The following is a 72,089-nucleotide window of genomic DNA, read 5'->3' as shown; positions in this document are numbered from 1 at the left end:
TGGCTGTGTTGTGGTGCTGTGTGTGGGGGAAGGGTCAGAGAAGGAACAATGCCACTTGTTTGGCTCTTGCCCTTTCAGTCACTTACCCCACTAACCACAAATAAATTGGGCCTTTCTGGTGCTGATTCCCAGGAGGGTGGGTTTGTGTACATTCTAGGATCCTGTGGGTCTCTCCAGTGTACTCTGATGTGAAGCTGGGAGCTTCTCCCACTGCTTCAACCCCCACAGATTTTTTTATAGTCAGAGGTTTTGAGGCTTTAGTTTCCTAGGATGGAAGCCTGGGTTGCATAGTCTGTCTCACTCCCAGGTTGTTTCTCCCTGTTTATCTGCACGGGAATATGGGGCTGCCTGGTCCATCAGCCACCTCCTCACCCTCCTGGTCCTCTAGCCATGGCCTTGCCACCCTTTCCACGCCAGCTGCCTGTCTCCTCCCCTCCTACTGGTCTGGATGAATGTTTCTTTAACTCCTTGGTTGTTGGATTTCCATACAGTTCAATTTTCTGGCAGTTGTGGTTGGTTTTTGCTTTTAAATTGGTTGTTGTCCTTTTTCTGGTTATGTGAAGAAGCAAAGCATATCTACCTATGTCTCCATCTTGGCCAGAAGTGAAAATCTGTACTTTTTAACCCCTTCACATTTTTTATCAGCCCCTTAAAGTCCCTCCTATCTGGCAACTGGCAAAATGTTCTCTGTGTATATGAATCACATTTTCTAATGTTGCTTGCATTTCTGATTTATGCTGTCTGCCTTAGTGTTGTCTGTAAGGGAATTTTGAATCAGTGTTGTTGTTTTTTAATGTGAATTGATTTAATTTAGGATAGCTTAGATACTGTAAAATGCAATCCCAAGTATCTTTGTGTTAGAATTCAATGAATTTTAGCAAATGACTAAGTCAGTGTCACCTACATACCTAATGTTTCTGGCACCCTAGAAAGTTTCCCCTTGACACTTTCTAATCAATCTCTCCTGTAGGGTGATTTTGTAAAAGTTAACATATATATATATATAATGCTGGCTCATATGGAGCATGCATGCTAGTCAAAGCAGACTGGCATTATGTGAGTGAAATAATTAGAAATCAAGACAATATATTACATGATCTAGCACTAAATGAAATATTTCAGTTTACCAACATGCTACAGATTTAGAGGAGCAATATGCATTAAAATGTCTTCTTGAAAGTTTGTTACAAATTCAGATATCTGGGCCCACCCAGTACCATAAAATCACAATTGCTTGGCAGAGAATCTCAGAATACATATTTTAAGTAAACCTCCCCAGGAATTCTGATAGGCAGTGAGGGCAAAGGGTGGCATAAACCACGCTCTAAATTGAGGTGATGGATGAGTAACTGAGTGCAGGAGAAACTTAGTGGCTTATTCAGGATCACATGATCCATTCAGGACATGGCCTACATTTTGGGCAGAGGAGTAAGAAAGGCTAAGATGACAATCATCTACACTGAACCCCAGTGGGGTGTCCACAGGCCAGGGCCAGCCCCAGGTCACAGTGCTGCCACATAGGGTTGGGCCCTGTGCATGTGAGAGAAAGCAACAAAGGGAAAGTTCTGGCTTACCCCCTTCAGTCGTGGGGCCTCACAGACCCACAGCTCTGAGGACTCATTTGTGACAACAAAATCTGCCCCCACCCAATTCTTCTTTTGTCTGGACAGTGCATTCCGGCAATTGAGCTGCTCCAAGAGAGGATGGCAGGCTTGGTCCATACCACATTATCACTCAGTGGGATGCCTCCTTCCCATGTGCCAAATGAACAAGTAAGTCAGGTGCCAGTACAAACAACACCATTGACTGATGGCCCAGGTGGGGCATGTTCAGACGGCCAGCCTCCTTGACTCCACTGCCATTCAGGCAACGTTTTGGTGGCACCTCAAGCAGACCATCCTTTCTTTCCCACACAGCTGATAAATCACCACAATGAACTGTGCCCTGATGAAACTTTGATCTTCCCAAGTGCCAGTTTATCACCAATGAGTGGGCCTCCACTGATAAGGCTGTGGAGAAAGGAAGTAAAACCAATATTCTCCAGAGAAGAGCAGAGCCTCTTTAGCTCTCTGTTCTTCTCCCCTCAACAAAGGGTAACACTGAATGATCAGAGTCCTCTATCTGCATGCAGGGGGTACCAACCCCAAATTCAAGGGGAGACAGGATTTGAGAGCAGCCAAGAGGCCTTTACACAGCCTCCAGCTGATAGAGTGACATATCTAGGCAATGTGCAAGCATCCTCTAGCCTCTAGTTTCTATTCATCTCCTATCACAGTCCCTGACAACACCCTCTACTTGCAATTACGGATCAGTGAGATGGGATTCTCTGCAGGGGTCTCAGATTCACCCCAGTAATGCCACAGAGCCCCACTGTGAGGGAAGACAGATGGCAAGGTGTCTCCAGTCCCTGTTGGGGTCCTGCTGCACCATGGCCCTGGGTGAGCCACTTCACCTCTGAGCATCAGTCTCCTTACTTGTAGAACAGAGAGGTTAAAATAAGTTGACTTTCAGTTCCATCTAGCATTGTGGGTTATAGTCCACCCCTCCCAGGCCAAGAACCTTGAATTTGTTTTGTTCTCTTTCCTGCTGGGTACAGGTCCATCCATCAGGCAAAGAGCCAAGAAGGGCAAAGTTCTGGCTATCAATCCAGGTAGGAAGGGAGACACCTGTTGTAAAATTCTTAACACCAAAGTTCTTACCTTGCTTATCTTTGCATCCTTACAACAAAATAGGTGTTTGATACATGCTTGTAAAATGATTATGTAACGCATTCCTGACTTGCTATTCTATTCAGAGAAACACTGTGTACCCACCAATATAAATTAAAAAGTATTGCAATCATTACTGTGTATCTTGAGAAATTTTTAAGGAAGAAGACCTAATTTATAACCTTCAGAAATCCTTCTTAAAACTCTTGTTCTCATCTCTCCAGCTCTTTTACACACCTATTGCTACTCACGAACCTTTTGCACTTTCAAAGCTTTACTCTAACTCTAACTGGTGTAGCTCAGTTGGTTGGGTATATCTCAGTCAGTTGGGTGTTCACCAGTTTGATTTCCCTTTCTTTCCTTCTTTCTAAGAATAAATAAATAAAATCTTTTAAACTACATAAATAAAACAAAGCCTTACCCTCAACATTCCAGCTTTCTGTGCACACAGCCTCCTCTGGTCCTAGCTTTCTGAGTTCCTTCTCCTTTCCTCCCTTCCTCCCTAGACTCTCTCTCAATTTCTCTGTCTCAGTTCCTCATTCTCTCTCTCTCTCTTTCTTTCTATCTCTCCCTCTCTCCCTTTCCCTCTCCCTCTCTCTCCACTTTCCCTACTTTACATCATAAAAGCTAGGTGCAAGCGGACAAACACTGAATTTCCTTTACAATCATGGAGGAATAAGAACTGAGAGAGCAAAAATACTTTCTAGCAGACCAGGGCTGAGGGAAGGAATGGAGGGAAGAACTATAAGAGGAAAGATGAATATTGTGGTTCTCTAATGTTCATTTGAACTTGACTGGCCTGCAAAGCTCTAGGTGTTGTTGGACTCAAACTACAAGCTACCTAGGTGAAGAAGGTAAATAAAACATGCATTGGCAACCAGAGTTTATATTTGACAGTGTCTGGAATGGAGGATATCTCATTAAATGCTTGATTGATTATGTAATGCATCAATTCTAACTGGGAAGAGAAAAATGTATGAAATAGAACTACACAAGAGGAAATAAATATTCAACACTAAATTAGAACTGGTGAATTCCTCACTTCATCTGTCAAGAGGCAAATTTTTCTTGTAGGAAAGTGATAAGGGAAAGCTTTTATCAGCTGGCAACTGATACCACAACATTGCCCAAGTGAGGGGTGTGGATGAAGGTCCAGAGATAATCCCTATGTTCTTCCCTGCTGTGTTCAGGACTATCTTTATGGCCCTGAGCAGGTGAAATTTAGTTGCCTGCAATAGCGTCAAAGATTGTTTCTAGATACCTCCAGGTTCAAGGCCAGCAGGGCTGTGGGAGTGCAGAAGCTTTTTGTTGTTGCTGTTACAGCTGCTAGTAAAGACTTCATTCATTTGTTTGTGAGTAGGTATATAAAATCGGGTTAACTCTCTGTCAGGCTCTGCCCTGAAGGACTCTGCAGGGACAGGGCTCTCTTTACCATCTCTGACCCACATGGAAAGTCTGGACATGGTCTTTCCTCATTCCATCCCAAATAAGCAAATGAGAAGCAAACAAACAAAAAAGAATCTATGAAAGCAGAAAAGACCGAAAGGTTGGTCTGTGAAAATGGGACAGCTGGAAATTCTGGGCTGTTGAGAAAAACAAAAACTTTGAGTTAATTGCAGAATAGCCCAGACGGCATCCTCTTCCTGTGCAGGAGACCTTGGGTGAGACTGGCACGGCTCACAACCACTCCCTTGAGGGAATGGCCCTTAAGGAGATCAGTTACTCAGTCTACCTAAGGGAAACCCTGGACACCAGAGGACTTGCTTTTTCATGGTGAATAAAGTATTTAAGGAGCCCTGCAGGACTCTGATAAAAACCCGTTATCAGGCCCTACTGACTTACCAAATTTCTACTGTCATGAATAATGGGGTCTAGTGAAGAGAACAAGGGCTTTGGAATCTGCAGAGCTTCAGCAATACCTCTTTTTATTTACTAGTTATGAGTGCTATGGCAAGTGATTTAACTTCTCTTAGGCTCTATTTTATTACCTGTGAATAACGATAGATTAATAATATCAATGATAATGGGTGTGATGCAGGGCTATTGTGAACACTGAATATGAGGTAACAGGTGATAGGAACTTGGCACAGTGTCTAGCCCAGGATAACCCTCCGTAAAAGTTACCTATTAATCACCAGTTTATAAACTGGCCCTTTCAGTCTGGCCCTTCACCTCCAATGTCCTTACATTTGCAAAAACTTTTTGGTTGGTCTTCCAGAAAGGAAGCAAATCTAGCAGCCTATTACATACAGTGAGCAAATTTCTGTGGTTAAGTCAGTTACTCACTAAAAACATAGTATCTACCTACACTGGAAGCTTTCTGAAAGCTTTCTCTTTGGAATTACAAGAAGAGTGTATTAATTGCTGTAGGAATAAAATAAATAAACAAACAATAAATAAATAATCCAGACAAATAAGAGAAACCTCAAGGGTTTAATTATTAACTTCCAAATAACTGGAAACACCTGAACATTTAAACATGCAGCAGCAAGAACTAGAACCCAAAGACTGAGATTTTCTTTGACCTTTTTAATGAATACTTAATGGTAAATCCTGTATTTTAAATTCTAGATGTAGCAATTCCATTGTACAAGTAGTCAAAAAATGAGACATAAAACAAATTCGACTTCAAGTGGGAATTATTTTCGTGAGAGGCCAACTTTCTAAGGAATCATTTGATACTTTTTAAAGAATTAAAGACCTGGCTGGCATAGCTCAGTGGATTGAGCGCGGGCTGGGAACCAAAGTGTTCCAGGTTCGATTCCCAGCCAGGGTACATTCCTGGGTTGCAGGCCATAACCCCCAGCCACCGCACATTGATGTTTCTCTCTCTCTCTTTCTCTCTCTCTATCTCTATCTCCCTCCCTTCCCTCTCTAAAATAAATAAATAAATAAAATCTTTAAAAAAAAGATTTAAAAAATCTAAAAAAAAAGAAAGAAAGACTATTCCATGGAGGAATGTAATAACCAGTTTTTATTTTACCATTCACAGTGTCATTCATTCATTCCTCTATTCATTCATGCATGTATGCATTCATAAAACAAGTGCTTATCTAGACTACTTCAGGCACTGCACAAGGTTTTGGGGTTACAAAGCTGAATGAGACAGGAATTAGACATGGTTTCTGTCCTGAAGGTGTTAAGTGAGTGGTATAACTCATGCTCATCTAACGCAGGTAATGTGATAACAGGGACAATGGGCATGTGGGGATGTTGTTTCAGGAGCTGAGGTGAGAAGAGGTGCCCTCTAACAGAGGGCATTAGGGAAAAGGCGATGACATAATAAATCCCTTTTGAATTGGTTCTTAAAGAATGAGTGGGGTTTGTTAGATGGAAAAGAGGGAAAAATAAAAATCCAAGCACAGAAAACAATATGAAGTGTAAAGCAAATGGATGTTTTAGGTATAGTAAAGGTAGATGAAGTATGTTACATGTATGTGTGTCAAAGGGACATGGGCTGGGACCACAGGAAGCTTTGAAGGCCATGCTAAGAAAGAGAAAGAAACAAAGGAAAACATACGCTGTTAAGACCAATTAAAGAAGAATTTCTCAAGACCAAAACACTCAGACATTGGGATAATTAGGAAAGCGGACATCGAAGACTATAAATCATTTCATGATGAGCCCCAGGACCAGAGATAAATTGCGCTGTGCATTTTCTCAGCCTTCCTTAGTCCTCCACATATGTGTTTATGCAATTTTTTAAAGATAGGTTGAAAATTGAATAGCAAGCACCAAAAAAGGCAACCTAAGGTGAGGAGGGGGTATGTTTTGTCAGGTGTGAAGTATTACAGAACAAATGCGTAACTTTTCTCACTTTGGTTTAATTATTAAAAACATGTTTTTATTTTTTCTGATTTCAACAGTCATGAGAATTGTTCAAAACATGGAAATGAAGTCTTAAAGAAGGAAATGAAGCTTTATTACTCTAATACAGTACATTTAAGGTGCTTTTTTGAAATTCACTTTCTGGTTTTGCTTCTGTACTTAGAAATGGTTTCTCTTTCAAGCGATCAGATAAAAATGACCCTCTTATATTTTCTTATAACTTATGTTTTCAGTTATCATATTTAATTCAAGTTTATATTGAATTTATTTTTATGAATTGTCTTAGGTAAGGTAGAATCATTGTACATGTATGAGCTTGGCCCTATTTTTTATCATTGAACTATTCATTTATGTCTTCATCTTATTATCAGTTTTGTCCATTTCCTGTTTTTGTCATCACCAACAGTAGGCCTTGTGTTTTCTGGGTGGTTTTGTTGCAGTAATAAAGTAGTATAGCTAATCTCATTCCTTCTCCTCCTGTTATTTCTGTCCCAGACTGGCTAACAGGGCTTAGCCTCTTTGCTCCACTGACCACCTCCTTAAGTTATTGAGCTGTTGTTAGCAGCTCAGTGTGGCCTGTAGAAAGCACCCCACTTGGGCTCCTCTGGATGTTTGCAACAAAAGCCAGGCATCTATGTGACACATCCTTTGCCAATCTCCTGAGGACCTTCTAAGCTGAGGATGGGGTGGGACTACCCCAAAAGGTTATCTCTCAAACACACCCCCTCCTTGAGCAATACAGACCTTCATTCATTCCTTAAGCAAACAGTGTCCTCCCAATACAGGGATGAATGAGAGGCAGTCTGCCTCCAAGGCACTCACTCATCCTTCTAGAATGCTCCAGAGGAGCTGCTGAGTTGAGCTACCTCAAGAAAAAGACCTCATGGGCTGACATCATGGGAAATTGCCCAATCTCATTCAATTTACTCAACAAATATTCGTCAAGTTCCTCCTATTTGCCAAGAGCTATGCTGGGTGCTAGGACATAAGACTTCACGGAGCTGACTGCTGAGTAGAAAACATTAACAGGTAGTCACACTACAGTATGATAAGAACTAAAATAGGTGAAAGCTTACGCTTTCAGATGTTAGGGGATCTTGGGTTATTCATCTCCTTTTGTCAAGGACTTACCAGCTATAGTAAGAAAAAACATTTCTTTCATATTCAAAGTAATAGCAAATTAATCTAGTTAGCCTGAGACTCTTCATCATTCTTTAAAACTCCCTTCAGACCTAAGTTTTAGAGAAAGTCAGCTATAGTTGATGAGCAAATGGATGAGCAAATGGTCCAAAGAATTAAAAGAAGTAAGGGTTGAGTGAATGATTTGGTCTTCTCAACCAGGAACTTCATCTGGCCACTTGGCCTCATAACAATCAATGCCAAGAGCAGCAGCCTGGGAAGAGATAATACAAGCAAGGCACCTCAGAAATCTCTTTTCCTTTTATTCCAGTGATCCAAATCCAGGGCCCCACTGATGTTTGTTTTGGCTTCTTTCCTCTGAAACCTACAGCAGCTCATGTGTGGTGGGCTGTTTATTTGACAAATCTTTTAATGGATGAATTAGCAGGCTTCTTATGTGGTCACCTGATAGGTCAGACAGCCTTCAGCCACACACACAAAGAATTGGAGAACATGATTTCCCCCCACCTAAAACTGCAAAAAACTAAAACTTTATCATACTATACGAAAATCTTATGATAATGTGAGCTCACTCTATCTATTCCTTTCATGTTAGGAAAAGGAGAGAAAAGACACAGAAGTAAAACATAGACTGACAGTCTTCCAAGCAGATTTGCTAGAGGAAATTGAAAAGAGGTCCTGAGATTGTTGTGTTTTCGTGTGCTTGTGTTTTTGCATTTTGATATCCCATCCTTCACTCTGGGCTCTTTGATGAGGAGTAATCAGGGGTTGGTTTTAGAACAGATTTTTGTTTTCTCATAATCCCCTTGAGATGTTCTCTCTCATCTTCTTTTTTTTTTTTCTTTTCTCTCTCTGCCCAGTAACTGACTTCAGAGCTTGCTGCAGTTCTAAGACTTAAACCTCCCCCCCGCACCCCCCCCCAGCAAAGTAAGTCCCTTTATGTCCGATAATTCACACTTCTTAAATAGGCACTATTGTCATTCTGACATGTGATTTAGGTAAGATTGGGTGGGGGAAATGATACATGCACACATCACTACCCTCTATGCTCTCATTAATTTTTGACATTTTCATTCATTCCCTTAATTTCAAACTGCCGTTTGTTAAAGCACAATGTCACACACTATTATATTGTCTAAAAAATAATTAGAATCTGGTTCTTGTAGCTTTTGTACTTTCCTTCAATTCATTGCTGCTTAGAATGACTATCAACTCTACTCAAGGCTGCACATCAGCTTCTGAGAGAGAAAATAGCACAGAGGAATGTTCCAAGCATCCACAGTTCTAGATTTATTTAGTGTTTCTCAAACCTCAGTTTCTTAATATGTAAGATGGGGGTAATCTCCACCTTACAATGTTGTTGTAGGGATTGGGGCTAACAAGTAGAAAGGACCTTCTACTGAACTTAGTAAGTGGAGGCACTCAACTCTCAATAGCCATTATTATCACTATCATTATCATGTATACTATTTGTAGTTTCTTTTTTTCTTTTTTAAATTTTATTTTGTTGATTATGCTATTACAGTTGTCCCATTTCCCCCCATCATTCCCCTCCACCCTGCACACCCCCTCCCACCACATCCCCCCCTTTAGCTCATGTCCATGTGTCATAAGCTATTTAGCTTCTACATTTTCCATACTATTCTTGCCCTCCCCCTGTCTATTTTCTACCTAGCATCTATTCTATTCATTCTCTGTACCTTTTCCCCCTCTGTTCTCCTCCCACTCCCCTGTTGCTAACCCTCCATGTGATCTCCATTTCTGTGATTCTGTTCCTTTTCCAGTTGTTTGCATACTTTGTTTTTGTTTTAGGTGTGATTGTTAATAATTGTGAGTTTGCTGTCATTTTACTATAAATGTTTTTTATCTTCTTTTTCTTAGATAAGTCCCTTTAACATTTCATATAATAAGGGCTTGGTGATGATGTGCACCTTTAACTTGACCTTATCTGAGAAGCACTTTATCTGCCCTTCTATTCTAAATGAAAGCTTTGCTGGATAGAGCAATCTTAGATGTAGATCCTTACCTTTCATGACTTGGAATACTTCTTTCCAGCCCCTTCTTGCCTGCAAGTTCTCTTTTAAGAAATCAGCTGACAGTCTGCTGGGAACTCCTTTGTAGGTGACTGTCCCCTTATCTCTTGCTGCTTCTAGAATTCTCTCCTTCATTTTAATCTTGGGTCATATAATTATGATGTGCCTTGGTTTCTTCCTCCATGGGTCCAGCTTCTTTGGGACTCTCTGAGCTTCCTGGAAGTCTATTTCCTTTGCCATATTGGGGAAGTTCTGCTTTATTAATTGTTCAAATCACTTTTCCACTTGTTGCTCTTCCTCTTCCCCTTCTAGTACCCCTATAATTCGGATGTTGGAACTTTTAAAGATGTCATAGAGGTTCCTAAGCCTCTCCTCATTTTTCTGAATTCTTATTTCTTCATTCTTTTCTGCTTGGTTGTTTCTTTCTTTCTTCTGGTCCATTCCATTGATTTAAGTCCCAGTTTTCTTCCCATCACTATTGGTTCCCTGTGCATTTTCCTTCATTTCACTTAGTGTAGCCTTCATTTTTTTCATCTAATTTTGACTGAAATCAATGAATTCTGTGAGCTTCCTGATGACCAGTGCTTTGAACTGTGCATCTGATAGGATGGCTATCTCTTCATCACTTAAAACTATTTGCTCTGAGGCTTTGGTCTGTTCTTCCATTCTGACCATTTTTTTTTTTTTTTGGTCTTGTTGTACCTGTTATGTAGTAAGGGGCGGAGCCTTAGGTGTCACGAGGGTGGGTCAGCCCAGTTGCTGGGTTGTGACACTGTAGGTAGGAGCGGGGTCCAAGAGGGAACACTCGTGCTTGCTTGGCTCTCTTTTGGATTTCAGTCCCTTCTGCTGCTTCTTCCAAGCAAACTGGGCCTTTCTGGTGCTGATTCCCAGGTGGGTGGGCTTCTCTACATTCTAGGACACTGTGGATCTCTCCAATGAACTCTCACTTGAGGCTGGGAGTCTCTCCCTGAGTCTCAGCACCCATAGGTGTTTTCAGTAGGTGGTTTAAGGCTTTATGTTCCTGAGCTGGGCCCCTAGGCTGTGCAGTCTGTCTCGCTCCCCAACTTCGCCTGTTTTGTCTGCGTGTGAATGTGGGACCACGCAGTCAGCCAGCTGCCCTGTGCCCCTTTCTGGGTCTGTCCACTGCCACCTCGTGCCCAGGGTCCGTCAGCTGCTGCCTTGTGCACTGGGGTCCACAAGCCTTTGCCGTGACCCCTCTTCACCAGGCACCTGACTCTGCCCCTCCTACTGGACTGAATGAATGTGTCTAACTCCTTGGTTGTTGGACTTCCAAACAGTTCAGTTTTCTCAGTTCTGTATTTTTGTTTGTTTGTTTCTAAATGTTTGTTGTCCTTAATTTGGTTGTGCGAGGAGGCACAGTGTGTCTACCTACACCTCCATCTTGGCTGGAAGTTTATTTGTTGTTTCTTATTTTCTAAGATTTAAATTGCAGTCTAAGTATCGTGTGATCTAGCAAGAAAAATATCCAATCAACTTCTATGTTTCTTCTTCTGGTTGGTGATACAAAATAGGAAGGAGAAGAGAGAAGCAGGCAAGAGTAATGCCCTAGAAGAGAAATAGTGAGTGAATTCTAGGTTCCCATTTTATTTCTCCTGGATGCTTTTTCTTTATCATACTTATTCTAACATCCTTTCTTAGCTTCACTACTTGATTTTCCTCTTTCACTTTTCTTCCTTCTCTGCTGTGCTCCCTGAGTTGTCCCAACTACATTCTATTCTCTATGCTCCCAGTTGACCTTAGTCAGTCACCTGAATAGGAAGTGACCTGAGCCCCATGGCATAAAAGGACAGGAAGGCCTGGTACATAGATGATGGCACCCTTGCCTAAATTGTCTTCCCAGGGCTCCCAGGCTTGAAATTCCATTGTCCAAAGGCCAATTGTGCATCCCCCCAGAAAGAGGCGAGACCCACCTTCTGCCCTCCACATCCTTCAGGAAGGCTTGTTTAATAAAACACAGCACATCATTGATTAGGCCTTGTGTTAAGCCCCAAATAAAATAAGATTATTTGGAAAGAATTGCCCATCACTATTATTAGTAGTCCTCCAAGGAGCCTTAGTTGCTGGCTCTAATTCAAGTCACTAATTCAAGTTTTTTTGTTTGTTTTCTTGTTTTACGCTATGGTCTCTCCCTGTACAGCTTCATTCACTCATTCATTCATTCATTCATTTAATCACTTATTCATTCATCCATTCATTCCACATTTATTTATCAATTGCCTATTTTATGCCAAGAACAATTCTAGGCTTTGGAAATATAGCACCACAACACTGACAAAACTCATGCTCCTGTGAGATTTGCATTCTACATTGCAGGGCAGATAATAAATAAATATATAAAGTATAAATTAAAGAAAGCCAGTTAGTAAGAAAGGGGAAGTGAGGATGTTATCAACAAGGAGATGGCATGTGAGAAAAGATACAAAAGAAAGGAAAGATGAGTTAGGGGGATGTCCAAAAGAAGATAATCTAGCACAGCAAATGTCTGACATGAGAAAGTGCTTCAAGGGTTCAAGCAACAAAGAGAAGCAAATGACATTGCAGCAGAGTGAAAATTAGGGCAGCGCCAGGAAATGAGGTCAGAGAAGCAGCCAGGGAGCCATCAAGTAGGGACTTGTCCATGGCTAGGAAAGTGGATTTTGTTTTCAATGAAATGGATGCTATTGGAGACTTTTGAACAGAGATCTCCTGCTATTTTACTTATGTTTTAAAAGAATCATTTGGGCTACGTGGTAAAGAAAAGACCATTGCAGAGCAAGGGTGAAAGCGGGGGACCAGCTAGGAGTCCATTTCCACAAGCCAGATGTTAGTGGTAACAGAGTCTGCACACGCTGGTTTGCTCACCCTCTTACCACTAACCAAAAACAGAACTTCAAGTAGGGTTTCAAATTCTTCAAAAAGATACACAAAAATGATATTAACTATTGTCTATTTTAGCAAAGACTTCTTTGAGATGCTTAACAAGGGAGACTATTTATAGTTATGCACTGCTTAACAATGGGATGCATTCTGATAAATGTATTGTTAGGTGATTTCATCATTGTGAGCATCGCAGAATGCATTTATACAAACCTAGATTGTATAGCCTACTACTCACCTAAGCTATATGTTATAGCTGTTGCTCTTAGGCTACAAACCTGTATAGTGTGTTACTGTACACAACAATAGGAGATTAAATTAAACACAGAGAAAACACAAGTTGTATGAGGCTGCTGCCAGTGTAACGTGACTTTCTGTTTTACAGCAAAACTTACTGTTTTACTTTTTTTATAAGCAGAAAGAACACACTCTAAAATATGAGAAAAGTGTAGTATAGTAAATACATAAACCAGTGACATGCTCACTTATCGTCATTATACAGTAGTATGTACTATACATAATTGTAGGTGCTGTATTTTACATGACTGGCAATGCAGTAAGTCTGTTTACTCCAGCATCACCACAGACAGATGACTAATGCATTTGTGCTATGATGTTACAATGGCTAGTATGACTAGGAGACCGAAGTTTTTCAGGTCCATTATGATTTACGGAACCACCATCATACATGTGATGCGTGGTTGACCTAAAGGTCGTTATGCAGCACACCTGTATATTGCAAACACCATGGTGCATCATTTGACCTTTATGCTCCCCTCTGCTTCTCTTTGGTAGACAGGTCTCTTCCTCCGACCAGACTCCTGCTTCCTATTGACTTAAAAAACTTTTCTCTCCGAGCTATTCAAAGGTGTTTGTCTCTGCCCAGCTTCTGCTCCCCAAAAGCATATAATCAAGTCCCCCATAGTGTCCAGGTATAAAGCACCCTTTGGCTAATAAGATTCACTTTCCCTTTAAGGTAATGTAGAAATCCATCCATTGTTAACAGAGTATGCTTTTGCAGTCTTACTCCCTTACTCCAAACAGTTCATCCAAAGTATTTTTTTTTTGGTCTCTCCAAAGATATTCTGCTGGTCAAACTCTTCTATGTCTAATCACAACTACATTTACCATATATTTCTTTCAGTTTCATATTAATTTTGTTTGTTTATGGTTAACATCCTCCAGCAGATACGAACTTCTTACAGGCCTTCTTCCTTGTCCCCACACCTTTAACATCAGCACAATGTCTGTCACTTAGCAAACATTGCTGGATTAGAACCAAATGGACTAAAATCATAACCTTACTATCTTTTGATGAACTATGCTATATAAATTTGGGGCTGATGGATTCATGCTTTCTCTAAGTTTTATAAACTGCATGCAAACCAAGAACCCAGGATTTCAAAGTGGAGAGACAGAAGTTTAATTATCAGTAGTTCTTGCCTGAGACAGTAATAAAATCTTCACCTTGCTTTTTCTCTTCTTTCTTCCCTTCATTCCTGGGTGGCTTGCACAGGTTTCTGAGCCTTCCTCTTGCCTTGCCAATTAAATCATTTGCAGTGTTCTCAGGGAAGGGAAGGAATCTTAGTGTTCCATGGAGAATGGAAACTTCTTGGGGGGCAGGGGAGGATGATCTAGTCTTTCCATGTTCTATTCAGCATTGGGTACATGTTGCTCTTGGTATCACTCCAGGATATACACTTTGCCTAGCAATTTGGCTAATCACACTGAGCAGAATATGGATGAATTACCTAATTCAGTAGGTCCTTCTGACCTACAGCATCTGGCTAAACAGCTTTGTACCAATAACTACTGCCAACTGACTGCCATGCATTCTACTTTGCCCACCTCCTTGTCAACATCTCCTTGAATGCACAGCTGGGAATGGAGGAAAGCTGCAAGGCAGTATAAAAAGCCAAAGAGCAGAACCAACACACAGGCCCATCTGTGAGATGGAGATTTAACAAACCAAACTGCAAAGTATAGCAGATCTCTACCTTCTAGCCTGATCTATCTATAATGCCAACCATTAAAATCTAGTTTATCAATATTACTATGTATGTTTTTATATTAATTAAAAAATAAGGAAATTCAATAAAGCATCAAATTCTATGGCAGGTAGATTATGAGCTACATGAGGGTCAAAGGCTGGGTCCAATTAGTGTTCTCCAAGAACAATCTTGCACACTTCCTGTCTCTTGGCAGGTGCTGACTTAACTTTTCTCAGTGAATGAATAAATCATCCCCTTTATGCTTCCTCCAGGCTGGCTTTATCTTCCTAATTGTGGAGAAATTATGATTCATCGTGTTCCTTAAGATAACCAGGGAATAAAACCTCACAATATTCTTTAGTCTTAACGTCAGGTGTTGAGTAATTGTTTCTGCTGCAAGTCTGTATGACTCTCCTCTAGCTCTCAGCAGCTACTATATGTTTGAAGATTGTCTTATGGCTTCCCTAACCCCATTCCTTTTTCTTAAACCACTTTTTTTAAAAAAAGGAATACTTCTAATTCCATAAGAAAAAGAAAATCCTAATTAGATGTGTGGATCCTGAAACAAAGGCTTAATGAAGGAGCACTTGTTACCACCCCCAGGATGTTGACAAGATCCCTCCTCGGCTGTGAATCTCCCACCAAGAGCTGGCAGGGTTCCTACCACCCAGAAGTGATAGACAAATCCACTTTAGATGCCTTGCCCCAAGGGGTACTACAAGCTGAGGAGATAAAGACAGGCCCACCTTCAGAGCAGTGAGATAGTCTGCTAAACTGGGGGTTCTGGGTGGAAGGGGGGGACCTCCCTATTGCTGTATTTCCTAACTTCATCCTTTCTGGAGATGCAGAGGAGAAAGGTGAAGTCTCAATTAGTCACCTTAAGGGCTCACCATATATCTGCTGACCTTATCTCCATGGTAATTACACAGAAACAGCTTGAAGGGCAACTATCCCTGTCTCTTTTACCAGAGTAAAGAAGAAAAGACACCAGTATGGAGGAAATGGAACTTGTAATAGAAGACATATTGAGTTGGGCTTCATTTTTCATTGACAAGCTCAGCATTCCTAAGTTCAGCTCTTATGAGAAATAAAAAGGAAACTATTTCTCCATGATTTACAACAGAGTACATGCACCAAGATGAACAAAGATTCCAGCCTTTGCTTTAGAGGTTATCTCTTTTAAATTCAGAATCACACAGTCCTATGTAGCAAGCTGGTTCTTGGCTGAATAAAGAGTTCTTGCTACATGGAGAGCAAACACAGCCTGTGGCCTCCTAGAGATCACTGAACTAATTCCATTCTCATGAATCACACTTGGGACAATCCCTGTTCCCGTCCCGAGCCCCACAGAGACAAGCCACTAGGCATTGGATGCTTTTCACTTCTTTGAACTTCTAACCACAGACTGACTTCATTGAAGACGGGGTTTCCCCTTTTAACTTACAAGGTAACTAACAAGACCCCATTCATCATGACCTAATGGGGAGATGTATACACAGAGCATGATGATGAACAGATGGAGCTGAGTGGAGTCCTACCTCAAGGTGAGTTTAACAGGAGCAAGCATGTGATCCGAATACTCAACTATTCACCAATGCCTAGGATCCGGTAATGCCATGTCATTAGCCCTCAACCAGAACTCTTCAAACTACAGTAATTTTAAAAAGGAGTCTAGCCCTGACTGATGTGTTTCAGCTGGTTGGAGCATTTAGTCCTGTAAACCAAAAGGTTGAGGGTTTGACTCCCTGTTGGGCACATGCCTAGGCTGTAGGTTTGGTCCCTAGTCAGTGCTACAGATGCAATGAGAGGCAGCAGATGGATGTTTCTCTCCCTCTCACTCTCCCTCCCTTTCTTTCTCTCTATAATCAATGAGCATGTCCTCAGGTGAGGATAAAAAAAAATTTTTTTAAGGGGAGTCTAAATCTCATGAACCCAGGATATCTAAAGAAAGATCAAATGGATAAATAAGGGGGGGGGAGGTAAAAGGGTTATAAAAAAGATGAAGAAAATTTATTTTATCCATTAATGCAGTTTTCACTGTCTATTGCTCTGAAAAGATTTTCAAAGGAACACAAAACTGCTAGAATTTTCTCATACAATGCAGAGCACAAATATACATGCCAACACATACATGCATAATGTATTTAAATCATTTCAATTGGAATATATTTGAAAAACATTTCCTCACTAACTATTCAAGCCCCAGTGAAAAAGCCTCAGGACCCAAACATAATAATAAATCATCCATTCAAAGGTTTGCATCAGATAAATAGAGCAAAAATAAAAACCAGCAACCAACAGCAGCATAGCTCATAGCACTTCTCTGTTTGAGTAAATCGGTTGTAAGACTTGCATCTTCTCTCCAAAGCTGATAAAAAAGATACGCTGAGCTTCCATGAGTGAGTTAAATTTATTAAAACTACAGTAAATTTACCTGTCTCTCTATCATTTCACAACTTTCAACAGTATTTGAGGCTGTGCTTTCAGAATAACCACAATTATAAAAAACGACTTTGGTGACTCAGGGACACATGCTTTTCTATCCAGCATGTATGGAGAAGGAGCCTTTACAGGCAAAGTCCACACAGTGGTCAATATGTCACAGAGCCTCACAGTGCCTCATAGTAGTGGCCAGTAACAAATACAGAAATGAAAGGATGGTTTTGAAAGAACACCCAAACTAAGTGAGAAGATACTTAAACTAGACAACTTTTAAAAGCAGAACATAACTACTAACTCCTGGGACATATTTCAAATGCTCTAGTCCTTCAACAGGTACTGGAGTGCTCAGAGAAAGGCTTCATAGAAAAGACCTATCAAAGAGCAGGTAGCCTCTAAACATCACTCACTGAATGATTCACTCACATATTCTTTCAGTAAACATTTATTACTGACCCTACTATTCCAAGTTATTGTAATAGGAGAGGTAGCCATGTGTAAGATCCACTCTCTGCCTTCCTGGAATTAGGGAAATAAAACATATTCCTCCTTTCCCTTTCATTGTTTTTATTATTATTATTATTATTTATTATTATTATTATTATTATTATTATTAGCTTGATAGCCACCAGAATTCACTGGTGGAAAAGCAATGACTGAATCTGCTATGGATATTTGTTTACATGACCTTAGGACAGGGTTTTTCAACCTCAGCACCAATATTTTGGACCATATAATTCTTTATTGTTGAGGGATGTTCTGCTAATTGTATGATATTTAGCAGGATCCCTGGTTTTATCCCACTAGATGCCAATCACACTTTTTCCCCAGCCATGACAATCAAAAATGTCTCCTGGGGAACAAAAGCATCCCTAACTGAGAACAACTGACTTTGAAAAGGAGCAAAAGAAGATGATGTGGATGATTGAGTAGGGGGAAGAATTAAGAGAAATTTAGAAATGGACAATTTTTTTTAAAATGGGCGGTGTAGAATTTCAGTTGCCTAATAATTTTCAAACCCATATTTAGACATTTGGTTCCTGCTAGGATATAAAAAACAGCAAGAGATCATTGCTTCTACCTATACAGCAAAACAAATCTAGACATGCCACATAATTATAGGTTTAAAAAACTCATCAGACACTATGGAGCAAGACAACCTAAATGAGATAAATTTCATGAAAGCAAGCTTATGATTTCTTTCAGCACTGGCTTTGTGTGGGGAAAGGAGGAGTTCGCTGTGAATGAGATGAGAAGTCAGCTGAACTTTTGATGGACTTTTGATGCCTGCTGGTCAGCTAGGAAATGCCCTAATCACAAACTGAGTCTGCACCCATTCTCCCATTTTTTTCCTGTGGGCCTTCATTGAGGACAGAGGGATTGTACACAGAAGGCTGGGGACAGGGCAGATGTCCTGAAATAGATTCTTTCAAGGCACAGCAGGCTTTCACTAAGGGCAAGCAGTAACTTCCTGTCTAGAGACATGACAAAAGGAAAAAGAAAGACTTCACAGAGTACAAAAAACTAGAGTGACCAAAGAGGAAAACCTGATATAAAAATCTAGCAGGCAGACTATAAAACAGAGAGAGATACCCCAAGATTCAGAAAGCTGAGTTTTGAATCATAAAGAGATCTCTGGAGTCTCATTGTTATTCATATTCCAAGCCCAGATGAATTAAAAGTCCTGATCCTGTCTTAAAAGATGTGAGCCAATGGTGGATGGAATCTAACAAAGTATGCCAGCTGCCTAAACCTGGAAGTAGAGCAGAAGAATTAAGAAACTGACCCACCCTTCAGGAGTTATACCAAGCAACAGGGAGTGGCACTCTGCCACTGGGAAAGAATGGGGAATTCTGAGGAATGCAGGAGAGTGCCGTGAAAAGGCAAAAGAGAACTGAAGGAAATCTTCCCACCCTCCAGAACTTACACGGTAGTAGGCAGCAGCAGTTGATGACCAGGGTGGGCACCAGAGCACTGAGAGAGGAAGTAGGTACATGGTTCTGCCTAAGGCTGAGGTAAAGTAGGAAAACCAAGAAAACTGGCCTCTGGACTATCTCTAAGTATGAGCCACCATAATGTACTTGAGGGGAAGGGCAGGATTTTCGAGAAAGCCCGAGCTGCTTAAGACCTGCATGAGACGGTCAGAAGGGCCCAGACAAACCCTTCTACTCTTTTGGCTTCATACCAAGTATCAAAAGTGTCAGTCTGACACTGGGGGGAGGGCAGACATGCTGAAAGAGCCCCCTTCCAGGCAGCAGGGACACAGTGCTGCCTGAAGTCTGAGGGCAGAACAGGAGACCTGAGTGACACCTTCTGGCCTCTCGATACTAATACTAAATAGGAAGCTGCAGAAGTAGACCACTGGATAAACTGGAAACTTGTGGTTCACTGACGTCCCTGAGGCAACGACAGAGCTTAGCCCATATCACATACAAATGTTACTGATCAAACCTCCATATTAAAATTTTGACAGAAGATGAGACATGTCCTTTTCTGAGTGTAAATAAAATTTGTTTCAGTCTTTACTATTCTTTGTAATATACACTGTCTGGCATTGAATCTAAAATTAATAAATGCATGAAAAAGCAAAAAAAAAAGAAACTAATAAGCAAAACAAAACTACTGAGCAAAACAAAACAACAACAATAATAGTCATTATAATCAAACCTTAAAATAGCCTATCTCTTGGTATTTTCAGAAAGGTATTATAACAAATAATAAGTCATGACCAACTGGCATTTATCCATAAAAGCAAGATTAGATAACGTGAAAGTTAAATAAATGTTATTTGCTATATTAGGAGAATAAAGAAGAAAAAATTATATCAATAGAAACAGAAAATACACTTGGTGAAATTTAACACCAATGTATGATGAAAGTACCAGCAAGCTAGAAATGGAATAAAACTTTCCCAATCTAATTACAAGCTAATTGTCAAACTAATAATAATGAATGTATTTCCTTCTTTGAGAGTAAGGCAAGAATGTCCACTCTTAACACTTCTATTCAGCAATATACCAGTAAATGTAGCAATTCTATAAGATAAGTAAATTAATAAAAAGCATGAAGATTTTAAAGAAAGAAATCAAACCATTGTTATTTAAAAACAATTTTGTACATAGAAAATGTTACAGGATCTTCACAAATTTTATTAGAACTGAAAAGTGGATTTAGCAAAGCTTCAGGATACTAAGTCAGTATACATTATGCATTACACACTGGCAAGAAAAAATTAACATATAAAAACTTTAAAATGTCACTTATAATAACATCACCAAAATATTAAGTGACTAGGTATTAGTTAGTATAAAGAAATATGTGCAAGATGTCTGTATTTAAAATTATAAACATTATAAGAAACTAAAACTATAGAAATAAAATAAATAAATAAATATCACTTTATAAATAGCAAGACTCAATATGGGGGTCTATTTTTCCTAAACTGATGATAAATTCAACACAATTTAAATAAAAAATCTAGCTGACTTTTTTAAAGTGACAAGTTGATTCTAAAATAAATACAGAAATCCCAAAGATTAGGAATAACCAAACAATTTTGATGAAGAAAATAATTGAAGGACTTACAGTCACCAATTTTAAGACTTACTCTAAAACTACAGAAATTAAGATCATAATCTATGGAACTGAAGAGAGTCCTGAAATAGATCAATGGAACAGAAAAGAGCACCAAGAATCAGGCAGGCACACACATACACACCAACTGATTTTCAACAAAAGCACCAAGTCATTCTAATGGGAACATAAGAGTCTTTGAACAAATACTGCTTGAAAACCTGGGTATTTGGGGAAGAAATTATATTGACCCCCTATTTCATACTATCCATGAAAATTAATTTGATATGGAAAATAGATCTAAACATAAAAACTGAAAACGTGAAGCTTCTAGGAGAAAACTTAGGAAAATATCACAATCTTTGGAAAGGCAAAGGTTTATTAAACAAGACATAAAAAGCCCTAATCATAAAAGAAGACACTGCCCTGGCTGGTGTGGTTCAGTGGATTGAGCACTGGCCTGAGAACCAAAGGGTCACGGGTTTGATTCCCAGTCGGGGCACATGCCTGGGTTGTGGGCCAGGTCCCCAGTGAGGGTGTGTGAGTGTCAAGCACACATTGATGTTTCTCTCCCATTCTCCCTCTCTTCCTTTCTGTCTAAAAATAAATAAATAAATCTTTTTAAAAAGCCAACTATATTTAAAAAAAAGAAAATACGATACTGCTAAGTCAGATGTCATGAAAATTAATAATTTCTGTTCATCAAAAATCAGCATTGAAAATGAATGATCAAACCACAGACTAGAAAATATATATGTCATATACATATTTGATAAAGAACTCATATCTAGGATACACAGAAAACTCTTAACAATCAACAACAAAAAGATAAGCAACCCAATTTGTAAAATTAGTCAAAAGATTTGAACATACATGTCACAAAGGAAGAACAAATAGCCCCTGGGCTCGTGAAAAGGGGGCCAGCATCATAGGACATCAGAGCAGTGCCAACTGATGCCCTAGTAAGAGGTTAGTCACACAAACCAAGGTAGCTGAAATTAAAAAAGTGAAAACACCAAATGTTGGCATAAGTAAAATTAAAATACTGACAATACCGTATGTGAAGCAATTGAAATTCCCACACATTGCTAGTAGGAATATAAAGTGGTACAACTATTTTGGAAAAATTTTGGAAGTTTCTTATTAAGTTAACCATATGTGTACTTACAGCCCTGCAATTCTACTTACACAAAAGAAATGGCAGAAAAGGTACACAAAGAGATTTTTATGAGAATGTTCATAGCAACCTTAACAATAGCTCCAAACTAGAAACATTCCAAGTATATGCATACATGAGAATTGGTAACACATTAAAATATATGTATACAATAAAATACTACTCAGAAATAATATGGAATGAATGGCTGATATGAACAATAAGATAGACAAATCTCAGAAATAGTCTGTTGAGAAAAACTAGCCAGACCTAAAAGAATACATTATTGCATGACTCCATTTTATATAGGCAAAGCTAATTTATGGCCAGAGAAATCAGAACAATGATTTCCTTTAAGTCTCATTGGGAGTAGGGTGGGGTGGGAAAGTGTGTGTGTGTGTGTGTGTGTGTGTGTGTGTGTGTGTGAGGAAACTGATTGGAAAATTACATGATGATCAATTTTTCTAGGTGATGGAGATGTTTTACATCTTCATTTACATGGGGTAATTGTCAAGTCTCTCTATAAACTGAATAATTAAAGTCTAGGCATTTTATTGCATATGACTTATACCTCATAAATTTTTCTATATAAGAAAAACTTAAAATTGATAAAACTGCTTGAAAACCCAAAGGTAAAATCTCTGAAAACATTTATTGGAGGAAAACATCCTAAGACCAATTAGCTGCCAGTACTATTGTAACTTGACAAAAGGCTGACTCTTTGCCTTTACTTCCTATTGCAATTATGCACAAGCCTTTTTGGTGTTGCAGACACCAGCTTAGTAGAGATGCCGAGTTCTTTTGGCCCATGGAATTGACCAAATAGAAGGACTAGTGAAATTAACCAAAAGAAAGCAAATGCTGAAGTCAGACTTAAGTCATGTGTAAACCAACACACATGTACCACCAACCAACCGATGCTCATCATCATTTGTTTCAGGTCACAGGTGGAGAGACACATGCTGATAGGGAGTCTACTTTTATCAATGAGTTCTAAGAGTCAAATTCTCCAAGCTGCTCAAGGCACTCAGCCATAGCAAAGGAGTGCTTACACCCAGGCTAGGCTATTCTGGTGCTCTTGCTTTTCCTGGATATATTTGTTAATGGGCATGCACAAATGAAAAGACCTTACAGTGAAAGCCAAGCATTAGTAAGAAATTAGAGTTGACACATCAGTGTGGAGTGGGTGGGAAAGGACAGAGTGGGGACAGCATCTCCCATGTCAAGCATATTTCCCACTAGTTACAATGGTTTGTATTCTCTGATGTGTCCTTTCCCATGGAGGAAGTTCTTTGTGAGAGAGGGGGAGGTAAGCTAGCTCGTGGGAAAAAATGTCTCTCAGTCAGTGAGCAGTAAATTGGCTCATGCCCAAGTAATGTCCTCAAGGTGTGCCATGAGAGATGAAATCACTTGGCTCATTTTACCATCTTCAGGATAGCGTCAAGACTTGACAAAGCCAGGCAACACGAATGAGTAAACTGATCTGAGGCAGGGCAATGGCTTTAGAGGAGCCTTTTGTATGCAGCAAAGATGGGGACATCATTCAAGAAAAAATGCTAAGGGGACCTTTACTCCAAAGAGGAAAACTGGGTCATGGAACAATAATGAACTGAACTCAATCAAGTGAGAATGCACATCTGATGCCCAGGCCAGACCAAGACATACACACTCCTGAGGCATGCTACAACTCTGACACACCTTCAAACTTTTATTCTGCACATGTTTGCTCAGCGTTTATTTATTGAAGAAAGGAAAAAAGCTGCTTTTCGAGAGGGGGAGGTACCCTTTCTTGAAATCTAGCACACATATGGAAAAGAGCATATATAATGTAGAACTGGAAGAATTCCCACAGAGTGAACACACCCATGTTTTCAGCACCCAGACTAACAAATAAATGGAACATCAGGAGTCCTTCAGGCCCTGCCAGTGACGACCACTTTCCAAAGGGAGTGACTCTTTTGACTCCCAACATTAAAACTGCTTTTTTATTCACAAAGTTATAATGGTCTTTATGTTTACATATTACTAAATTTGTCATTTAAACTCTTTTGGAATTATCTTTGATCTCATGACTCCTTTTGTTGCCCATGTCCAGAGAGCAATTTTTACTCACACTTCAAATGGAGGTTAGTCACATACACATAATTACAGGGCATTGGTCCCTGGAAAGAGTACCTCGTCATACTTCATTTGATTTCAGAATGCCAGCTGCCTGTTACTGCTGACTTTGGGTGATTGTCAGGTGGCTGGACACAGAGATGGGAGCAATCCATCATTGCCCTAGTAAAATAACTAGTGCACAAAAATAGTAGAGATTGGTCGATGCAAGGAAGGTTTTTATTTCTACTCAAGGGAACTATCTCCTTGGCACACTTCTATTTTGCCAGTAATAAAAGGAATTGCATGTGGAAATCTCAGTTAACAGGCATCATTTTTCTGATTTATTACAGTTATGTGTTCACACCATTTTTAAGAGACTGATATTCCAGAGAGATGGTCAGTCTTTTATCAGATACATGTATTACAAATATTTTTTCCAGTCTGTAGCTTGACAGACCTTACTGTTTTCTAGCCTGAACCTTTGTAAGACTCTCAGTTCAAGTGTGTGTGTATGTTTGAAGCCAAGATGGGAGAGATTCCAATCATTCTCCTTGAAATACAGGGTTAGAGTTGTCATTTCACTTACTAGTCATTCAAAGCGTGCCTTCTCTAGATGTGGAGGGAATGAAGATAAATAAGACCCAGTCCCTCTGCTACAAGAGCTCACTGTCAAGTGGGGAATTTGATGTGTAAACAAATACCAGCAGAGAAACGAAAAAGCCCTTTTGCCTTAAGGAGTGCAAGAAGACCCCATATGAGAGAAAACATTTGAAAGAGGTCTTGAAGAATAAATAGAATTTCACCAGCAAAATTATGAAGGAGGGGCATTTGCTCTGAGGAAGCAGCATATGAACACCCAGGGTGCAGAGAAAGTTCACAGCAGGGTGAGAAAAAGCTAATGTAATTTTTTAAAATTATAATCTAAAGAAAACCTACATGGGAACCACTTGGATGCTTGCTAAAACAAAGTTTTCTGCATCCCACCATGTACTATATCATAGTTTCTGGGATTTGGGGCCTGGGAATCTTCATTTTTGGTACATTTTACAGGTAAGTCTACTGCACACAAAAGCTGAGAAATAATACCTAAAATATAATGTATAAGTGAAGGGTGAAGATTAACACAGGAAAAGTTAGTTGGAGGTACACAGTGAAGGGTTTATGTGATGTATTGAGGGCTTGTCTCTAGAGTTTTCTATAAAATGTTAATCTTTATAATCACACTATGCGACAAGTATTATTATCTCCATGTTATATATGAGTAGATGGAGGCTCAGGAAGGTAAAATAGCTTTCCAAAGGTCACATAAGTTGTGGACTCATGATCTGAATCTGGGTTTATCTGAACCGAGTGGCTCCGCTCTTAGCCACTTAACTGCATCTGGGCCACTTCCCTGTATACACTCGTGCTGGCCTGGCTCCACTTTCTTCCCACATTCTCCTTGTAAACAAGAACTCTCTCAGTTGGGTGCAATGACTTGGATAGACTTGGACCTCCCCTTTGGAAATCCACTCCTGCCAGGAAACAAGGCGATCTCGAGACCCCTGTGCTCCTGACTGGTGATTAGGGGGCTCAAAGGCAAGTCCAATTCCTGTATTACAGACCTTTGTCCATTGGTAGTGCAGTGAAGATTTGATTCTTCAAATTTTATTTTTATAAATTAGATGTAATATTCATTCTTCTTGAAAATAAGGGTAATTGTTATTTTATGATTACTCTGTCTAAAATTCTTTGGATTGACTTTATTATCTTTGTTTTGCATGCCACATAAACAACCAAATTTCCTTGTCAGTTGCATTATTCTTATAATGAACCATCATCAGATCTTTAACTACTGAAAATTGTCAGTAATAAATTAACCACAGCCATCTTAAGTCTTTGGCCATCAACAAATAGTTTCGTTTTTGTATTACTCTGATGCTTCCTGAGAACTCTTGCTACAGGCCAGTGTTTCATTTTCAACATAGGAATACCATCTCAGAAACCTATAAAAAAGGACTATGCCAAGTACTTTTGGGTGCAGAGTTCTGGTGGCACACGTAACTTAGAGATCTTACCAGTGGACTAAGTGAGGATTTCTAGAACTCTAGTTGAGAAACAGGTGGGTTCATGACACTGCCAACTCCAGATTAAGTGGAACAACATTTAATTACATAAGGCTGAATGAACTGGTGAGGACTGACTGTGTTTTTCTGCTTGGAATATGATTGTCCTAATATTCAATTTCCTGAATATATAGCAAAGTCCTTCCTTTTTCCCTTTAAGAGATCTAGATGGATAATTCAGTAGACTCTGCTTTTATAAACTGAAATGAAACATTTGTAAATAATGTCTTATTTTCCTTGTCTGATTCCTCCAAAATTCAGAAACTTGATGAATATTTCTATTTCATAGCAACATTTTTGCATAGATTTGGTGAGAATCTGTCCTTATTACTGGGACATAATTGAACATATGGGTCATGTAACCAAGGTTTTCCCTGGAATGTCATATTTGAGAATTATGATTTAAATGTGTCCAGAAATTTTTAAGGAATAAAATGTAGCTTTATAGAGCCAATGGTTACAAGGCCCTCATGGACAAATAGGCCCAATACCTGGCCTACGGATTCCCAGCCTTGCCAGTGAATAAGGTAACTTCTTGATAGGTCCATGAATCTCAGACTATTTGGGGACCTCAAGAAGAGAGGCATGTTCCCAAATTTATAGCTACAATAGTGAAATCTGATAGTGAGCTTTCAGGTTGACTCCCTAGCCTCAAGAAACTTTTTAAAACATTCAATCTAAAATTCCTTATGAAAATTTCCAGAAAGCAAATTTAAAATGGCCTATATGATAAATTACCATTCTCATGATACCTCTCTAAATAACTATGTCAAATTTAATTATAACAGTCTTATTTTAGGGTCAAGAACAATCTTTCTTCGAGATTATTTTTGATCAAATGCAGGGTGAATGTAAAGAGACATTTTGTGTTTTAATGGACATCTACCTATATACCATATAACACATCCTTCCAGGTTGTCAAATTCTAGCCCTGTTCATTGCCTTTGAGCCATTTTAGGTATCTTGTTACATTGTGGATAGCTGATGAATATGCAAACTATCTCTTCTGGTGATTATTTAACTGACTTGCTCCCCAGCTGTGGAAAAATCAGTTTGGATACCTATCTATAAATTGGACTGGCTCCTTCCCAAACTGTCAATCTTTATCCAATTTTCAACCTTTCCTGGTTCTTCAATGAAACCTTTCATATTAACATATGAAAGGTGTTTTATTTAGGCATTCTTTTCTAAGGAGTCTGATCTCCAGGACCCTAAAACCACTGACCTTTAACCATCATTTCTGTTTAACTGGTTTTGCAGAAGATGGATTCCTTTAGAAACTATTTCTGAAACTCTGATTCACCCCATTCAGAACATTCACAATCACTGCTGAGTTGTTCAGTGATGAATGATACTCATCTTGAATAAAAAGGTGGGACTGACAATGCTGAACTTGATCTGAGCCCTGTGCTCCCCAAAAGTGAGAGGGCCAAGAAGTTCCCTTCCCCCTTCTGTGTTCTAAGAAATGGCTAACCACCACTGTGCTCTCACATAATCCCCTTCATTCTTGCTCCAAAACTCAGAAAAGACCATCTCCATTTTTCTTCATGACTCCCACAAGACTCAGACAACTTCTTGTCTCCTTGCCTCTGTAAAACCCAGACCCCCTTCCTTCACTTGAAATATTCTTCAATAATGAACATCTTCTTTATTGTAATATCCTGAGTAAAAATCATCTCCATAATTGTCCTATGTATTTTGTCTTTCACCAAACTGGGTGATACCACCTATGGCTGTTGAGCAGAGCAAAATAAACCAGGTATGGGAGAACAAACCAGTGAGCGATGTTTATAGCAGAGTGATTGGCATCTTAGCAAGTTCCTGAAGAAGACATTTAAGTTGACAGGTCATTGAGCAATTTCTACATGTATTTCAAATGAGAATTCTTGACCTGTTGAAAGTATTTTTGTGACCATGTAGCAAATACGAAATGGGCAGAGCATTTGAACTATAAAATAATTTTCCACTTGGTTAAGTAAAGAAATTTATAATAGAATTATTCCATTTTATTAAATATAAGCTTAGTGAATTTTCCTAAATTTTGTCAAAATCTATTAGAATTACTTTTCTTTTATTTTTAAAGGCATATCCCAAAATTTCAATCCAATCAAGGACATTCAAAAATGAGAGTTCTGTTCCATTTGCTGTTGTTGCATTTCTTTAAGATTTTCAGGATCATTAAGTGCCCTCCTGGGTTTCAGCAGGATAATTTACCTTCAGGGCCAGTGCTATCCTCTCTGCTCTAGGGAAACTTAAGGAGAAAGGGTCAGGGGTCTTAAGTTTCAGTATTGCTATTTGTCTGATGGAGGAGTCTGAATAACTGGCTACTCATTCAGTATGTCTGTTTTCTTGGCTGTCAAATGGGTATAAAAATATGGCCCCAACATTCCAAAAAGATTGTTAGAGGAGGGGGTCAAATAGGAGAAGGGCTGTGAAAAGGTGATTGAAAATCTAGTTCTCTACAAAGATAAGGGGTCACTGTTAAATCATAAAGTTATGAGAACAGCAGCATTTACTTGCTACAGATATAGCCTGAGCTCCACACCTACAACCCCAGGAACTGTGAGTGAAAAGGTGAGAGAAAGCCAAGGCAGAAAGAGCTCCATTGAGAACCTGGGCTTGAAAACAGTGTTTTACATAATGAGAATTTAGGCTTGAAAATAAGCATTTTCAAGACTTTAGACAATTAAAAACCAGTGCCTTGCACTATACAGTCAGCAAACTGACCGAGAGAATTCCCCTTCACTCATATTATTTAAAGATTATTTGGTAATTAAGCCCTAAAACATAATAGTAATTAAAAGTTTCTAGCTATATTCTATTTCATCCTATAGAAATTCATTTCATGATGCCATGAGGTTTGAATACCTCCTTGCATCCCTTTTTGCTTCCCCTACATTTCTTCCCTCTCATGCTGTGAGAATGCATCTGGCAAACATAATCTGGGAGGTTGGAAGTCAAAGCTTGTAGGAACAGTGAGTTTGCCTTTACCACATTTGTTTGGACATCTGTCTCCACTGACTTGAAGGTGCCTCTGGGTGAAATATCTGTGTTCAAGAATTGAGGTTGCAAAGATGCTACAGCCTGCAGTGTGATCTTAGGTGTGCCACTTCCCTCTTTGGGCCGTTGCTTTTTTATCTGGAAAGACAAAATGTCACTCTTTGTTAATGTTACCATGGGTCTTCCTAAGGGAGCTCTAGCTTAGTATATATAATACTGAATGCTGAGAACTCTGCTTTGTACATAATACCCTGAGTATTTCAGGAAGCTCAGGCAGGATTAAAGCCAATGGTTTCCATCACAAAAGAAGCCATTCCCTGGGGCAGAAAAAAAGAAGTATCCATTAGTGGGCCCCTCTCCTTCCACCAAAGGTCACCACTCCCCACCCAAGATTCTCTAGTTCTTGGAGTCCTGAGATCAAAGCTCTGCCTGGCTATTAATATGAAGAGAGAAATCTGTCCTAAATGGACTTCCAAAAACCAGAGTTTACTGAAAAAATTGCAGGAAGTATGATAGGCTGCCCCATCAGTTCACCACTCAAGCTGGCAGGGGCCTTGAAAAATATTGAATCTTACTCCTACATACTTCAAAATATTTATTTTCTATGATTCTTCCAATTCATTTTACTACTGACCCTCATCTCATGCCCTAGGAGAGTGGCCTCATGCTGTTTACTTTTCTTGCCGCTTACTCAAGCAGGAAGCATGGGGGAAAAGGATTTAAAGGTTCAAATAATTTGTTTTTGAAAAAGGAATAGAGAAAGAAAATTTTATCATCTTTGCTTGCTGAGTTGTTCTTTACTCAGTGGTTTCTTCCCATCCCAACTCCCTAGGAGTTAAAGGTATCAAACCTACATCCTCCAAGCTTAGACCTTAACTCTTCTGTGCCAACGCTTCTTTCAATCTCAGCCTTTCTTGAAGCTGTTAGAGAAATCCCCATACCCCATGCCCCACCCCCTTTAACAGATAACGAAACTGAAAATGCAGGGGATTGAACAGTTGCTGAAGATTAAATACAGGCAAAATTCAGGCCAAGTTCCCTGTCAGTATGCACAAATTTTCAGTTTCCTTGAGAACCACGCACTGATACAGAGTTTGCTAGATAAAGCAAGTTTTATAAGCAATTCCCCCAAAGACGATTGTTGTTAAAAGAAAAGAAAGATGAAACACAATGCCAACAAAGATGGACACTCTGCCCAGGACACTGATGAAGCACACCTGAAGGCTGTTATTTAACATCCGTCAGATGCGTCACTGTTTGGACAACAGTGATGACTGTGAGCTAATATTTGCTGAATGCCAGACATTCTTTCAAACACTATTAGAGAAGGTAATGAAGATTCTCATAAGCTGATCAAGCTTTTATGGGCTTCTGTTGGTAACAACCATTTGCAGCATTACTCCCTGCAGTAGTTTGGCAAGGCCAGCCAGGGTAGAGTGGGGAGGACAGGGTGCTGTGCTACAGGAGACCTGGGGTCAACATTTGGTAGCTCTACCTCCGCAGACTTCTGTCCAGACCTGGGTTACCAAGAAGAAGCAAAGGTGCTCAGTGTTCTTGAATCAACAAATTCTTAATCTGAGCAAATAAAAAGCCACTGGGGGCCCCTAACTTGCTCTGAGCAGGCCATTTTTTCAAAGCAACTCTGGTGTGAAACTATGTATAATTGGACACATTTTGGGAGGTCGCCTTGCCATTCCTTCCTTCAGTCCATTAATGGAGAAAGCACCTCTCACCACGCCATCAGCTTAAACTGTTGGATCCTGTCTAAGAGCCTAAGCAAAGCTAATGAATGAAGGCCCTGGAGAGTTTTCAGGTGAAGGAAAAACAGAAGGCTGCAATGTGGGAAAGACAGACGGGTTAAAGCTGGGTTTTGTTTTGTTTTTACATTAATGCAATCCAAAGGCGACTTTTAAGATATGGATCAAGTTCTTTTTTTTAAATAGCTAAGACTATTTTTCTTCTAACTGCCACCTTTTTAAGAAACCATCTTTAATGATTCCCCTTCACAATCATTACCACTTTGGCCCACTTCTTAGGGATTTTAGAAATAATTCAAAATCAGTATAGTAGGGAAAAAAACATTTATTTTATAAAGTCATTACCTTGACAGGCAAAAAAAGTATTTTCTCAATTTCATTCAGAAATACATTTTTTAAAAAACACATAGACCAATATGGCCTGCCCAGACATATTTAACATGGTAAATATAAGGAATAAATTGTTTGAATATAAATATCTATAAAAAAATAAGTACATCAAAATTTAATCCAACCTCTTCCATATGCCATTACATAAAGGAAAATAATTTTACTTCTTTAAGGCATAACCAACATTTACTCTCCAATGCCTTTCATAAACCACCCCATGCCATTGTATTTCCAAAAATCAAGGTAAGGGAAACTACCAATTTGATTATCTTTTTTCTTATGGATCAGAGCTAGTAGATCACCATGAAAAATGTTATATCTACTACTGACACATTAGACCAGACTTTGGTGAGGCTAGGGTTTAGTGTGGAGGATTGGGGAAAGGATAGCAGGAGGGGCAGGAGCTTGGGAGGCAATAATTAAAGGGGAAATACTTTTGCCAGAGTGCAATACAGGTGAGGTAGAGTCATATTTGTGAAACGCATCCTGATTTACAGTAGTAACAGTTTCTTTCAGTTTTGCATCTTGTGAATTAAAGAAACAAAGTCTTTTTTTTTAACTCGAGTATGTTTTCAATTTGTGCATTCCTTAGAAAATCTTTTCCTGGACTTTGCAGTTGCTCCCTGAAATGTGCCAGGTGCCTGAGTGAGACACAAACACTCCATCTGGACCCCCTTCAAGAACCTCACCCACATGGAGTCCCTTTCTTTCCGGTGGAGAGTGCCACCATAATTTGCAAGTCATTCTGTCTCTCTGCTTTCTCTGAGTGGTCCGTTGTCACCCCAAAGGAGGAAAGACAAAAGTAGTTCCCACTGATGGAAGCAAGTTGGGGGACTCCTTAACTGTTCTTGGAATGTTTAGAAGGAGGACACTGGTCCTTTGTGTCTGGAACAAAAAACGGTCTTAGCAGGAAGGATGTTTTTGCTCTGATCCAGGCCACTGTGGCAAGAGTGCCAGGCAGCATGGCTCTCTCTGTGGAGGAGATGGCTTCAGACAGGACTCTGTCATCAGTGCGTTCGGTTGTGGGTCACTTTCTTCTCCCTGTAGAGCTTGGCTTTCAGCTTGGCAATACGGTAAGATGTTTTGATGCTATTGCTGATGGTCTCCAACCTATTAAAACAAAACAAAACGAAACAAATGTTATTTTAAAAAATATCATTCCAGGACAAAAGAAATATATAAAATTAGAATATGGCACAAAGAAATTTATGTCCGGTTCCTGAACTTTCAAAACCAACCACAACAGCCTGCTATACTCTGCTAACCTCAAGTGAAAATAAAGCCTGCCCTTTAATGTCTAGAAATGGGGGTGGGGGCCACAGAGGAAGAATAATATGGTCAGGTCTAAAAGGAATTGGGTGTTAAATACAATTCAAAAGTACAATTTTAAGGTAAACTACAGATATTCTCTCTCTTTTTTTTCTATAACCCCATTCCACCCACCACCTCCCTTAGCAGGAAAGGAAGAAAAGAACATGTACATATAGGCCCCAAGCAAATGTTGGCAAATGTATGGCAATTAAAGCAAACTTCTTTCTGCAGGTTTGTTGTTGTTGTTTTTGTTGTCTTAAAAGAGAAAGAAAGAGGGAATAACTGTGACATTGATTTAATAGTCAATATAATAGGAATTAATTTTTTTAAAAGTCCAAGTCAGTTCAGAAACTGTGGTTTAGGAAATCCTGGGACCTGGGGAAGCATCAGTGGCCCAAGAGCATGACTATAGAAACTGCACTGGCAAGTGTGGAGTCACAAATGGCCGAGGCTGCCCTACCCCTCAGCAGCAAGCAATCAGAAGTGGTTCATGACAGCCACGCCTGTGCACTGAATGACCACAGAACTTCTTGCCACTGGATTTCTAGGAAAAGTTTCTATGGACCATGAGAGGGAAATGTAGACCATGTGACAGGTCTGAAAACAGGTTTCCTCCCTCTAGGTTGTGAATTCTAACCTGTATAGGATTTGAAAGGGTCATCACTGTGAAGCTGCTCAAAGCAAGCCCAAGGTATTGCCTACACCAGACCACTTCTCTGCTCCAGCTCATGACTGACAAGAATGAGGGAGATTCTTGGAACAGCACTGGGTCCCTACCAAATGCATTTCCTTATTAAAAATAAATAAATAAATAAACCTAGAAAACATGTTCCAACCCTCACCAGCCTTACCTAATCACTTTCTTTTCACTTCGGTCACTTGAATAACTTAACTGCTACTTTTTGAAGAACTTGATTATTTATGACATCTTGATTTAAAAAAAAGAAATAAGACCTCTCCCTGAAATGACTTTTAGGTTCTGAGGGAAAGCAGTAAATATATTGACTGAGAGAAGCAAAGGCTGGATATGATCAAATGACAAAAGTGTTTTGAGATATAATTTGTTTGGGAAAATAGAACTTCAGAGTGAGGCATGTGTGCTAACAATCACCAAAATAGGTAGCAGTCTGCTTCAAAGCCTTCAAAAAATATTTGAGGGGCATTCCTTTGCTCTTTTTAACCTATAGGACATGAAGATTCCCTTTGTTTTCATCTCCTAGGCCTTACTCCCACCAAAGTAAGAATGACCAGGGGAGCAGTTCATTGGCATTGGTGATGGGGGCTAGCTGTTACTAAGAACCTCTTACCTTCTTATTTTCCTTCCTTCCACCAGCTGCTGATGAATACACTTCTTTCCAAGCTTGGAACAGTCTTTTTCTTTCTTATGATTATTCCAGTCTTTCTGCATAGTGTCTTGGTCCCTGTTAAAATACACATAAGGAAAAATATTTTAGCAATGGTACCTTTAGTTGCTCTCAATGTCTCTGTTAATCTCACTTTTTCTTAAAAATATTATTAAAGTATAGTTGACATACAATATTAGATTAGTTTCAGGTGTACAACATAGTGATTTTACATTTATATACTTTAAGAAGTGATCACCATGATAAGTCTAGTACTCATCTGTAACTGTGCAAAGTTATTACATATTATTGATATTTTTCTGTCCTGTACACTACATTCCCATGGCTTATTTATTGTCCTACTGGAAGCTGTGCCTCTTATTTGCAGCATTATAACAAGAAGAAGGTCAGGAGACCATGAAACTACTTGAAAGCAAAGGTATTTCTATTCACCTGAGTGCTTTTCCTGCTTGGCAAAAATTCCAGCACTTCTTGTCTTTTTGGCTAGCACATTGGCATCTGCTGCTCTGGTCTGTAGCTTCTGTAGGAAATGAATCCTTTAAGGATCGCTTGGACCTCGAAGGGCTTCCAAGCCCATACGGAACAATGTGCCTATTATCAAAAGAGAAGAACAAAAGATATTAGCATAATTAATAGTCTCCAAAGTGATGCGTTCTATGGGGTGAACTCATTTCATTGGGACACACGGAGCTCACCACATGGTATTTGGTAGCAGAACTTAGGAGATAGAAGTGTGGCAAGTCAGGGTGGCATGTCTATCAATGGCCCTGAGTGTGTATCTCCAACCAGGAGAAACCAGTTTTGCTAATTCAATTAAATTTCATTTCAACCCTTAGCCAATTTTTATTTCTTCTGGACACAAGCAGCATTGCTTTTTGTCCAAAATTGTGACATCTCTGCTTTGGTATCTGTTTCATATTTTCTTCCTTTTCTAATATTCTATTTAGTTAACAGGTATGGGGTGAGGGTGATAGGGACTTCAATGCCATGCAAAACCATGACTCACAAGATTTGAAAAACCTATTTTCAATTCAAATCATATGATAATGCTAGAAGTGCCTCCTGAGGGGGCGGGAGGAGACACACTACACCCAGGTTGGCCCATCTCCTGCAGTTTAGTGATATGACTAGAGAAGGACTCATTGCCAGAATGCTCTCCAGTAATTTGTAATGTTTGTTTTGATTTTCACTTAAGAAATAAAATCTTCCCCTTGGAAGAATCACCCTACCAGTATAAAGCTTGTAGTGGTTTTTATTTAGTTTGATTTGATTTTGTTTGGATTTTGGTCATCCTCACAATACTGGGAACCTGCAGGCACAATAAAATGTGGTTTTGTTTACAACTGCTTTGGACGGGTGAACTAGTTTTCAGGGTGAAAGTAGGGAAAGTGCCTTTTTCACTCTGGAAAGAGAAGAGAAATCTATGGACCGTGTTTCTATAATTGTCTTGAAATGGGTTTTTCTAATGGGAAAGTACAGAGTCAGGTCACCCAGGTTGCAAGTCTAGCACTGCCACAAACTCATTCTTGCATGAGTGTCTTCAACATTCTGGGTCTTAGTTTTTCTATAAGTAGGATGAAGAGATTTTATTATAAATCTTTATAATCTCTTCTGCCTCTTAAGTCTCTATCTTCCCAGGAGAAGCCATATGACCTCAGCAACTGATTTCCTAAATGCAAGCAGATCCCACTGAAAAACATTGCCCCAAGACCCCATACTTCAAATTTCTCTTCATAAACTGTGTCAGCCTCCTGCTTGCCATCCACTCTTTCCATCTACCTTACCAGGAGTAGTCTGAGCCACAAGCGTCAGAAGACCCTCTCCTCTGTTTCTAAGAACCAAGCTATCTTGTTCTTTTCAGAAATGGAGGGGAGCTGTTCCTACCCAGTGAGGCACTTTCATGTTGTCAGAAATGCTACCTTCAGAATCCAAACCAGCAGCTTCCCAGAAAAGTAGCTAGAGTAACTGGGCTCCAGCCTCTGGTGAAGCCAGAGCTAAGGAATGACTAGAGTTACAATGCCCTCTAGAGACTCACCCAGGAGTGTTGACCCAGATGATGTCAAGGTGGCAGAAGTAGACACACTCTTTATCCATCAAGGAAGAGCAGGAGCAGCGTTTGGAGCGGCGGGCTGCACTGGGAGAGGGCTTTTCTCCTCTGCTGTCCACCCCTGTGCTGAGCTCAGCACCCAAGACGGCTGTGGAAAGAAACAGCAGATCAGTGGGGATGTCTCCTTGGAGGGCAGAAGCACACTGAGTCACACATGAAGCCTGCAGCCTGCCTTCAGCAAGAAACACAGAGGCAAAGGGCTCTTCGTTTTTATCCCCCTCCTTAACATGACTTCATCTTTACCCCCACTGCCTTACCGATCTTCAGAGAGGTTATACTAGTGCCGAAGAAAGAACCACTTGGAAAGGGACTTACCAGCCCCTTTGAAGCAGCCTTTAAGGAGATGTGTGGAAATGCTGCCTGTTAGAAATCTGGGTTGGCTTCTGCATGGAACTTAGTAGGACAGACAGCACAACCTTCAGTGGCTTAAAATTAACTGATGGCCAAAAATCTAAAACTAAATAAATTGTATTGCCTCTTCCTAGGTGTGGAACCACTTCCCCACGTGGAATGACCTGTGTAGGGGAGTGCCCACCACATCACACTGTGTGCATAGAGCAGGGAGTAGCCCACATGATATATACTCCTTGAAATTAGGTGGAGGTCAAGAGCTTTGGGGAGATGAATGGAAGGAAAGAAGAGAAATCAGCTCTTCAATATCCACTGCAGGCCGTCAACTCCACAGAAACCACTGACTCAAGGTGAAGCTGAGCATCGCTCAGAAGACCCAGTCAAGGATCAGATGTTAGATTCAGAAGCCCCAGCGCGGCTCCGCCTGTGTGGGATCACGCCTCCCCCTCCCGCCGTAGCACTGGCTCTTCTTCCTGACAAGTTAACCATGCAGCTTATCTGCCCAATTTTGTACATTTCAAATGATCAGACACATTCCAGGATTTTCATTCCCTTGACATCCTTTCTCTTTAGTCAGGGTCATGAAAAGACAAAAAAAGTGCGTTGACCCTGGAAAGGGGAACTGGGCAGATGCACATGTCCTATCTAAATCCTTAAGCAGCCAATTTATCTCGGCTCCCCTCCCAGGACAGGTGAATAAAACTGAAAATAGAGCTCACACTGTTTTGGGTGCCAAAAATCTGCCAAAAGAAACCTAAAGTCAATAATGACGAACTTTAAAGAAAACATCTGCTTCACCCTGAAACCGCCTGGGGGGTTATTCAACAGACTGTTCTGCAGGTGATTTTACTGCTCAAATACTGCTTGAAAGACTTGAATAAAATTCCTTGGCTTCAAGCTGAAATGTGTAAATATTTTACACATTAACACACTATAAAAACAGTATTTGTATAAGATATATGTTCCTATGCATCCTATTACCTGTATGAACACACATACTGCAAATATACATTTGGCTAAATTATATCTTCTCTTTACCTTTCTTCAGTTATATTGTTAAAAACCAAGAACATACACCATGCAATAATAATAATGTTATTTTAATGCTACAGGAGCAGTTGTATTCAATAGTGGAATTTTTTTCCCACTAGAAAACTTAAATAGCTTTGGATAATAATTCCCTAATAATTCCCAGAGAATGGGTATCTGAGCTTCAGTAGCACAAAGAAGGGAAAGAACAGAAGCAAGACAAGCATTAACGTGAATAAGAAGACATTAACACTCAGGATTTATAAGTCAACATGCCTACCTGTCTCCGGAGCTCCTTGGAAAGCCACAAACAGCAGAGACAAAATCACGGTAAAATAATCCATTCTGAAAAAAAGGGATCAAAATTCCTCCCCTGCAAACTAAACCCAAAGGAAAAACGAAGGAAAACGGCTTCAGTTCCCTTAAAGCACTTCTGGTTATTCTGATCTCAAAGTGATCCGTCAGCCTAAGTGCCCTTTAATGGGGAGGGAAAAAAAGGTTCTGCCAGGGGAGCAGGCAGCGGGAGCAGTCCGAAGACGCACGGCCGGTGGTGCTCAGGGACCGCAGCGGAGACCAAGGACCCTCGCAGCGCTCGCCCAGCACAGATGCAGAAGCGCGTCTGACCTGTACAGCTCTCCGCCGGCTTTTTATATTGAACCCCTATAGAGTGGGGGTAAACAGCTCCAACTTTATTCCAGCCCCAGACAATGTTATTGTGTTATTAGTCACCAACAGGCAACGTGCAGCTGGAGATAAGGCCAGGCTCTAAAGGAAATCACTGCTGACTTCAGAGGCAGACGCCCGCCGTCTGACAATTCAGGGGCAGGGCTAAGGAAAAGAAAATACCCATTGGAGACCTTTGGTAAACCTGCCCGTGCAGCGCTGGAGTCTGCTTCCCCTTTGCAAGCTGCCAGCCCCAGAGCTCAAGAATCAGAAGACGGACTCCAGAAAAGTCATACCATTGGTATGAAAAGTATGAGCTACAGTTTAAATAGATTGTATTGTGTGCAGGGAATTTTTTTAATTGTTGTTCACTTCATTTTCCTTTTATGTCTCTCTGATCTCTTAGTGTTAATCAAACAAGGGAACGCTCTCCTTCATCACGCCCCCCATCCTGGGGGTCCAATTATTTTAGAGATCAGCGAAATTTTTTTCTCTTATTTCAAGCCCCCTCCTCTAAGTCTTTTATGCTGAAGTTCTTTGAGTCCACGGTGAAAAAGATCATGGCAAAGAAAAAAGCTTTCATTTTTTTAAATTAGAGCCCTTTCAGACACATACCCAATACTTTCAGTATTACTGATTTAGAAGACCCCCCCTTCAAGGTTTTTTCTGTGCTCCCCCTTCTTCCCCTGCCCAGAACGCCCCACTTTCTATAGCACCAATCTAAAGAAATAGCGGGAGAGGAACACCAGGGGGAGACGAAGAGCTACAGGGGCTGATGTTTTATGAGGACAAAAAACGAAGAGCCCTGGCTTCCAAATCACGTAAGGAAAGGGCACCTGCGGTGGGAGTTGAGGAAGGGCAAGGAATGGCGCCTCACATAAGAAAGGGGGATGCCCCTCAGAACATGCCATTTACTCCCTACATAGGGGTATCTTCTCCAGGGTTTTTTTTTTCTTTGCCTTCTTCATTCACGGCAAAGGGATATACTTGTACAGGGTTTGGTGAATATGCAATGAGGGTGGTATTGGGAAGGAGGGAATGCCTTGCTAAATAAGGGGATCAGATAATGCCTCCCATTTAATAATGTATTTACATTTTTAAAGCAATATCCTATTTAACCTTGAAATACGCCCCCCCGCAGGTACCCACAGGGTAGTTACCTACCGAAGAGGTGACAACATGCTGTGATGTATACATCAAAACATAAGTGTGAGCCATGGGTATTTTCAATTAGCCTCATTTTTCAAGTGACAAAACTGAGGCATCCAGTATTTTTGTGCTCCCCCAGATTTCTCCCAGTGCACTACCTAAGGCCAATGGGGTAAATTTAGAGCATCTTCTCTGCACAGGAAAAGGATGAGTCTACTACATCTAGTACTTAGGGATGCCATCAAATGGATGCTTCCTCCATTTCCTCATCTTGTTTCACTCCAGTTTCCTCACTTATGGGAGTAGGGGGAAGGGGAGGATTCAAATGTGGACCCATTTCCAATACTGAAGAGAACCCATAATTGTTTCTTCTGCCTTCTCCCTGCTTGCCCTTCACTTCTAGAATCAAAAGGACAGATTTTATCCCAACACCGAATTTGTGGACCTGAGCACACTTGGGTCCCCTGAGTGTCCCTGGAAGTCACCACAGTTGGGGAGACAGTAACAGCAGCAGTATCAGTTTCATAATAAGATCTGGCCCCTAAAGAGCCACCGCAGCAAGAGCTGGAGATGGGGGAGAGGCAGGAACCCTCCCTCCCTCCCACACCCACACCCAGAAAGGCCTCCACCCAACCCCCAGGGACCTGGGCCCTCTGCTTCCTCCCAGTGCTTACTTCAGCCCAGCCCAGCCCTGGGGATGTGGGAGGGCTTAGCTGCTCCTAGGACTGGGTGGAATCAAGTAGGAAGCCAGTTCTGTGCCCCTCAACTCTGGCCAGTGTGTTCCAACCTCCTCTCCCCAGAAGACCACAGGGACAGCAGAGGAGAGCTGACATCACATTCACAGGATCCAAGCTTCCCCTGAGAAGGGAAAATTGGCATGGGAAATGTATCTTGGCAGGGATCCCCCTATACCCTTTCTTTAACCTCCTGGCAACTTTGACAAAACACTGGTCCCAGTCAGGACCAACTTGTCCTAAGCCCTTCATCAGAAATGAAGGTCGTCACCCTTTCCAGTATCCCTGGGTCCAGCCTGGGCTACCCCGCAGCTGAGAAGCCCTTGTCTCCACAGCCACCCCCACCTTGATAAGGCTGCCCTTGCAGGTGCCAGTAGCACCCAACAGTCAGGTGAAGAAGTGAAGCAAAATGAAACTACCCACACGCCTTCCCACAGCCCTCCCTCTACTTGTCTCCCATCTGTGTCATCCTGTGAAATCCTGTGAAAGTATTTTAATTATAAAAACAGAAAATGGGTGGCAGTGATGTGTCCCTAAACCCCTTACCCTGGGCCTTCTAGGGCTCTGCTAAAATGTACAGGCTTTCAGACCTGGAAGGATCCCTTTGATTCAAGTACAATTTGGGCCCATCTCTTTGAACCCTGAGTTTCCAACATGTGTACGGGTGTGTATGTATTTGTACGGCTATATCCATTTCTATTTCTTTGTGTATCATGCTAGAGTGATGATATCTGCCTTCTCTGTCTATCTCCCATCTCCACTTCTTGTGGCATCCTCTTCTTCCTACTGTAAAAGGGAGGGGAAGCCCCTTTTAAGCCCAGAGAAGGCAGCTATGGCACTGCCAGGCAGCTGCCCAGCAAGTAAGTTTCCCAAGAAGCAAGAGAAGAAGGGAGAAAGAAGCCCAACCAACCAGTTTTACAAGCTAGATGTTCCCACCTCTCCTCTTGAAGTATTGCTGGTGAGGGAGGTAGGAGAGGAGGAGGTTAAAAGAGTTGGACAAAGGAATAAATGTGGAGATCCCACCTCCCTCCCCATCCCCCAACTCTTCCAAGATCTAGAAAGGGAAAGGCTCTTTGTAGCCATAGTCTACCTCAGAGACAAAAGGGAAGGGACAGAAGAGGAAAAGAAGATGGCTTTTCCCCCCAACCAAACAGTTTGCTGTTACTGCTTTTCTTTTGTTGTTACACTTGAATACTAGAAACTATTTGATAAAGGTATTTTTATGTTTCTTTCTGTATCCCTTGCTATGTATTAATAGATATCTATAAATAAAACACCGTGAGCCCCAAATACAGATATTACACAGTAGCAAAGTGTGCTGTTTTTAGCACTCTTCAGCTTTGCTCTTTCTCAACTTTTGCGTAATAAAGTTTGCAACTTTGCCAAGCCAATAAATCTGGTGTGAGATGTTGCATTTAGCTCAGCAAAAAGAACAGCCATTAGATTGTTTGGTGACAGCACAAAGAATGGGGAACTAGTTTACTGCAGGCACAGTGAGGCTATCCCTGCCATGAGACCTAGTTCAGGCATACAGAACTATTGACTGCTTCACATTTCTACTTTGCATAGTGCTGCTGTGAATGACTGCGCACTGCAGACACTGCTCGGGGTGTCATGAACAAACACAGCTTCTCCCCACAGCTCAGAACAGAATGGTGGATTTAGCACAGGAACAGAATGACGTTCAGGATAGATTTGTTTCATGCACTTTAAAAACATACAACGTATGCAACTCCAATTCCTTGGCCCTTTCATCCATAAGACAATAACAGATAGCAAGTGCTTAGTTTAAAAGAATATACCCAGGTCTTTAACCTAGTATTCCTTAAACCTTAGTCATTCATAAACCTCTTTCACAACTTTGCCATATTTGTGTGTGACACTCATACATTTTTAATGAGTAATTTTCCATCCAACTTCCTTTACTTGAATAATTTTAAGGAGGCTTATTATCACTACTATCCTAAGCAATATACATGACATCATGGTTTGTATGGTTAAATAACATACATAATGATGTGGTTAAACAATGTACATAAATCATAATATAATGATATAATACAATACATGTTAAAATGAATATAATTGTGTGTTCATTAAACTATTGGAAATAAAAAATATTTGACCATGCACCTTATAAACCAACACCAGCACATTTACCATTCTTGAGGAACACTGTTCCTTCCACCCCAATGTCTTATACCTTATTAGTTTGAGAATTAAGCCTTGCCCTGGTTGGTGTGGCTCAGTAGATTGAGTGTAGGCCTGTGAACCAAAAGGTTGACAGTTCGATGCCCAGTCAAGGAACATGCCTGGGGTGTGGGCCAGGTCCCCAGTTGGGGGCCTGTGAGAAGCAATCTACGGATCTGTCTATCACATGAGGACATTTCCCTTCCTCTCTTTCTCCCTCTCTTCTCTAAAAATAGATAAATAACATTTTTAAAAAGATTTAAGCCTTAGTTTAATTCTTTTCTCTGACCTCAACTTTCCAAGATAGCCTCCAACTATTCTACATCAAAACTGTCATATGGATGCACCTCAAAGAAACAGAAGTTCTGACATCCAGAATCCAGAAAAATGAAGAGTTTATAAATGAAAAACTTTCCAGTTGATACTTCCCTTTGGCTTATCACTTCAATATTGGTGGTTGTTCTTTATTATATTTTCAAACCCTTATCCTGAACTTAAATATTCTTTCTAGTGTTTTCACTGACAACACACACATACACAAACACAAACACTCCCCCCCACACACACCCATCTATAGCTATAGATCAGAATGGGAACATAATTTTAATATGTCATACAGCAGAGACTATAAATATGTGATGGCCTCTTCTTTTTTTTTAATTGTTATATACTTATTTATATTTAGAAGGAGTGGAATGAAGGAAAAAAGAGAGAAACATCCATGGGAAAGCAAACCATCAATTGGCAGTCTCTTGTCTGTGCATTGACCAGGACCAAGCCTTCAATCCATGCTTGTGCCCTGACTAGGAATCAAAATGGCAACCTTTCAATTTGCAGGACCATGCCAAACAGAGCCACACTAATCAGGGCCATATTTTTTTCTTTAATTTTAATCCTATGTCATTTATGGCAAGTGGAACAAAAGGGATTCTGATGAAGGGGGTTAAAAAATGACAGCTTGCCCTGACCAGTGTGGGTCAGTTGGTTGGGAGTCATCTCAACAAAGTGAAAGGTCACCAGTTTGATTCCCAGTCAGACACATGCCTAGATATTGGGTGCAGTCCCTGGTCAGGGCACGTTCAAAAGATAACTAATTGATTTTCAATGTTTCTCACATCAAAGTCTCTCTCCCTCTTTCTTCCTCTGTTCCCCTCTCTAAAAAATAAAAGTTCAGACTTCTGGGAAAGTTGAAGCATAGGTAAACACCGCTTGCCTCTTCACACTACCGCATCAAAATATGTAGAACAACCATCACTCAGAACCAGCAAAAATCTAGTTGAACAGAAGTCTGACAACTACAGAAATAAAGAAACCACATCCATGCAGAATAGTGGAGATGGGGGAGAGATGTGGAACAGGCTGGTCCCACATCCACATGTGGTGGGTAAAAATTCACAAGGATACCTTGGGAGTGAGGAGTTCTAGCCCCACAGCAGGCACCCCCAGCCCAGGGTTCCAGTGCCAGGAAGATAAGTCCCCATAAATTCTGGCTGCAAAACCCAGCAGGAACTCAGTCAATGGAAGAAATTTCTGGAGTCCCAGGCAGTTCCTCTTAAAGGACCCACACACAAAGACTTACTCAGACACATTCCCTCTGAGCTCCAACGTCAGGTAGTAGAAAGGCTACCAGATGAAAAGCACCAGTGGAATACAAGGAGAAAGTGAAGTGTCTGACATAAAAACTGGAGCTGGCAGGTAGCTTTCACCCAAAAAGAAAGATGGGCAGAGGCCTTGTCCCTTTTCTGAATCCTCCCCACCCTTCATAGAGTCACAGAGCTGGCAGGCTAGTACTATATCTGAGACTCCATCAACCTGGCTAGCACTGTTTGCCCTACCTTGGAGATCCCCAGAGACTCCATTCTACCCAACTTAACAGCTCACACAAGCTGCTTTTCCATATGAATGGCTAGTCTTTGGTCATGTTTCACAACTTCCTAAATCCTTTGAAACATGACACAGTCAGCCTCAAAGAGCCCACAGCTCCCCCACCTTGCCCACGCCCCATAGATCTTGCTAAGTGGCCCTAGGCCCGACACTAGTAACAACCAGCCTAGATTCACAGCTCGGCTTTGCCTGAGAATTTCCAAGCCCAAAACAAGTAGCAACCATCTTAGATTACTTTGTAGCTCAGGCAGGTGGCTCCAGGCAAAACACAGATGGAGGCTAATCTTGGCCTGCACCACCCAGGAAACCCCAGAACTTGTGCATCCAGTGAATAACTACAGACCATGTTGGAATATCACCACCCTGCCCCTGCACAGCTGATCTTCCATGGAGGGTAGAGATTGGTGGTCAGTGGTCAGGACCAGCCTTTGTAGCTGACTGGCTTGGGTAAATCCCTCCCATTGACCTGCCAAGAACAATCAAGTCTCAACTACAAGAGGAAGGTGTACTCAGCCCACACAGAGAGCACACCTCAAGTTCCCAGCTTAGGTGATAGGGGAGGGTGTGCCACTGGACCCTACAAGACACCTACTACATTAGGCCATGCTGCCAAGACAGGGAGTCACAACAGCTCTACCTATTACATAGAAACAAACACAGGGAGGCTGCCAAAATGAGGAGACAAAGAAATGTGGTCCAAATGAAAGAACAGATCAAAACTCAAACAAAAAGAACTAAACAAAATGGAGATAAGCAATCTTTCAGATGCAGAGTTCAAAACAGTGTTTTTAAGGATACTCAAGGAACTTAGTGAGGACCTAAACAGCATAAAAAAGATCCATTCAGAAATGAAGGATACACTAACTGAAATAAAGAACAATTTACAAGGGAACAACAACAGAGTGGATGAAGCCGAGAATCAAATCAATGATTTGAAACATAAGGAAGCAAAAAACAGCCAATCAGAACAAAAAGAAAAAAGAATCCAAAAAATAAGGATAGTGTAAGTAGGCTCTGGGGATGACTTCAAACACTCCAACAGTCGTATCATAGGGGTGTCAGAAGATGAGGAGAAAAAGTAAGAAATTGGAAATCTATTTTAAAAAAATAATGAAATAGACATGCAAGTCCAGGAAGCACAGAGTCCCAGACAAGATGGATGCAAAAGAGACCTACTTAAGACATTTCATAATTAAAATTCCAAAGGTTAAAAATAATGATAGAATCTCAAAAACAGTAAGAGCAAAGCAGTTAGTTACCTACAGGGGAGCTCCTATAAGACTGTAACTGATTTCTCAAAAGAAACTTTGTAGGCTAGAAGGGATTGGCAAGAAATATTCAAAGTCATGAAAAGCAAGGACCTATAGACAAGATTGTTCTACCTGGCAAAGCTATCATTTAAAATCAAAGGGCAGATAAGGAGCTTCTCAGACAAGAAAAAAGTAAAACAGTTCATCATCACCACACCATTATTATATGAAATGTTAAGGGGACTTATTTAAGAAAAGAACTCTAAAACTCTGAACATTAAAATGGCAATACATACATATCTGTCAACAATTGAATCTAAAAAACAAACTAAGCAAACAAGAAGAACAGAGATGGAATCATGGATACAGAGAGTGTTTTGATGGTTACCAGATGGGAGGGGGTGTGTGTGGGATGGGTGAAGTGGTGAGGGGATTAAGAAGTACAGATAGGTAGTTAGAGAATAGCAACGGAGATGTAAAATACAGTACAGGAAATGGAGCAGCGAAAGGAGTTATACACATGACGCATGGACAAGATGGGCTGCCAGAGAGAGTGGGGGTCGCTGGGTAGAAAGGGACAAAGGGAAAAAAATTGAGACAGCTGTAACAGTATAATCAATAAAATATAATAAATAAATAAAACCTTTGTAAGTAAACAAATAAATAGATGACCACTTGAGGGTGAGTGGAGTGCTGTCAAGTCATTTCATTAAACCTGATTTATGCAGTCATTCTAGACAGGCTTCCCTTCCATGTGTTTGAATGGAATGGTAAAAGAAACAAATTCTGGAGGGCAGGTGTCATGTAAATATGCTTACCTTTATGTTTTTCTAAGTTAATTTCGTGTTTGTGACATTCAGTAAGCTGACTCTGGTTTTAAGTCCACTGCTACCAGACACTTCACATGACTTCCTTTAATTTAATTCTGATTGTGTATTTCTTTTTATTTTTAAAGAGATTGTTATTATTATTATTTTTGGAATGGTTGTTGCCAAAGGTTAGGGATGGGAAATGGGGAAAATGAGAGGATGTTGCTCAAAATTCCAGTTAGAAGATGAATAACTCTGGGGTATCTTATACTCAAAGTTGTGAATATAGTTAGAAATACCATTTTATATATTTTAAAGATGCTAAGGGAGTAGGTCTTCAATGTTCTCACCATAAAACCATATGGTTTTAACCATATGGTTCTCACCATAAAAGTAAAATGGTAATTATGTGATATGATGGAGCAACAATCATTTGCAATATATAAATATATCAAATCAACATGTTGTACACCTGAAACTTACACAATGTTATATATCAATTACATCCCAATAGAGTTGAAAAATAAGTTTCTTTCCCACCTCATATATAATGGCAATAAGTAAGCCAAAGTTCTTAGCTCTTTCTTAACATCTGTGTAATAAAAGGTCTTTGGTGTCCTGCTGAAATTTAAAAAGATACCCTAGGAAAGTAGCAAGAAAATGATTATTTGAAATTCATTTTCATATTAGAAATCTGAAACCAGAAAGCTTCTATTATTCAATTTCTTTAATTTCATGTGCATCTATGTTTATTGAGCTCCCTTTTGGTGTCAAACATAATTTTAGGTACTTATACCCAAGTTAATATACTGACATGGCATTAATAAAAGCCACCAGGGAAAAATCAACATGAAAGTGGAGGGGAGGACAATCAATGAAGTGAAGAAAGATTAGGTACTGATAAGGAAGAGAGGGCTATGATAAAACTAGGTACTAAATGATTCAAGAAATAATCTTGGAATGAAAGAGGCCGAATGGAGGCTTTAAAGGAAAGCAGGAAAAATCTTCAAAGACAAGAAGAATTAGGAGCTGTGGCCAAGGCCAGGAAATGGCTAAGAGGGGTGGGAAATTTTAATGAGACATTTTGGTTTTGGGATTTACAGTTTCAGTAGGACCAGATGGCCAATGATAATGTAGGTGATATGTGTGGTTACTATTTCTAATATCTCTGTAATGTGCCAGTAGAATATAAAATGTCTATAGTTTTCACACTGTGATTTTTGAAGTCTTAAGGATGAACATGGGCCACTAAAAGGAAAAGCCATAGGAACCATGAAGAATTCTTCTTAGTACATAAGCTCAAATGATTCTGACAGTTCATTGTGTGGACCATGTCACCATTAGAAGGTCTGGATTATGTTTGTATTAAAAATATTAAATGAATTAAAAATATTCCCACATTTTGCAAGTCTCCTTTTTGGACTCAGCCATTTGCAAGTGGAAAATATCCCTGCTGCAGTTTTCTAAAAGTTCTGTGTCTTTCTACTTGTCTTCTTGTCTTTCTTCCTTGTATGAGAAAAGATATAATACAAGAATTAATTTTATTATACCTACCTGCTGCCTACCTACAAATATTTCAAACCTCCCTCTCTAGACTATAATTTTAAAAAGGGGAAATTTTTCTTTAAGTAATTTTTTTCTCATGAGTATGCAGGAATGAAAGAGAGAGAGAATTTATTACTGGTTGTCATCATAAAAAATGGGGGAAAAGTGTTTTTTTAAAGGGACATTTGGATTCATTTAAAAATGCAAATGTAATTTCACAAGGTCCAGAATATATTTAATGCTAAGGATTTTGTTTGGTTTAGTATTTGCACTTTTCTCCATTTTTTTATGAAAACAACAACAACAACAAACATTGGAGTCATTGCAAGAAGAATTTTCCTTGATTGGTGTCTTTAAAATTATTTTTTCTGTGAAACTTAAAAAAATCCTGCATACCTTTAGTGAATATTATTTAATATGTATTGATTATTGTCTTTAAGTATAGTTTTTACTAAGAATAGTGAAATAAGAATACTTCAATGACTTTTGAGTCATTTCTTTCCTATGTGTAATTCACAAGAGCAAAGAATATGGAGTGATGACATTGTGTTTGTTTGCTACCTTATGTCAATTTATCTTAGAGAAATATGGGGAAAGAAAAACAAAATGAAAAGAAGGAATATAGGAGGCATCTGCTGATGACTGAAGCTCGGGCCGTTGCAGGACTTCAGAGATAGCAGTACTGAAGACCCACTCTAAACAAAGGAGGGTAGGTGGAGAGGACTTGGGGGAGGAGGAGAAGGGGATGAGCAGGGGCATGAGGAGGAGGGTAAAGATCAGACATGAAGTCCTGGCCCAGTTCTCAGCCCTCCTCCTTCCTGGGATGTGAGGGAAGCAGAGACACATGAGTTAGAGAATCTTGAAACTGATAATGTTCATGCGAAGCATATTATCTTGTTACAAAGTGGAAAAGATCTTGTGAACTGCAAAGTAGTTCATCTAAAGAATTTTTTTCCAAAGTTGTTTCAAGACTTGTCAGGGAGGGTTAACTAACATTTTTTAGATAAAGCATTTTACAGCATTGTTTCTTTCTGACTGTTCTTTCTCCCCCAACATCTATTCTATTTTTGTACATTATCTGGAAGAAACTATCTTTTTGGACTACTGACCAGGTCTCTGCACCAGCAGCCTCCTTTTCCTCAGTTCTCTCCCATACCCCTACTCTTTCCAAGGAGCATTTTGCCACTTGATGACTTGGATCAGACAACGTGGGACAACGATCACAGGTTTTCAATGCACAGAGACTTCCAACCAATCACTCACCTTCCCTCTTTAATTGGTTAACATCTTCTATATATGTAGATGAAGACATGTGTTGCTTTTCCCTTGCTCTCAGAGGATGCCTGGGAAACAGCTAAGATAGTTAAATCCTAATTATGCTTTTTAGTTTCTTTCAATCAAATTTACTTGATTCCTTTCACTTAAAGATGATATAATATTGGTACAAAAGCCTAGATACATAACATAAGAAGTGATAAGTAGTAAATTCTCAGTAATTTTTCAAGAGGTTTGATCCCTTCCAGGAAACCCAGAATCTAAAAAGGGCAACTACTTCTGGAGTAGCCTCCACCCAACTTAAGAACAAGAACAAAAAGAACATTTTAGAAAAGTAGAACTTAACTGGCGAAAGTGCCCATTTTATATTTTAGTCAGAAGGTCAAGTTATAGAACACCCAATTCTTAGGAAAGTGAAACTCTTAATAATGGCATAGTCCAAATATAAGTTATACAACTCGTCAGAAACTAGTGTCAACTTATTAAATGACCCCTTACTTCGACAAAGTACTTAGCCTCCCTCTACCTGCCTTTCCCCATTATAAAATGAGAAAATAGTATCCATCAGCCCCTTGGCCAAGATGCACAAATGAAAGTGGTTAGTTCAGGCTATATGTCAAAGGATGGAAACAACCACGTCAACTGGAAAAGTTTAATTAGCAAAGTATACAGGGATCCACATGCAATTCTTTTTAAGGCAAGGATACAGGGTGTGGGGGGACGAAAAAACAAAACATCTCCAAGTAGAGAATATAAAATAAATATAAAAAGGGGCCAAGGAAAAACAGTTTTATAGACATTCTGTTGCTGGGTGTTGTCTGGGAGGAAATGCTTAATATCAAAATTTTAAGTAATGGTAGAGATCTTCAATTTGAAAAGTCAAAAAAAAAAACCAAAAAACAAACCCTGAAACACAAGGGATTGTGTAACACATGTCTGAAAGAGGAAGGGGAAGGTCATCAGGATGAAGATACGTTCTGAGGCTGAGCACATCAGATTTTCCAAATTTTAGCTGAAAATCTGAGACTCAAGCTATACAGTGGGCAGTGGAAAACATATAGCTTGTAAATATCTAAAAAGGGAAAAATATTATCTGAATCAAAAAGTTCCTTTCACTTTGACTGTAATTGTTTTTTTTAAATGAGATGAAATTTATTATAGAAATTTTGTATAACAAATAGAGATACTTTAGAGAGCTTTAGAGATACCAAACCAATTATATATAAAGCAAAACACTAAAATGCCTTAAGTAAGAAAATAGAGAATGAAAAATTTCAATTTTCCAATTTATGACCATGTTAAGGACAAAGTTGTCAAATATGCAACTCATCAGTGTCTGTTAAAGGTTAATGTGGAGCATAAAATTATTACTTTCAAAAGAATATGCTATTAACAAGATTAAGTTACCATAGTATATAAAGGAAGAAATTTTCTCTCCTGATTGTACATTTTTATACTGAAAGTCACCTCCACACTGAAAAAGCGGAATTGGTGCTGCTCGTGTTCGCTGAGAATGTCCTTTTATTGTTCTGCTTAATTTTCTTTTTTAGTAAGCTTCTGTTCGCTCTAGAAACAAGTTCTTTTTTCTTTTATTTTATTGCAAAACTGTTTTTTCACGGATAGATTGAAGCCATCTTTACATCCGTACTTGATTATATTCCCTTCCTCGCATTTTCTAATGTAGGTTTTTTAAAAGCAACACTAACAAGGCCTCTTCCTGCTTATTTGTGGAGATTTCTATCATTTTTCTTCTTTGTCAAAATTGTGTTTGGATATTTTATAGTTACACTTTTTGAGTTGCAGTTTTAGTTTCCCTTTCTTTTTGAACAGTTTCTGTTTCACAATCTCTGAAGGTTTATAACTAGTTTTTACTGTAAATTTTGTAACCTCTTTTCCAGGATTCTATGCTATCTATCTGCCTTCATTCTAGACTTTCATTCTCTCATTGTTGAGAGGAATAATAGGTCATAGTTTCACTTAAGGTTCTTAGTTATTTTCATTTCTCCAGCCAGATTCAAATTTTCCTAATGGCAGCTTTATGAGAAATGACTGTGCAAGTAAATACCATTGCCGAGCAAAAGCGTGTAAACTGATTAATAAGAAGAAATCTGTTCTCACTACCCTTGCGTAACAAAATTTAACCAAAACCAGCCTGACCCTGATCTCTCTCTGGCCCTGCCCCCATCCTTCCAGCTTCTCCCTTTTGTGGGTACCACTTTAGCTCCTGGCTTCTTATACAGGCTCCTCCATCCTACTACCCAACACTTCATCCCTAGTTTCCAGTTCCTCTCTACCTTGCAGGTCCAACGCTCCCCTCTCCACCCCACCCCTCCCCAAACTGATTACTCAACACCACACTTCTCTGGATAGTTTCTAGAGTATACAAATTTCAGGCCATTCCCACCTCCTTTTCTAGAGATCATGTTCAAATGACACATCTCCCTTCCCTGTGTGCTGTCGTGAAAAGAGCACTGAGCTTCAGTTGCAAATCAAATCTGCACTGCTGAGTAAAAAGACAGCACTCCTGTCTTCTTAGATCTTTAAGGTAATGGGAGAGACAGCCAAAGAAGTAAACAGATAAACAAATGAATATTGACAAGGCCCGCTAAGGGCTATAGGTGCTGGGGCTACAATGTTTTTCTGACTGCTAAATTGAGAGTTGTGCTGCAAGCACTATGGAGAAAAGAGGGAAAAATAAAAGCATGCAAATTCAGATGGAAAGGCAGAGTTCTTTCCAAAAAAACAGGTCAAGTGCTAAACTTTATGAAGGATTCCAGTTTCCAAGGTGGTTTTCAAAAGAGATTTTTAAATGTAGAATATAAAGGAAAAGCAAATATATAGTACATGGGATAGATTTTAAAAAATAAATGTATGGTATACATGTCTTAAATGTAAAGGTGCCTGTGGCTGTGACTAGTTTAAGGAGGGACAGCGGCCAGGCATCAGGGATGGGAGCTGCCCTGAGATGTGGTTGTAACCCTGCAGGATGACGGTGCCTTCGAGAGCTGCTGGCACAATTCAAGGAAAGGAAGGAAAATGGCTGGTACCCATGGGCCTGAGAAAAGCAGAGATCCCTGAGAACTCATGTCATTTGCTGAAGTGTAATCCGGAGAAAATATTCAGTGAGGTTACCTTAGCCATTATTGTAAACAGTAGGGGTTGCCAACAAACTTTGTGAGCTGTAAGCCATCCAGGTAACTATCCCAACAATGAGTATTTGGGGGATAACTGGCTAACTGGGGCCTTCTGCTTCTCCTCCTCGATACTTTTGGCTAGTTCTTAATGGGGAGAAAAGAAGAAATAGAATTTAAATCAGTTAATTTTCTAACTCATTAAGTGTTCCTGTGAAGAATTACATACAGAGGAAATTAGACTAATGATTAGCAATCTAAGAAGAGGAAAATCTAAATTTTAACATATTTCAAATCCCAGTCCCTCATTCCTCATCATTCCAGGTAATTGAGAGTCCAAAAGTGAAATTCACTTGTCTGTCCTCCAAATTCTGCCTTGGTGATGGGCGTGGAGTGGTGGGATGATCACAGCATCTCATTGGCAGTGAACCCCAGCTCTACTACCTCCCAGATTCTATTCCTGCATCTGGAAGAGGCAGGTGGCAATCCCAATCTGGAAACCCTTGGCATCTGTCACACTCTTGTCTTCTGAGGTCCTCAACCTCCTGGGCTGACCCAACTCCATATCTTTTGCAGGCTTCTTTTCTCTTACCAACTCCAGAAATATTGGAATTTCCCCAGGTTCTGCCCTTGCTCCTTTTCTTTTCTTACCCAATAGTTGCCTCTTGGGTTAGTGTGTGTGTGTGTGTGTGTGTGTGTATGTGTGTGTGTGTATAAGACCTCTATGAACTGACCACTCCTAAATTTATTTCTCACTAATTATGTAACCTTGGGCAAACTATATTTATCCTTCTTCCATTTCCATTTCCTCATTTATTAAATATGAAAAAAGTGACACTTAACATCACAGTGTTGGTGTGAGTACTAAATGAGTTCATACATGTAAAGCCTATAGAATAGTACCAGGCACACAGTTAATGCTCTATAAATGTTAGCTGTGGTGTAACTACCACTCTCCAGGTTTCCCAAGCCAGAAATGTACAAGTCATCCTTGATACCTGAACTTCTTCCTCCTCACCTTCCTAATTGTATCAAGTCTACCTTCTAGCAGCCTTTCCACTGGTTGGCCTTGTGACTAGCCTCCTGCTTCTAGTCTCTCTCCAAAATTCATTCAAGACATTGCAAGACAAGTAAGTTTATTTTATAACTTACTAGAAGTTCCAATAAAAAGTTTCTTAGGGAAATAATTAGGCTAACAACCAGCATAATAATGGGGAGATCATATAAATTTCCATTTATAGCAAGGTCCCTGTACCTCATTCCTTACCATTGCAGATAATCAAAAGTGCAAAAATAAAAAAAAATAATAATTATGTCTTTATACAAACTGTTGACAGAATTATTTTTGGAAAATGCAAACTAATTCTATTTTTCCCCCCACTTTAAATTTTGTACTGCTTCTGTAGTCATCAAGATTAATTTAAAATCTTTCAAATGGCCTTGCTCCCCAGCCATATGTATTCCAGCAATGTCCTTGAACTTGTCAAGCTCTTTCTTGCCTCTAGAAGCCTCCTCCTGTTTTCCCTTCTTCCTGCTGTGGATCTGTCCCTTCACTTCTGTACTGATGTTTCAAGACCCCAAGTCACTCCAAAACCCCTCCTTATACATATTTGTTAAGCCTAGTCTAACTGCTTTTACTAAGGCTTGTCATCCTTTGTCTAAGATTAAGTGTAGGTGCCCGTCCTAAGTGCTCCTACATAATAACTCTGTGCAGACTGCCTGCATGACACTTATTATACCCAATTATAATCACTGGTTGTTCTCCTGCCTCACCTTCTAGACTGTAAATTCCTTGGCATAAAGGAATGCACTTTATTCATCTTTGTTTTTCAGCTCTGCACAGTAAATTTTAGAAAGTACTAAGTACAATGCATTTTTAAATGTAAGTTGAATTAATAATGAACATAAAGTTCCCAACATAATGTCTGTACCAACAGTCACTTAGTTTTCTACCTTTTCCCCTGATGGAAAATGCCAGCTGAATAAAAATTTCCCCACCTAGGAAGAGCAATATCTTTGTATAAATAACAAAACTCTTTATGTGTTGGAATCCTTCAATTGCACAGACGAATGCACACACAAACCAAGCCCCTCTTGAGTCCTCAGTTTGCACTTTAACCATCTAAGAAGGGAGATTTGGATGTAAGTCCTCTGCCCTCTAAATGTTCCTATCACCCTTCCAAAAATAGCATTTGTTTAGCCTACCTGAAAGTGTTTGCCCTGGATCCTGTTTGAAGAAAGTGGGGAATTTTATATTTATATGATAAGTTATCATCTTCATGGTCAAATCCAAAGGTTGTGGGAGACTGAGGTTTGGTTACAGTAGAGAAGAAAATTACTAATTGCAGATCTGCTGTGTCAAGTAAAAAATGTCTATTTTAATCAGAGTTTTATAACAAAAGAAATATGTGCCAGATCTGATATTTACTAGCAATTTGTTTTTTGGACAGTTGATTAGTCTCTCTGAGCCTCAGTTTCCACAGAGGCCAAGAGGATACCTGACTAGCTATAATGACAGTCAAATAAGACAAAGATTTTTGAAGCACTTGACACAGTGCCTGGCCCAAAGTAGGTGTATAAATGATTTGAGTTCATTCTGGAAATACTGATGTGGAATCTCTTGTGGGCCAGGCAGTATTCTAGATGCCGGTAATACATGAGCAACAGAGTCCCTGAGCTCATATCCTTCAATTCTAACTGGGAAAGAAACACAAGAAATAAGAATTTGGGCTGAAATGTAATCAACATTTTGAAAATAGGTTGGTACTTTTTCCATCAGAGAACAATCATCTTTTATTGAGTCTTTCCAAGATTCATTAAACATGCCCGATGTATATCAATTATATCACAGGGCTCTGTACTAATATGCAACTAATTTGCTCTTGTACTCAGTCTGTCTCCATTGCACTCTGCCAAGAAGTCAAAGAGCCTGTTATTAAAAGTCCTTATTGCAAATTGCCTCACAGTCCTCCAAGTTTTAATTCTTATCTATATCTAAATGAAATACATTAGAATTAATTGCATCTCAAACTCCATTTTTTTCTGGTCTAATACGTCTTATAGAGTACAGTGTACATATTTATAATTCACTTGTCAAAAGACAATGCCTTTAAGCACAATGCACGTGCACCAAATACCTGCTTCTAAGGGCAGAAGGTTGATTGTTTTTTAATATTGCAATGAAGGCCAAGTGATGATAACATGAAGTTTCATCCAGATAAAGTATAAGCCAAGTACAACAGGTGCATAAGAAATAACTCTGCCCCTTATTTAGTGTCCCATCCCCCTCATCCAGTGGTATTTCTTAACAGAGACCATCCTTTTTAGTGTATGATCACTTCACACTTCCCATGAAATTAGTTAGCTCTTTTTTCTTTATTTTCCACATTAGATTTTCTTCATAGCTCCTGTTCTCTTTTTTCCACATTTTTATTGTATTTTTTCCATTACCATTTAGTCCCCTTACATGCTCCACACCTCCACCCATAATCACCACACTTGTCCATGTCCATGAGTCCTTTTTCTTTTTTTGGTCAATGCCTCATCTCCACCCTTCAGTTCTCCAGTAACCCTGACAGAAAGGGCACTAACTGAAATTCTAGGATAGCACAAGAACATCACTTGAACCATGAGTTCACTAGTCTTTCCTATGGACTGATGGCTTGGGGCAATTCAGTTCCCTGAAATTTGGAAATACCTGAACTATTGTTAGAATCAGGAATGTTGCAGCTAAACCATAACTTTAAACCATACAGTCTTGCCTACAATTCAGGTTGTACCTCTCACTAGTGTTTAAACACATTCCTTTAAAAGAAAAAACACATATTGCTAAATTCGGTATTGTCTTAAATTGTCTTTATTGTAATAGCCTTTAGCTCTATGTAAACCATTCAAATGATTCATAATATGCATGTATGAATTTACATTCCACATTTTTAAGTTTTGAGAGACACTGTGGCTTTCTTCTCTTGCTCTCCCTCCCCACCACTGAGAGAAGACCAGGATTTATAAATGTTGTGTTATACTCCAGCCATAGTAACTTACCTATAGTTCCATGAATCGGTTATGCTCTCCCATCTCATAACCTTTCACATGCCTGAAATGCACTCCACCTCTTTCTTTATTTGCCTAACCCCAACTTTTTCTTAAGACATCAGCTTTTTCAGGGAGGCCTCCTATTCCTACAGCAACAGGCAAGGAGTCCCTTCTCTGCTCCCAATGCAAAACATGTGTTCCCTTCGTAGCACTTATAACACATCAGTTCATTAACAATTTATTTCTCAGTGCTCATCACTGGACTGAAAGATTCTTGGAAGGTTGGGCTGTGTCTTTCATGCCTGGATTCCCATTAAATGAATGCAATGAGAGCAATTCAAAGGCATTTAGTAATAACTGGAATAGCACCAATCCCACCACATTTTTTCTACTTCTCCCCTTCATACCCTTTCCCTGTCTCTGCAAACTCCCTTTGGCCATCCCTGACATTCACTCTGTAGCTTTTGGGGTATCTTCTCTACTTCTTTTCCCTTTCAAATTTGTCTTTGGCACATATTCTGCAAAGGGTACAACTCAATGATTATTCAGCTCCCTTCTCCTCCTTTGTGTTTGTTCTGAGTTGTTTTGTACATATAAAAATGTAGGTAGCAGTTACAGGGTTAATGTTCCCTGAACCAGCTCTTCTTTTGGTCTCCTTTCCTCACCAAGGCCCAAATTCCAGCTTCTCTTCATCATCACATTCCTACCCCGCCTGGTCTCATATCTGAGAGAATTAACTAAAATGATGGCCTTGGTTTCTGCCTCTTCTCTGAGTACTAGTAAATTCTCTGGGGAAAAATTCTGTCAAGCAGTGACCAGTGTCTGAGTCATTGGAAAAGGGTGGTGAAGGCTCTCTCAGCCTTATATCTCACTGACCTTACACCATATCGGTTGCACTGCTCATATAGACTCTTGTTTCTGTTCCCCATCCACGTATGACCATATTTCTCTAACTTGTTTTCTCCTCTCCCCCACATTTGTCATTTAGAACACTAAAAACATGAGTTGCTACCATGGGGATGGACAACAAATATAACTAAGGCACAATCGTCATCTGTGGGCTATGAAAACAAGAAAGGTAGCTTAGTTTACCAGGAGCTACCATAACCAAGTACCAGAGATTAATTGGGTGGTTTAAACAACATAAATTTATTGTCTCACAGTTCTGAAGTCTAGAAGTCCAAGATCAAGATGCCCAGAGTTATTTTTTTTTCCTGAGACCTCTCTGCTTAGCTTGTAGATGATTGTCTTCTCCATGTGACTTCGCATGATTGTCTCTTCATATGTCTTAATTTCCTCTTTATACAAGGACACCAGTGACTGGGTTAGGGCCCATCCTGACAACCCCATTTTACTTTAATTGCCTCTTTAAAGGGTCTATTTCCAAATATAGTCACATACTGAGGTACTGGGCATTAGGGCTTTGATATGTAGATACACAGTTCAGCCTATAACAGGTAGATTCTTATTTTCATATCCTCAAAAATTTCAGATATTATTACATGTCTGTTCAGACACCTTGCTTGGCATTGGACATGGTCTGATACAAATATTCCTATAACTGAGTCAGACCTCCCATTGCTGTTGGTACCTAGGAGGCACCTAGGAAAACTCCATCCTTCTTGCAGCCTGCTGCAATACCTCCCTCCCATGTTCTTCTTGGCCTCTGCATTCCTATTGCATTCATAATGAGCCTATTGGCACAGCCCTCTATGTTCTGCTTGTTCCCTGTGTGTTAGACTCATCTCTTCAAACAAATGAAGTAGAGATGGAACAAAGTTGAAAATATGTTCATAAAGGAAATCCCCAGTTAAGAAATCAAGTGCTCTATGATATCAAATTCTATTTAAAAGGTACTATTACTAATATTATGAAACACATGGGCAAAGAAGACTGCCTTAGTCACCTTTTATTTTCCTTAAAGCCTACTACTCTCCAGCTCATCTTCTCTCTACATCTGCCATGTCTGAGGACACTGCCATGCCTTATATCTGTAACTCCCTTTCCTCAGGAATTTTCCTTCCAAACAATTAACTGAATTTAAACAAGAAACTCAAATAACATTCCCTTTTATATATTCTGTCCTCATTTTTGGGAAAAAAAACTGGTCACCATGTCTTTCAGGACTTTTACTTGAAATCCATTTGTCTATACCTCCTTCTATCACTTACATACACTGACATTCAGAGAGGTTAAGAAATTTTTCAAGTTTATACAGTTACTGAAACAATGGATTCAATCTCACATTGCTTATTCAAAACCCCATGCTCCTAATCATGAGCTCCTCCTCCTAACCACCCTGCTTCAGGTGCCTGTGTTTCTTCTCTCTTGCAAGTCATTGGAATCTTTATGGGAATATTAGTACTATCACCAGAGCTTACACATCTTAATTTTACTTTAGGAATTACTCTTTGTTCTTTAAGCAGTAGAAACTCTTGAGTGCTACAGATAAAAATAGTTATATGGAATCTATTGGTAAAACATGTTTTGTTTCCTAATGAAAATAACATTCAATGTTTTTTTTAAGATTTTATTTATTTATTTTTAGAGAGGGAAGGGAGGGAGAAAGAGAGAGAGAGAGAAACATCAATGTGCGGTTGCTGGGGGCCATGGCCTGCAACCCAGGCATGTGCCCTGACTGGGAATCGAACCTGCTAACTTTGGTTCGCAGCCCACGCTCAATCCACTGAGCTACGCTAGCCAGGGGTACATTCATTGTTTTAATGAGGTTCAAAAGACAAATAGTTCAGTTAGCTCAAACTAAGTTTAAGAATAGCTAGACCTGCCCTGGCTGGCGTAGCTCAGTGGATTGAGCGCGGGCTGGGAACCAAAGAATTGCAGGTTCGATTCCCAGTCAGGGCACATGCCTGGGTTGCAGGCCATGGCCCCCAGCAACCGCACATTGATGTTTCTCTCTCTCTCCCTCTCTTTCTCCCTCCCTTCCCTCTCTAAAACTAAATAAAGGCTTAAAAAAATTAAGAAAAAGAATAGTTAGACCTATATGATCACTTTCCCTTCCACTTATTCTAGAAATCAAGGCAAGAGTTATAATTTAAAATGCAAAAGTCAGTTCACGATGATAATTTCTTAGAAATACATTCCTTTCTTTTTTTAATGAAGAACTGGAGAGGATAGAGAAAATAATTATACTGTAATTAAGAAGCTGCTCAGAAAAGGAAAACACAGCAGAGAAATTTGAAGACAATGTAACTCTCATGAAAGATGTCCAGAATAATCCACTTAATCCTCTCTCCCAAAACCTCATAGTGTTTGTGTAACTTCAGGCCAAGCATCGATAATGGCCGAGTTGACTTATGGTGATGAAAGATTTTTCTGTGAGAACTCTGATGGTGGAAGTCAAGTATTAGAAAGACAGAAGCTTCTTTGCAAACCCAGAGTGGTAGGCTGGAAAATGTCAAAGGTGTAAAAAATGAGGTCACTCTGCCCAGCCCGTGGATGAGGGCAGAGGTAACACACAGAACTTGGGTGTGTTTCTGTTCTCCATCAATATTTTGCCTCTGTGCATCCTTTATAACAGATTCTTTTTGTGCTACTCACTCCAGGACATTCTTTCCACTGGTTTTGGTAGATGTGGTTACAGGTATAGAATACAGAATAAAACTTCTCATGAATACTGGATAAACTATGTTCAGTAGATTTATCAAAAAGATTGTATTTAGCAGGTAAAATTCAGAAATTCAAGTGTAACTGATTAAGAATCTGGAATGAGGTCCCGAGCCTCAGAGTGTTCGAGTTTCTCTGCACCTTTTTTCTCAGAAAATACAGTACTTTATTATCTACATGAAGCATTTCTCAAAATTTGGGCCATAAAACCATTAAAAATAGGTATTAACTCCAAGCTGCTAATAATTACAAGATGATAAGCCTGTCTTCTTCACAGTTATATGGTCTACTCTAAAGAGTTTTTGTGCACCACCACTGCTTTAATTACCCAGAAATAAGAAAGCACAGGTAAACACATGCACTTCCCACAACCCTACCCACTTTGAGTTATGCCCTAGGTTGAAAAATAAACATCTGGGGAAGTGAGAAAGCAAAACGTCATCAGGTGGTTGATGGAAACTTTTTATGTGTCTATTTATTTCTAAAGCGTGAGTCCTTTTTGTTCCCTTTTTTGGCATTCCTTCACTAATTTACGCTTAGCCCTTCCTCTGATCTAAAGTCAAAGGCATATCTGGGAGATTTTTGCCTTAATGAGGGAGTAAGGTTCATTCTGCTAGGAAACCAGATAAACACCTTCAATTCATGCTGACTCAAAATGTAGCCAACGTTTTACATAATCCCCGAATGCTCCCACACCTGCCTTGAGCAAATACTGCATTTTCAGTCTTTTATTGGTACACTTCAATCCTGCTCTTATCTGTGCTTTTTTAAAAAATGAACAGATAATCTTAAATCCATCCTTTTTACTGCTTCATTCTCTTTCAAAGCATTTATTCAAATTGCTTAGCTATAGGGTTTTCCCCCATGACATATTGTGCATGAAGTAAACCTTAAAAATCCCAATAAGCCTAAGTTAATTAGGTGGACCTGAGATATTTGAAACAATAGTTTACAGAGACATTTTCACAAGTTCATTCCAAACTTTCAGTGAAATCCTGAGGCTATCAGTTCAGTCCATCATTTCTGTTCATGCCTTGCGTCTCTACCCCTCAATTTCCAGAATTTCTCATCTTCAGGATGGCTAAACTCCTCTACATTCAAAGTACAAGGTGGCTCTCCCTCACATCCTTCCCTCTGACCCTCCTTTAACCCTAGCCTAAATCATGCTCTCTGGAAGCCCTGCTCTGCTGCCAAGAAGCTTTGGAACTTCTTCTTCAGGTACATTATCCTCTGCCTCATTCCAGCTGAAATCTGGGTTTCCCCTTATGACATAATTTCCCTTGTAATTCTCAAGGTGAGTCTCATTCCCCACACACCCTTTTATCAGAACCTTAGAGTATGAGCTATTGTTTGTGGCTTCCCTGTGAACTTTCAGTCTTTATCCAACAGCACCTCTTCTCCTCCTTGTCAGTTTCACATAGGGACCTGACACCCATTCATTCACAGCTTGGGAGCATCACTAGCAAAATGAAATTTTAAAATGAAACCCTTGCTATTCACCTGGGGCATGCATGCTACATAGGGTTGCCCATGGAAGCAGCTACTCTACAGTAATTCAACACTTGGGATTTCATTGTGTGCATACGTGTGTTATTTGATTTGCAGGTCACTTTGCCAGCAAACTGCTTTGTCTTCCTCTTCTCAATGTTTGTAAAGTGGTTCATTGGCTTTTCTTTTTACACCTCAGTTTTAGCTGCCTGAAGACTGCCATTTCTCTCTGGGTGTTTTCCCAATGTAGACTTCAAAAAGTGTTTCACCGATAACTTAATGAATGCAGAGTACTCCAGTAGCTAGTAACAGTCCACAAATAAGCAGAAACTTAACTCCACTTCTGATTCTGCACATACATTACCACTGCAGTGATTATCCTTGCATATAACTCTGTATGCCATCTCTCGTTATCCTCTTGGAAAAAAAAATTCTAGAAGTAAAACATGAGGTCAAAGTCCTTGAATGTTTATAGCTTTTGACACGTATTGACAACTTGCTTTCTAGAGTGGTTGTACTAATTTACACTCCACCATCACTATTTGAGTGTTTCACCACACCCTTTCCTCTTATATAATCTTTAAATAAATCTTTGCAGGGCAACCAGCCCATATTGGAACAGAATGATCTAGGATCCTGCTGGGGGGCGGGGTGGGGAGGGGCGGCAGGGGAGGTGATCTAAGTCCAGGAAAAGATTTGCTAGCATGCCTGATGTGATTAAAAGTTGAAAACAAAAACACCTTGATAATATGATAAAGACAATTAGTGCTATATATAAAAAAAAGCAATCAGAAACTGAGGGGGCTAGGAGCAAAAAAAACTGTAAAAGACATATAATTATAAAACATTACCTGGTTTTGCAGGCAATGATGGTTATGTAGTCATGGTAACATAATTATTTAACTTTAAAAAGTGATATAATTTCATGGGTAGAAAGGGAGAGGAGAGGAAGGTGTGCTGTAAATTTCATTTGTTGCTACAGAGACCAAAAACTAAGGCATAAAAGTGATAAAAATAAGGGAATCAATTTAAGCTTACTATTTAGAGATGTGAACAAAATATGAGAAGAAAAAGTTAAGCACTTGCCTTCAGAAAGTAGGACTCAGAGTAAGGAGGAGAAGGGGGGAAGCTTATTCATTTTAATTATGAGACCCTTTTAACCATAAGCATTACAACTTTGATAAAAAAAATTTCAACAATATCTAAAATGTTGAAATTATTTAGTCTTTATCAATTTTTGAATTTTTTAGTACTTTGAATTAGTATTTTCTGTAAGTCTACCAGAATTTTCTATTTCTTTTGTAACTTGTATGTTCATGTACTTTATTTATCAAGAGATGTTATTGGGTTTTTTATTGATTTGTAAGAACTTTTTATATATTTGTCTATCACATTTGCCAGAAAATACTTTACTCAGCTTGACTGCTTTGTAATTTGGTTCTGGTGTTGGACAAAATATAGTCAAATATATTAATTTTTACATTTTTGTATAAGAATTCTTCAGTTTTCCTATTTTCTTTATTTCTAAAAGTATGATGTTTTACTTTCTAGTTTAATGTATCTTGATATCTTATGTTTTATTTATTTAACAAACACATAAGGTCTACTATGTGCCAGGTACTGTTAAAAGCTCTTCTTAAATACCAATTCAGTTAATGGCATCTGAGAGAGAGAGAAAGCAGTGATTGTTTCTCCAAAAAAAGCTTGTTTTCCTTAGAGTGTTTAGCACAAATATTTCCTTCTCCATAAGGTTAGAATCTATTTCTGACAATCTATTTTGTTTCAAATTTGTATTTCCAATTGTTTTAGTCAAATTATATTGTTTTACTAAATGTTACTCTGTAATACAAGGTGGGTCAGAAGTAGGTTTACAGCTGTTGGTATGGAAAATAATACAATAATTCATAGATAATAATACAAGGATAAACTATGTTTTGCATACTTACAACTGCAAACCTACTTTTGCTCTTCCCTGTATAGGTTGTATATGAAAGGGCAATTATGTTCTCATCACTTCAATTTTTAAAAAAATCTTAGCCAATTTACCATCTAGCTGATCTTTTGATATTTTTTGTTAAGGTCCAAAGAAATTCCAACAAATTAAGAAGTATTTATGCCTTTACAATACTAATTTGTCTCTTGCTAGTAAAAGTTATCTTTCTAATTATTCAAATCTTATTTTGAATCTCCAAGCTGTTAAAATTCCAGGTTGCTAATGAACTCTCATCAGCTTAAGAATATTTCAGTTGCTGCTCATAGGTTTTCTATCATTATTTTCATATCATCTGTAAATAATGATAATTTTATTTTCTCTCCTTTAGGAACTATACTGCATTTCTATTGTTTAATTTAATACATTAGCCAGAACTATTTTCAGTAGAGGGATACTAGTTATACATTTTGGAGGAATATCTAAAGAGCAATGTTAAAAATTAATATTTAGTGAAAACCATGGTAGAACCATATATCGTCAACATAGAATAAATTGCAGGAATAGAAAGTTCATCTAAAATTTTATTTAAAATTATTGTTATGCTCTGGCTGGTGTGGCTCAGTGGACTGAGTGTAAGCCTGGAAACCAAAGGGTTGCCAGTTTGATTCCCAGTCAGGGCATATGCCTGGGTTGCAGGCCAGGTTCCTAGTTGGGGGCGTGCAAGAGGCAACCACACATTGATGTTTCTCTCCCTCTCTTTTTCTCTCCCTTCCCCTCTCTCTAAAAATAAATAAATAAATCTTTTAAAAATTATTGTTATAATTGTATTAAAATACTTAGTAAATTTTAAAAATATTTTGACATTATGGTTTAAAACTACCAATTCCTCAGCCCTGCTGTACACTGAATTGCTGTTGTGGGTACCACAGTGAACACTGATGACATTAAATAAATGCTCAGTTTTAGCAATGTGGTAAAGGACAGAGATTTTCTGGGTCACTCTACCAGAATAAGTACTGTCAATAGACACATTGCCACCAGCTTTCCTTGTAAGAAGGCAGGGAAAGTTACCTTCCTGTCAACTCTTGACCTTGAGTATTTGGTTGATGGTGATGATATGGTTTCATTGCAACAATCTCACCAATTTTTGTGCACTGCTGGGGTAAGATGCTTTCTGAAAACTTTCAGATTTTTACTTTTATTTCTAATAAATATATTTTGCATTCGAATGAATCATTTGATAAAAATCTCTTTCAAGTCTGGGATCTAAAAATGTTGAGATGGAATGCAGTCACCTTTCAGGATACCAAAATAATCAATGACTTTCCCTGTATCTCAGCTTCCATTGCCTGTAAAGTGCTCCCAGCATCTTCTCTGGAGTGGAGTGAGAGGTGTATTTTTATACCAGGAATCGTGTAAGAAATATTTGTCCTCTTGACACTTGTCAGTTGGATTACTACCTGAGCAGGTTCCAATGAACAGACTCCGTCCTGCTAGACCGGCACCTTTATCTACAACACAGAGTACTGAGGCTTTATTTGGTTCAAGCAGTTTTTTACACATTTTTAAAATATGGCAGGCCACTTCCAAAATCCCTTGTACACTATGTAGTTTGTCTCTGACCAAAGAATAAGAAGAGTCCTAAGATCTCTTTTTCTTGAGTAGGTAATCCTATTAAAATACACTGTGCTAGACAGAATTAGTTTCCAAACACAACTGAAGGGATAGGTAAAACACTGTTCGCGTGATTCCTGGAATTCGTAGTCTCCATCTTGTTTGCCCAATGTTGATAATAACTGTCTTCATTGATTTTCCATTCTATAAGTATGTTCTGATCAGATCCATTATCTTTGTCCCCAAATCTCTCAGTCAGCATATAAAAGAGAAGTTTAGCTACTTCACCAGGAACCCACCACGCTGTCAAACTTAGAAGGACTTCTGGTGAGTTCTGCCTGTCCTGGCAACTGAGACACAAGACAGAAGTAGCATATTTAATAGCCAGTAACCTCTTGTGCACAGGAAAATGGAATTCAGGGAAATAATTTTAGGCAATATGTATACAAAGAATGGACTTTGTACTTAGGATTATATGAATCTGAATAATCTTTCATCTGTAACTACTGAAAATGGTCAGTCTGTAGCAATCATTTCAACAAGGATCCTTGTTAAATCTATTTTTTGAGGGTATATTAGTGATATCAACTATGTTCTGGGTTCCTCATTTTTCTGTCATACTCTTTTTCAAACTCTTCATTATACTAGTATACATCTTTGAAATTTTTGTTAGACATGATTTTAGAGTTTTACTTCCTCATAAAAATTTAAGATGATAGTTTGACCTTCTGCTGTTAATCCATCTTCACAAGATGTAAAGAATTCCCAAGCAGCACATTTTCCCAAAATACCCTTAGTGTTAGTAAACTTGAATAACTGAAAACATAATACAGTTTTATTTTATTTCATGATATGAATACTAGTATGCACATAATCTTATGAAGTTTTCTAGCACTATGTAATCTAATTCTTATATTCTCCTGTTATTGTTATTTAATGTTTTTGAGAGAATTCTGTATTTAGCTTAGAGATACATCACAATTTTCCAGACAATTGCACCAATTTTCCTTCCATAAATAGTGAATTAGTCAATCTGTTTGACTGATCAATCAAACAGTTTATTAGCCAGTCTTGTGGGAGTGTAGTTTAATTGGCATTTCCTTGATTGAGACTGAACATATGTTTTCTGACTACTTGGACTTCTTTTTTTTATTGTCTTTTCATGACTTTTTTGTGTTATTTTGGTTGTCTGACATGCAGTAAAGTATGTCAGGTGCACTAATCTTAAGTATACAATTCAAATATTTTTTGTCTCCTAAATCTATATGTACATCCAGATCAAGATATGGAACATCCCTAACATTCCATGATTCCCTGTTTTTATTCCCAGTTATCACCACCTCCTGTTTTCCCAGAGATAACCCTAATTCTCATTATTACTGCCCTCAATTAGGGGTTTTTTTCTGAAACATTTTATCACTGTAAAATTCAGTAAAACACATAACATAAAATTTACTCTCTTAACCATTTTAAGTATAGAATCAAATATTTATGAAACTTAATTGGTTTCTGATGAATATTGCCATGTTACAGACTCGGGCAAACCAGAACCAGCATAACTGAGCTCAAAGGAGAGCTCACAAAGAGAAAGTCAGAGGATTTGCATCTGTTCTCTTGGCATCTTGGGAAGGAGCATGCCTTCCCTGGTCACAGCTGCATGCACCTCAGGGTCTGTGCCCCAGCAGAGGAACCCCATGCCTTATTTCTCTGTTATTAGGTTAATGGCTCATTAGAGAATGGAGGTGAGTGGTGGGAAAGAACATTCTGAATTCAGGTGCCAGGAAGGTTTGATTTGTGTCAGCTTTTTAGAAGCAAGCTGGAAACATGGGCTCTTAAGCACCAAGATAAGAGAGGTTGTGAATACTATAGACACCTCCTCTCCACACACCCTGTAACAATTTCTGGTTCATTCTTGAGACATTGCTGCTTATCTCCACAGATACAATGTCCTCTCTAAAGGTATTTAGCATTCTCTCTCAATAGTACTAGACTAAATCATAAGAAATGGTTGACATTTTTATTTTTGACCATGAACAAAAATGAAAATCTTATAGGGCTTAGGTCAACATTGTCAATCATCACTGATCAGATGTGATGGTTATCTATATAATCATGGTTTTTGATCAGGCAGGATCTCGGGAATGCCGAAAATACATCTGAAGCAGGTATTTATCCATTTAGTCTTTCATACCCAAAATCAAAGCAAAAATATACTAGCAGATTTTGGTCAATTATAAGCCAAAACTTCTGTTCAGAGAATTCCTAGGCTTGCTCCTGGTTTTAATGAAAGTACTCCTGTTGTTTAGCCTTCAGACATCCATTAGCAATTTGAGTAAATGTCCACTGTTTTTCTTTTCTAAGAATTTTTATTCAGAATAGTGTTGAAATGATTTTATTATGTTTTACTACTTTTTTTCTCATTAGATCCATTTGTGTAATATGCTAGCCTATTACTCCCATTAAGTCATTCTTGAATTCCAGGAATTCATGATACAGTACATCCTACTTGGATGCAGTGGGTGAATTACAGAGGTGCTATTGCATTTGAGTAATTATTTTAAGGATTTCTGCAGATATATTCAAAGATGAGATTCCTAGTTAATGCAGCAGTTTCGAGTTGTTCAGCATCTTGAAGCAGAGTCATTTCATCCACATGAAATTAATTTGATAGATTTTAAAATCCTGTTCTATATTGTAGAACAAGCTATCTAACAGAAATGATCTGCTTCTTCAAAAGGTGGAAGTTGTCAAGCCTATTAGCTTTTTTAAATGTAATTATTTCAGAACTTTTTCCATTTTTTTCAGATTTCTGAATTATTAAGATGATTTGGTCATTTGTATTTCTCCAGGAAATTTGCCATTTTAATAAGGTATTCTAACTCCTAAGCATAATTTTAAATATTCTTGATATCTGTTGTCTTTTCTCATATCAAATTTTCCAGTTGTGTGTGTACTTTTCCTTTCGATTATGCTTGCCACACCTCTATGCACTTTAACTTGTACATGTTTCTTTCCAAAGAAACACTGTCTTCCTGCTTTCTGGTTTGTTTGATTATCTTTTTATTTACTTTACCTTGGTCGAGTCCTTTATTGATTGACTTTGGCATTATTATTATTATTATCATCATCGTCATCATCACCTGGGGTTATGGCCCATAGGTTCATGGGGTTTACAATGTAGTTTTGCTTGCAGACATATTAACAAGCTGTTGTAAAAAAAAAAAAAGTGGAAAAGGTGCTTTGATAGGGGAAGTTCATGGTCCTAAAGGAACACTTCCAGCAGGAGCTCAACTAGATCTGTGAGAGATGAGAGTCCAGAAAAGCTTACAAGTGGGAGAGGTGCCTAGCTCAGAGCAGGACTTGGCCAGGAAACAGAGAGGGTACCAAGCAAAGGAAATTGTCTGTGCCAGGGTCTCAGGTGAGAAAGAGCCTGATCTAGTTTTTTGCAATTACCGACATCCATGTGCTGGGTGTAAAAAGCAACAATAATGATATCAGCCAAGAGAGATCATAAGAATCAAACTACAAATGGTGATATTAAATAGTCTGGAAAATGGAATGCCAATGGTGTTTTATACTGAAAAATGACATAATCATTTTTTTAAATAATTTTGCATTTCAAACATTTTAAAAAGATTGCTTTGATCTCCCTGTATAGAGAGATGACTTTGGAAGATTACTTTGATCTCTCTGTGGAGAATAGACAAGAGGCAGGGAAACCAGTTTCCAGGTTATAGTAGAAAGCCAGATAAGAGGTAGTGGGGCCCTGCATGAGCAAAGCAGTGGTGAGCATGGAAGGAGGGAGATGAATTATAAGAGGTGGAAAAGTAGAATTTAGAGAGTGATAGACTGGGTGTGTGGAATGAGAGAGGAGAAGTAAAAAGTAATACCCAGGTCTTAAGCTTGACTTTTGGGGCTGTAGGCCCATACCATGGGTTAGGGAGGCAAGAACAGAAATGGAGTCAGATGAGAGGGTTGGTTTTTTATATGCTGATGTTTCATTATTGGTAGTATGAATCATTCTTTTGTCCTTTTTAGTGCTGTTTACTTTGATTTCTATTTTATCTAAGAAGTAATTTTCTACTTTTTGTTTTGTGTGTGCAACATGTGTATAAATATATGAAAATTATCAAATCCTTCTTTTGTTTGAAAATAAGAAATCTATCACCCTTTTACTCACTTCTTCCATCCTTTTCTATCCAAATTTCAACTTTTGTTAATAAAATCATAACTATTGTACCAAATTATTGCTATTGTTTTATTTCATATTATGCATTTAAAAAAACTTCATCTTGTTTGTTTTCTGATTCCCCTGCTAGAATATAATCTCACTGTCTATAATAGTATCTAGCTTATTAAAGGAATCTGAGTAATATTTGTCAAAAAAGATTATGTATTTATTATGTATCTTCTCACTCTTTTTTTTCTGACAGTTGCATTTAGTTTTTAAATCACTCATTATTGCTCATTGATAGTCTGTTTCTCACATGATTTAAGCTCCTCATTTTATTCAATTTTTGATTGGCTATAGTACATCTTCAAATATTTTCTCCCCTGAAAGAGTATGTGGGAGTGTGTTTTCTGTTCTTCACCTCAGAGACTACATACAGAGTGCGATTGGTAACAAATTTTTCTCCCATGGTTCTGTAGGTTGCTTCATTGTCTTTGGCATTTAGGGTTGTTTTTTTTTTTTTTTAATGTTCTGAGGTTTTCTGGATTTCAGTTCCTCTTGAATGGATTTGTTTCTTCTTGAAAGCAAATTCACCTCTGTATACCCAGTGTCTTGCAAAGCATATGGTGGCTTGTAGTAGGTTTGAAATGAATACCGAATGAATAAAGACATAAATTAAGTTTAGACAAACTTAAAGCTGTACCACTGTTTTTCTACCTTACTGCTGATCCCAGATTTGACTGACACTGATGCAACTTAAGGGAAGTCAGACGTGCCACCTTACATCCTTTACATATATGATCTATAAATTCATAAACTTTAATCATGTGGTTTTCAGAATTACCAAGACCTGAAAGTTCTGAAAAACCATTATAAACATGCAGAAAGCTCCACCACTATTAGCACTCAACCGCCATTCCTTCAATGCCTTTATCATCTAGCAAACTTCAGAGCCTTACTCAAAACACTCAATGTTTTACTTTGGTGACTTGATATGATAAAGAACAGAAATGAAATTAATTTTTCATTTTTTGATTTGGATAAAACAAAAACATTGTCAAAGACATAGAAACAAAATTATGTGTAAAATCATAACATGTCTTTTTTTCTTTCACATTTCCTTGGCTGCCTTGAAATTGGTTTCTGTCAGTGGGAACAGCATCCCATCAGAATTTTAGCAGCAATCATTTATGATCACACAATATACCAAAAATTTTTGTGTTACAGCTAGATTTTGGGAGCCAATGAAATGCAGAATGATGCAACTGAACCTATCAAGCCATTGCAGAGTTTGCTTAGATAGCAACAGAACAGGCACCTCCTAGGTTACATAACATGAAACTTTTTCAAAACTCAATCTTCCCCAAGTTTCTCCCATGGAACACAAACTTTTAGCAATGTTGAAAATTTCAGCTCATTGATAATGGCAAGAAAACCAGAGATTCAGTATTATTGGGGCACAGAGTTGAAGTGAGTTAATCTGGAAGACCCTGCTGTAGGTCAGTCACCCTCCCAAACCCTTCCCACTGACCATAGGCAAAAAGACCTTTGGATGGAGGGTCAACCCCAAGGCCAAGTCTAATTTACAAAAGAAAAAAAAAAGAACAAAAAAATACTCCCCCTCATAAAAATGCACCACATTTATCCAACCTAGTCCATTGGCAGCAAGTGTGACAACATATTATTTCTAACATTAAACAAACACTGTTACTTATAACTCTGTAAAACTGATTTCTCTTGGATATTTCAAGGGATCCAGTTCAGCAAGATTGGGTGAATAAAGCATATTTTTAAAATAAAAAAATGCTCCTGAATTTTAATTTACTCTGCTAATTACGGTCTCTTACCTAATATGTGTATATATATGTGTATACATACATTTACATACATCCTGAAAGTACACAAATGACTACTTCAAGTAGGAGTTTTAGCCCTCCCTTGATCCCTGAGAATTTCCTTGTTTCACCCATAGGCGAGCCTGGTTCTGGAAGTCCCTGGAGGGAGAGAGGTCCTGGTTTGCCAGAGAGCTATAATCAGCAATAAGAATAAGCTTGTTATAAATCACAGTGAACTACACAACAGTACACCCACATACTTACCAAACCTGCAAGTAAGGACTCCAGCTATACTACCTCTTGCCAGACTTTTCACTCCAGGAGGCAGCCAATCATAAAATGATAAAGCAAACCTTCCCAAGCCATTTCCTAAGCCAATTGCTCATCCCAGGTGAATGTGGCTGTTTGAAAAGACCAGTGTCTCTAGTCTTCAGATGAACCATACTGTCTCACTGGCCCTGACACTGTCTCCAAACACGCCTTACAGAATTGTAGACCCTCCAAATGAGGATGTATCATTTTATATCACCAGAAGACACTTGTCTTCACCTTGGAGGACCCACTTGCCAGAAACCAACCTGTCAATAAGTATTAAGCACATATTCGTGTCAAGCACTTGCTGCTCAAATCATTACAATCTCTATAAAGTAGTTCTTCAAACTGCAAGGCTTTGAATCATTTGCGAATTCTGATGTGCTGAGAAATCTCAAAGGAACATCTCAATCTCACGTGGTATTTTATCCATGTAGAAAACTATACCTTCAGTATTCTGCCAGGTACTGCACACTCGGCAGCCAAATCAGCAGCAGCATAACCTGAAACAGACAAATGCAGAAACTGGGACTCCATCCATAGCCCACTGGGTCAGAATCTGTACCTTAGCAAGCTCTTCAGGTGACTTGAAGGAACATTAAAGTTTGATAAAAACTATGATAGGCTAACTTTGACTCATTTATGTCAAATCACTTTAAAATTTGTGCTACGTAATGAGAACACTGTAGCACCAATCTTTAAAAGAAAAAAATTAAAGGTTGACGTTTAAACCTGAGGCCTCAAATTCAGTCTTCACACTTGTTCTATCTCCATGTTGTATATAAAATAGTTTTTCCACTTTCCCAAATAATCATTTCCCTGTGCATATATGCTAGCAATACCTCTTAGGTGTGACTTCAAGTATCAATAGCAGTGTTGTGAGCAAAGCTGATTTGTTGCAATTAACTTTGGAAACATTGTTTTCATAAAACCTGATGCAACAGAAAATCATAGACATTATGCATGTGGTTTTCAGAAAATTTCACAGGCTGTGAAATTTCCTATAATGGGTATAGGTTATTTCATTTGAATAACCATTCCCACTTCTGAGGTTGAATTCAACATACTAAAATTATTTCGGGACAAGCAGGTAAAAGAATTGCTCTCTGCAATCTGTAGTCATTCAGTAGATTGTAGCTGCTTTGTGTCCTCTTTTCCATCACGTTTGGCCAACAAGGATATTCTAGC

At 39.1% G+C, this 72,089-nt stretch overlaps 1 protein-coding gene across 1 annotated transcript; it reads right to left on the bottom strand.

Moving 5' to 3' along the window:
* Positions 1–31,027: 31,027 nt before the first annotated feature.
* EDN1 (endothelin 1) lies at positions 31,028–38,041 on the bottom strand. Its single transcript, XM_045847112.1, has 5 exons — positions 37,540–38,041; positions 35,808–35,967; positions 34,205–34,363; positions 33,716–33,829; positions 31,028–32,207 (listed from the first exon to the last, which is right to left on the bottom strand). The coding sequence occupies exons 1-5, from the start codon at positions 37,601–37,603 to the stop codon at positions 32,105–32,107; spliced, it is 600 nt and encodes a 199-aa protein (XP_045703068.1). The 5' UTR covers positions 37,604–38,041; the 3' UTR covers positions 31,028–32,104.
* Positions 38,042–72,089: the final 34,048 nt, after the last annotated feature.

This window comes from Phyllostomus hastatus, unplaced genomic scaffold (genome assembly GCF_019186645.2).
Source record: "Phyllostomus hastatus isolate PE091 unplaced genomic scaffold, TTU_PhHast_1.1 phas_contig_524, whole genome shotgun sequence".
NCBI classification, from domain to species: Eukaryota; Metazoa; Chordata; class Mammalia; order Chiroptera; family Phyllostomidae; genus Phyllostomus; species Phyllostomus hastatus.
Note: the sequence above shows the minus strand (reverse complement) of the source record. Positions and strands in the feature narration are given on the sequence as shown.

Coding starts and splice junctions, on each gene's coding strand:
- EDN1 (XM_045847112.1), bottom strand. CDS start 37,603: ATGGATTATTTTACCGTGATTTTGTCTCTGCTGTTTGTGGCTTTCCAA. Junction 34,364..35,807: donor ATCTGGGTCAACACTCCTGG/GTGAGTCTCTAG, acceptor TTTTGATAATAG/GCACATTGTTCCGTATGGGC. Junction 33,830..34,204: donor CAAGCAGGAAAAGCACTCAG/GTGAATAGAAAT, acceptor GTATTTTAACAG/GGACCAAGACACTATGCAGA.